This window comes from Hibiscus syriacus, unplaced genomic scaffold, assembly GCF_006381635.1.
Source record: "Hibiscus syriacus cultivar Baekdansim isolate YM2019G1 unplaced genomic scaffold, ASM638163v2 tig00117005_pilon, whole genome shotgun sequence".
NCBI classification, from domain to species: domain Eukaryota; kingdom Viridiplantae; phylum Streptophyta; class Magnoliopsida; order Malvales; family Malvaceae; genus Hibiscus; species Hibiscus syriacus.
In genome coordinates this window covers 804795-861252 of record NW_024063519.1, presented here as the reverse complement: position 1 = coordinate 861252, position 56458 = coordinate 804795, and the positions used below count along the sequence as shown (strand labels likewise).

The 56458-nt window shown below is 34.4% G+C and overlaps 4 protein-coding genes and 2 pseudogenes across 5 annotated transcripts; 4 read left to right on the top strand and 2 right to left on the bottom strand.

Annotated features, from left to right (window-relative positions):
* The first annotated feature begins 8913 nt into the window (after positions 1-8913).
* LOC120195140 (probable E3 ubiquitin-protein ligase RNF144A-B) lies at positions 8914-10293 on the top strand. The gene is made up of 2 exons (XM_039197240.1): positions 8914-9749; positions 9906-10293. The coding sequence occupies exons 1-2, from the start codon at positions 8938-8940 to the stop codon at positions 9976-9978; spliced, it is 885 nt and encodes a 294-aa protein (XP_039053171.1). The 5' UTR covers positions 8914-8937; the 3' UTR covers positions 9979-10293.
* Positions 10294-10775: 482 nt separating this feature from the next.
* Positions 10776-23440, top strand: LOC120195141 (annotated as a pseudogene).
* A 1726-nt stretch (positions 23441-25166) lies between these two features.
* LOC120195033 lies at positions 25167-26270 on the bottom strand. Its single transcript, XM_039197172.1, has 4 exons — positions 26182-26270; positions 25804-26100; positions 25402-25614; positions 25167-25296 (listed from the first exon to the last, which is right to left on the bottom strand). Exons 1-4 carry the CDS (start codon positions 26268-26270, stop codon positions 25167-25169), a joined length of 729 nt encoding a protein of 242 aa, XP_039053103.1.
* A 6123-nt stretch (positions 26271-32393) lies between these two features.
* LOC120195142 (photosystem I reaction center subunit III, chloroplastic-like) lies at positions 32394-45054 on the top strand. Of its 2 annotated transcripts, none has more exons than XM_039197242.1 (2): positions 32394-33122; positions 45043-45054. In XM_039197242.1, exon 1 carries the CDS (start codon positions 32451-32453, stop codon positions 33111-33113), a length of 663 nt encoding a protein of 220 aa, XP_039053173.1. In that variant the 5' UTR covers positions 32394-32450; the 3' UTR covers positions 33114-33122; positions 45043-45054. The 2 variants fall into 2 exon arrangements, with proteins under 2 accessions (XP_039053173.1, XP_039053172.1); XM_039197241.1 differs by lacking the exon at positions 45043-45054 and adding an exon at positions 33376-33520.
* On the bottom strand, positions 37434-39261 carry LOC120195143 (LOB domain-containing protein 4-like). The gene is made up of 2 exons (XM_039197243.1): positions 38871-39261; positions 37434-37907 (listed from the first exon to the last, which is right to left on the bottom strand). The coding sequence occupies exons 1-2, from the start codon at positions 39045-39047 to the stop codon at positions 37569-37571; spliced, it is 516 nt and encodes a 171-aa protein (XP_039053174.1). The 5' UTR covers positions 39048-39261; the 3' UTR covers positions 37434-37568.
* Positions 45055-50816: 5762 nt separating the features above from the next.
* LOC120195032 lies at positions 50817-56198 on the top strand (annotated as a pseudogene).
* The last annotated feature ends 260 nt before the right edge of the window (positions 56199-56458 follow it).

Below are 56458 nucleotides of genomic sequence, written 5' to 3'. Positions count from 1 at the left end.
AACGTAGTCACCTTTACTTCCCCCTTGTAAAAAAAAAAAAAAAAAGAGCGAGGACTGAGAATCTATAGTGGCAGCAATTTTTTGTGAAGAACTGCATAGGCTGCATTCATTAGTTACTCGGCAGGAATTACTAATATGGCCAACGAATTAGCATTGGATCTTCTCCTTGGAGTTGGTGACGAGGACGGAATTTTCGAGCTTTCATACGCCACATTGGCTGAAGAGTTGCAGCTCACTCAGAGACGTGGAAATTTTATATTAGGGGATGAATTTCTAGAATTTTAGAAGAAAATAAACTTATAGAATTTTAGGGGCGAGTGATTGTCTTTCACCCGCCCCCTCAGTCCAAGATCTGGCTGTCGTAGATCATTAAGGAGTCCATGGTCGCCTATGAAAAAGAGCTTGAAAATACAGCCCGCGATGCCATGAAAAAACCTGAATGTGCTGTCTGCAATAGACTGCCCTGCACGGAATACTATACCCCACTAGGGTTTAGTGATTCCAGAGCCTCGGTTGATCAACCTCGCGGAGAGAGCAAACCAGCGTGCTCGGAAGAGATTTAGTTGAATTGAGCTACAAGGAATAAACTGGGATGACAAAGGATGACGGGTTTTAGCTGGAGGAAACTTACAGGAAGATTAAGGGGAAGAAGGATGGGAGATGTTCCTCAAACCAGTTCCAGCCTTCCAGGTTAGTGTCTTCTTTATTTGTTTTTAATGTAACTTTGGTTGACATTTACTTAAAACAATTCTAGAAGGGGAGCTGTGCATAATTAAGGGAACCTCAATTCCTCCCAATGACCCTATATATGGTACCTGGAAAGGTTTAGCAGACGATGCAAGAGATCACAAAATAATTTGGCCTCCCATGGTTGTCATTATGAACACAATGACAAGCAATATTGAAGATGGAACGGTACGAGTAGGTCGGTTTGCTTGGAATTCTTGTACGAACGAGGTCCTGCCTGGAGGAGAGCGTCAACTTTACAGTTTCAGATGTCTTCAACCAGCATTGCCAAGGTGCTCTCTGTAACTCATTTTTTCTGGATCATTCTCAACTAACATGCATATATTTTCCCTAATATTTATTATTATGGACTTATTTTTTTAATATTTATTATTAAGGCTCTGTTTTTATAATTTATTTTTCTAATATTTGTATAAATATCCAATTTTTTACCAATATTTTTTAAAACTTAGTTATTAAAGGCTATTTTTTCAATACTCATTACCAGAGGTTCAATTTTTTCAATATTTATTATTAGGGACATACTTTAAAATTCAATTTTTTCTAATATTTATTTTGTTGTTTTGAGTCCAATTTTTAGTACTTTTATTAGAGGTTCAATTTGTAAATATTGGTTATTACGAGCATACTCTTAAAATTTACTTTTTTTAATATTTGTTATTAGGGCTCATATTTTCAATACTTATTATTATTATGAAGCTACCTTAAAAAAATGTTCAACACTTATCATTATAAACAATAACTTAAATAACGGTCTGTAACCACAACAATAACTGCTATGCAGTAGTAACGACATCATCCAAAACTATAATATCAACAATCGAATTTGAACACCTGCAACGACCAAAATGACATGTCCACAATAGTATATGTTATTAAAAATCCACAATCACGATACTTGCAATGATCGCATTATTATATGTTAAGTTTACAAGAATGATAAACACAACGTGGTAAAAAATAAATACAAATTGTAATTTAAACCTTTGATTAGTGTAATTTTTTAGTTGGTCCAGGGCTACTAAAATCTCATAAACGGGCTGATTATATATTGCCAGTGAGCAGGTAAATCAAAGATCAAACATCAGCTGAAATCATATAAAGAAGAGGTTCTGAATGAAATCAAGAAAATGGGGAGAACAGCCAACAAATTATCAGCTGGTTCAAGGACAGGGTAGAAGAAGAAAGGAAACGAGCAAAAGCTTTTGAAAGATCAGTTAATTATGTGAGTAGGAACCTGCAATAGATAACCATATATTTGAAAGAAAAAAAAGTTCGAACCACTGCATGAGGACAACAAAGAAGAGGTAATACTCTTTAACGAATTCCACTTGAAGCTTTCCTTTAATGCAGTAGGTTGCTACTACATATACACATAGGTGACTAAAAGTTGGGTGGTGTAATTTCTCATTTGGAATCCCAGGAGAACTTTTACAAGGACCAAATCAAGATTCTTGAAGCAAGAGTGAAAGAGCTTGATGAGAACTTGAAGGAATTACGTGCAAATACTTTGCATATAGGGGAACCTGCACCTGCCACTGCCAAACTCTTGTTAAATTGCAATGCAGTGTAATGGACACATCGTATTTATTTTTAAAGTCACCGTGATATCACGTCCGTGATTTGAAAATATAGCTAATTTTAAAAAATAAAACACTATAATCTACATCATCTACAACTGCAACTGCAATCATAATTTAGTATTATGTCACTTGTAGGAGTATACTACCACTCCATATCAGTACAACAGCAACCCCAGAATTGATGAGGATTCAAGGTTGAAGAATGTAAAGCTCCCAAGCAACTCCAATACAGTTGGAGTTTGAAAACGTTCAAACTATCAGCTTTAAGACTTTAGATCAACTCACGAAGTACTGTTAATGTACGATGTGGTTGGCTTGTAGGGTACTGGGGTTAGATGCTGCCGTTTGCTTATAAGTGTTTTTTTTTTTAATGAAGCGAAAGCTAAAGAAAATCAATTACATCTTAAAAATGGTGGACCATGGAGGCCTCAGCGGAGAATGGAATTGAGGTCATCTGGAGGTGAGTGGAATTGCGTCAATAAACCGCCATTACTCGGGGCAATTTTTGCGAAGTAATCCGCTGCATTGTTTGCTTCACGTTTGATCAGTATTGTTTAAGAGTATTGGTTCTCTTACGTATAGAATTTTAAAGAATAGAAATTATATTTTTTAATAATGATAAATTTGGATTTATAAAATTTTATTTTTATTATATATTATTTGGATAGTTTTGAATAAAAGATAAATATACGAATTTAAATATTTTATTTTTCAAAACAATGGAGATATAAATTGTTTACATAGTATCATTTTATCACGCCAATCAAAAGAATATTTTACATAGTATAATTGTGATTGATTTCCCACTAATGACCAATGAAAGAGCTTGTTTTACTTCTAAATAAATGAAAAACCAAGCTTTAAGTCAAGATTTATAGGCTATAGAATAAAGAATGGAACGGATTTTAGTCTTTACGGTTAGGAATCTTCAGTGCTCAATTACTAGAAAAGCCATGGCGCTTCCTCCGTTTTGTTAGAAGAGTAAAATACAAATTTCACCGATCTACTTTAATTTTACACCTATTATAATCACTAACATTTTTTAAAAAATAATTCAATCACTAGAATTTTAATTAATTCTTACTTTATTCACTCTTAACAATATTATGATTAGAAATTTATCTTTTAAAAATAACTTTAAAACTATTTTCATTTTTGTGAAAACAATTTAGTTTTGAATTCTCATCAATTTAATAACGATCGATTATATTTTTTCAAATTCCAATTTAGAGTATTAAAGAAACAAAAAGAAGAAAATTGTATATCTTAATATCCAGAAAATTAGTATTACATATTAAAGTAATTTGGAATTTTACGAGTTTTAGATTTTAAGTTAAGTTTGTACAAGAATTAAAGTGATTTTGAAAAAAAAGATTAAACTGTCGAAGTATAATGAGATGAGTTTTTTAGTATTTTGAGCGGTAGAAAAAGGCATAAAATAATAATAATAATTTTGATATAAAAATTAGGGTAAAGTATAGTAATGGTCACTTAACATTTCTGAAGCTTGCATTTAGGTCCCCCAACTTTTAAAACTTGCAATACAGTCCCGCAACATTTATTCCGTTTGCAATATGGTCCCCAACTTAAATCACTGTTAGAAAATTAGGGTAAATTATATAAACGGTCATTGAACTTTTTAGGCACTTGAATTTAGGTCTCCAACTTTTAAAACTTACAAAACAGTCCCCCAATAATTTTATTTTCTTATTAAATATAGATGTATAGAAAATATAAATGATTCAATTTATATTTAAATGTATGAATCATTTATATTTTTGATATATTTTATTTTTCTTGTATAAACTAGTATTTAAATATTTATATTTTAATCAAAATATTTCAATATACGAATAAAAATATTTATATAAATGAATATTTATATTTAGATGTATAAATAAAAAATATATTCATATATTAATGTATGAATCATTTATATTTTTTGAATATTTTATTTTTAATAAGAAATTAAAATTATTAATTATATTAGAAATACTCAACTTAAGATTATATATATAATCACGAATTATAAATATGAAAAATATAATTATTAAATTTAGTTTAAAAATATTTTAAATTTATTCTTTTAAAATTTGTATCAACTAATATTTAAAAAATATATTAAATCTATCAAACAATTTATCAAATATAATATTTTTTATTGTAAACAAATATAATATTTTCCCATCATTATTGCTTTCAAATTTTTTGCCGAAGTTCAAATCTCATTATTTCCATTTTCCATTATATTCTTTTTTTCTGGCATTGGTCATACTATTAGTATATGTATTATTGTATATCTCTTAACACAAACGATGATGTTAGCTTAGTGGCTCCACCCTGTATCTTTCATTTGCGTGACTCAGGTTTGAGTTTGCCCAAGACCCAAATTTTACTTCTTTGTAACTCAATTTTCTTCTAATTAGGTGGTGACATATGTCACCAATAACATATATCATGATCATGTGTTAACACATGTCAGATCCTGGTTAAATGATTAATTTATTAAATTTTATTTAATTTAGGACCAAATTGATAGCATATATAAATAATTAGGCGGTGACATGTGTCACCAATGACACGTGTCATGATCATGTGCTAACACATGTCAGATCCTAATTAAATGATTAATTTATTAAATTCTATTTAATTTAGGACCAAATTGATTATATAAATAATAAAGACTGAATGTATAATAATGTCAATTCCTTTTAACTGCCACTTCATTATTTGTATCAATTGGTAACGACTAGTGGCTTAGTTGAAACAGTTAAATAATTATGTTGTATGATTGATAAATTTAAAAGATCGATGACAAAAGTAAAAAGGGCTAGATAGTTAAGTTGTCAACCTAGTAGTTTACACTTTTATTTATACGTCAAAATAACATTTTATAAATTTAAAATTCGAATTATTTTCAACCTCTTCTATATCCTAACTACTTTTTTTAATTAAAAAATTTCTTCAACAGATAAGAATTATACTATTATATTTATATAAAAATACGTATCACATGAAATAAGATGAAATTAAATAATAATAAATCTGACATAATTGAATTTAATTGAATTATTTTGGAATTTAGGGTTTAGAATGAAATTGAATTACATTGGAAATTGGGGTTTAGAATGAAATTGAGGACTGTTTTGCAAGTTTTAAAAATTGGGGGATCTAAATTCAAGTGTCTAAAAAGTTCAATAACCTTTATATAATTTACCCTAATTTCTAACGGTGGTTTAAGTTAGGGGACCATATTGTAAACGGAATAAATATTGAGGGACTGTATTGCAAGTTTTAAAAGTTTGGGGACCTAAATGCAAGCTTCAGAAATGTTCAGTGACCATTACTATACTTTACCCTAAAAATTAATATCTTTAAGAGAAGAAGATAAAAAGAAAATTAAAAAAATGGAGACAAAGGAAGCCGGTGAATTGTATCCTCCTTGAGCTTCTGTGAGATTTGCGTTGAGAGGAAAGAAAACAATCAGATGTTCAAAACGGAAAGATGCAATCACTCTTATTGTTCCTGATTGTATGAGCAAGCATATTTTGACTAGGGTTGAAGAAAGTGTGACCATCCTAAGGTGCCCTGGAGTTTATTAATGCATCCCAGAGATTTTACTGCCCTTTTAGGGATTGCTCGGCCTCGTTGCTGAATGACGGAGGGGAAGTTATTAATTATTAGAGAATCTGAATGCCGTTTTTTTTCCATAGATTGTTTTGTGCACAGTGTTATGTGCCATGGCACCCGGGGATTGAATGTGCGGAATTCCAGATGCTTAATGAGGATAAAAGAGGCAGAGAAGATCTCATGGTGGGGGAACTTGCCAAGGAGGAAAAATGAGCTAGGTGCCCCAAGTGCAAATACTATGTTGAAAGAACAGTTGGTTGCCCACGTAGGACTTGCAGGTCAGTTGAAATGTTCGAATAATTTATAATACTGATTCATCAATGATAATGAACAACTTCCCTTTTCTTCAGAATTTGGGTGATTAGATATAGATTCTATCCTTGCTCATACTGGAATGGGAAAAATTCCCTTGAAGCCATATATGTGTTTAACCCGTAGTCCTTAGAATTGCATAATTCAAAACCTGTTAAAAAGAGTTTGGGGTTGGCAAGAGAGTTGTCCTATGATTGGGGTTGCAGGTGTAAGTTCCAGTTTTGTTATGGTTGATGCCAATCACGGTGGTTGCCAGTGGAATCAAGAGCACAACAACTCAACAATACCACAGTAATGTTACCATCCCTAAAGATGGTTTTAGTCTCTTAAAAGAAACCATTTGCATCAAATGCGGAGCAAGTTTAATTTGGTTTAATGATCTAGTTTGCGAAAGATCAGACTATTTGTTCAATTTAGTACCAGGAATTGCTCGTTATTATTCTAGTGTGTGAATGATGTTTATCTATTGGAGTTTGTTCTTGATTGATCAAGTAAGTGGTTCATTTTGAGGTGGTCAATTTGTTTAGTTTACAAGCCGAAATGCACATGAAAACGTATAAAACCATAAGAACTGTATCCTAGAAGCTTATGAAAGATGAGCTATTGTAAACATGCTAGCAATTTTAGTATTTCACTATGGCCAAGTGAATGAATAAACTGCTAAAGTACTTTAATAGCAATGCTTGATTGAAAAGGATACCAATACTCCCTTATGACCTTTTGTTTTCTTAAGCTACTGCATTCTGTATATTGTGTTCTTTTCTGATCGGTTTTAACCAAAACAAGTAAATTTAGATATACAGATAAAATATCTTGTACCGTTCTTGAGAATAGGTCTTAGGTCAATTAAATGATAATTTTAGGCACTTCTCTCTATTCATAATCTTGGGAGAACTTTTAAGATCCCGTTCTTGAATGTTCAGTAGCAGAGTAGAAGCAAGCTAACAGAACAGGTAATATCTCACTCTCATGAAGGACATTCCAGTGCAGTGAGTCTACTTTCAGTTTCGTTTTCTCTTGTAGGAATCTGTATTTCACAAAGGAAACCAATGCTTTGGTATGCAACATGAGATCTTCCAGTCTGGTAGACCTCACACTTTTACTCAGTATCACAGCTATGCGATTGTCATTGTCCTGCACCGGACTAGGATCAGTTGTGTTGCGCGAAACCAGTAAAGTGTCCCTGTTCTAGTGAATAGTGATGATGGGGTGGGGAACCAAGGTGTCATGATCCAGGCCAAGTTTGTGCATGTTTGCTTTTAGTTCTTAGCCTGCGAAACATTGCACGGCTGGAGCTCCTCCTGCCGCACTTTGTTTTAACAAATACAGTGGGTACGGAAGCAGAACAAACGCAAGCCTGATCAGAGATATTGCTCCAAAAGTGGGATATGTTCTACTTTACCAATGAAATCACCTATATTCTTCCCTCCCCCACCATATATCAATCAATATATAAAGCAGTGATAGTCTTTAAAATTGCAGTCTAAAGTCCATTTGCAGCAGACACATCAAACATATGTGCATCAGGTCCATCCTAATCCACGCAAGCTGAATCACTTTCTTCTAGAAGTGTATGTATATTCTCTACTTTTCCTTGGTGCCAATATGTTGGTTGTATAACAACAAAATTTTAGCTCCGTATTAAGGATAAAACGAGGCAGAAATATCTTCAACCTAATGATGATGAGCGCTAGGAACTACTGCAATAGGAACAAATCCTTAATCATTTGTCAATAGTGGTCTGATGAGCCTAATTCTCATAATTGAGGATGGCAGCGTCTTTTTTTTTTAGCGACAAAGACAAGATACTTGATAAATGGAATAATAACAATTAGTTGGTTTAGTAAGATGAGACATTAATTTTTTTAAACAAGATTAGGGTTTAAATCTTGAGACAAACTAGGTTAAAAGGGTCGTCCCATATTAGGTCTTTGTAGTATGTAATTTCAGATTAATCGATTAATATATTAGATTAGATAATTATAAAAAAAGAAATTATTTAATTCATGTGTAAGTTATAGATTGGGTTTTGAATAAAAAATGATATCTCCGCAGGCAATTCACAATTACAAGAGGGTTATTTAAAAATTAAAATGCATGGAAAAGTCGAATCAGCGAGCAATGCTCATGTCCTGCCAGATATAATAATAATAATAGGAGTCGGCTTCATTGATATTTTTATATTCCTTTTCTTTCACGTATACGAAATCTAGTTCTAAAATGGAAATTTAAAACTAAGTTACCCGTATTGGAGATAGTATATATATGAAGGATTATATTTTCATATTATTTCTCTGTACAAATGTCGAAAATTGGAGAGGGTGAGTAGTATATAACTAAAAGCACAAGTGGAGGACCAAAAATGAAGTAATTGTTTGAGGACCCAAAAAAACTAAAAGCACAAGTCAAAGTTTCATCTCCACTTATATTTGTTTATTCTTTTGGTTATTTGGGAAACTAAAGTCAGTCTCCGTTGCTTAGTTGTTGATAAATTGCTTGGATCGTAATTGACATTTTCCTAGCAACTTACGCGAAAGTTAAATCAGAAAGGCCGTGTTCCTAGCAAGTTGTCTTCAAAGTTACGCCATTTATATACCCATTTTACAAATCACGGCTATTTAACTGAAAGTAAAGAAGGCAGGAACTTCAATTAAGTGCGTGAAACATGGCAAATGCTTCATCTTATTTCGATTTTGCAGGAGAGATTGACTGGTCTGCTCTCTATGGAAACTATGATGGGGATTTGGAAGATTTAGATGCCAAAATCGCTGAAGAGTTGCAGTTTCAAGAAGCAATGTTGCTCTCAGCTAAAGAAAACATCTCGCCTCCATCCTCAACCTCAAGGGCCACTGAAATCCTATTGAGCTCATTGATGCCAAAGCGAAAGTCAAAAAGATCTGCGGAAAAAGCCGGTGAATCCTCCCGAGTCTACTGTGAGATATGTGTTAATGGAAAAGAGAGGCATCAAATGTTCATAATCTCGGGTTGCTCTCACTCGTTTTGTGTTGATTGCATTAGCACATACGTGAAGACTAGGCTGGAGCAACATATAACCATAATCATGTGCCCCGGGGAGGGTTGTGGAGTCATGTTGGAGCTTGAAGCATGTAGGACTCGGCTTCCTAAAGAGTCGATCGATCGTTGGGAAGATTTATTATGTGAAGAGCTACTTTGCGCAACGGGTGGGAGGCTTTACTGTCCTTTCAAGGATTGTTCAGCTTTGTTGCTGAATGATAACCAAGGAGAAATAATAGCAGAAACCGAGTGCCCAAACTGCCATAGATTGTTTTGTGCTCAATGTAATGTTCCATGGCATCCGGGGATCAGCTGTGAGGAGTATCAGACGCTAAGTGAGGATGAGAGAGGAAGGGATGACCTCATGGTTAGGAACCTTGCCAAGGAGCAAAAATGGCGTAATTGTCCCAGCTGCCGTTTCATGGTTGAAAGAACCGAAGGATGCCCGCATATGACTTGCAGGTTAGTCTATGATTCATGCTTGCTTAGAAAGTACTTCGAGAAATTCGTGTTGCTTATGTTCAACACTAGTTTCGTTTTGAAATAAACCTATTGGTGCAAAGAAATAGCTATTGATTAACCGAGATCACTAGACTTCGTTTATGCTTGTGGTTGCAGGTGCAAATTCCAATTTTGTTATGCGTGTGGAGCTGAATGGACTCATGATCATGGCGGCTGCCAGGGCAACTAAGAAATCATGTATAGAGTGACAAGGATAAGAATGTGAAACATCAATTTTAGTGAAATTATTTTCAATAATTGACAGTGTCTCTTAGCATCCGGATGTAAAACAGTCTATCCTGAAATTTGGTTTATGTTTAATGCTCTGTAAACCAGGAAGCATACGGTGCAATAAATGATTTGGTACAAAATTTGAGTCACTTTGTGAACATCATTTGGCTTTGTTTTGATGCTATCTGAAAGTAATTTCTAAGAGAACTCCGCAAAATTAACAGATTAATTCCACCAAGTGAAACCCACACGTCTAGAATTCATTTTTCTTTCATTTTCTTGAATAGTACATTTTAGTTTTCACCTAATCATCAAAAAACAAAATAAATAAGACAGGTTTTCCCAAACCTAATTATTAATCAAATCCAAATTCCAAATGAATTATGTCAATCTGATAGCAACCCGTTTATTTATGGACTAATTCATTTACATTCGATCATTGCACTACTTCCAGGTACTTCACTTGAAAATTAATTATTGGTTAAAACTGCTGGCTCATAATTCATAATTGGTTCTTGCTTCTTTCAATTTTCACATTTGGCTCTAGCTAGGCTAAAGGTTGTACAGGACCTGGTACTTTCGTAACACAATCTGCTTTGAGTTAAAAGTTATGAACTTTAGCCATTTAAGTTTCGAAAAGGTGGCTGAAAAGGAGAATCACATAACTGTAACTTGTCTGTTTGTGACGCCAAATTTTCCAATACCTGCCATCTATCCATTTAAGAAGAACCACATAACCCCAAAAAGTTGCTTATTTTACTGAGAACCCAGATGGCTCTCTTCAGAGTCCCTTGTTCTTTCCCTTCTACTCTCCCTTCATCCTTTCCAAAGCTACTGTCGCCAGTTCCTTTTCAATTTCTTGTTCTTCAAAACATACTCCCAATCAACTAAAAAATGACGGTGATGACAGTAATACTGATAATCCCAAGAAATCCAAGAGATTATCGGAGCAGTCTTCCTGGGAAACCAAAGATTCTGAAGGGAGAGATTATCTTTACAGGCTTGGCCAAGAGGCTGATAACATGAACATTGCAGTTGGTGATAAAGCTGGTGTGATTGATGATCTCTTTACTGGGAATTTTCTTGGCAAAGACTGTAATTTTTCCTCCCTTTGCTTTCCCTGTTTATATATTTGACTTCTGACAATCTGTTTAAAGAAATGAAATTGAAGATTCGTTTTTGTTTTTATTTGCAGCGGATATTGTGTTTGATTACAGGCAGAAGGTAACAATTCCTTGGATTTCTTTTGGAAAAGTTTAGTTAAAGTTGGCTTTTTATGATTCAGGTTGATAGGTTTGAACTAGAATGTGATTAGCTTTACAGGGTCTTGTTTATTTTACGATACTTTTTTTTTCTAACCTAATGGGTTTTGCACCTTAAATTGAATTTGAGGTGAGCTTTAAGGATTGCAAATGGATTTTGTGAAATTCTTTCAATTTTGGTTTGAACTAAAGAAGAATTGTGCTACATTTTGGAGTTTTGAAATGGGTAAATTTTGGTGGTTGATATATGAACTCGTACTGCTTTCTCATGTTCACAAGCTGCTTGTTATATGACACACTGCCTTTTATGTCAAATATGCTCTTTTCCTGTGATTGATATATAATAATCCTCAGTTCAACTTTACTACCCGGTTTGAATTTAGAGTCTTTATTCTCTAGTTGCTTTTAATTCAGTTTCAGTTGTTATGTAATTACTTTTATCCAAATATTCTGAGTTTACTGCATCAGCATAGGAACCGTTTTCTTTACCCAAAATATGGAAATTCGCCATGTTTTTGCTGCTGTTATTCTTGCATTTCCTTTCTTCTTATTTTGTGTTTATTGTGATTTGTCAGAAGCTAATGATATATTATGTTTTCTTTTCTCATTGACAGGATAAAATTGGTAAGTTCTATAAAATAACGCAAAGATGACAAGATCACCATGAATGATACAGGAGCCGTAGGAAATCCAGCAGAAATTAGTGAACTGTGCATTCCTTTAGTTCCCCCCCCCCCTTAGAATATCAATAGCGTTGGTGTTTCTGTTACAAGCTTTAGTAGGGGGGATACATCTGATATATCACTGTTGATTCTTCCGCCATAATCTTATTATCTCCGATGTGCGATCTTCCACTTGCCAACCTTCTCTTATATTGTAACTGGATTCTTAGCTTTTTATATTACTATTATGACTTTTCAAATTTGACAACAAATTAAAATCATATCATCATTTGTCTTCTCACATATGACCTATTTTCCGGTTCTACTTACTGTAGCATGCCATATCGTTAAGAACTACATTGCTCATCTTCTCAATGTGAAAGTTCCTTTGATTCTAGGTATGCATTTGAAATATCTTATATGGACTGCAGATTCTTTTTTTCTGACGTGCATTTCTCACAAAATCATGTAGTATCTTGAAATTCTCCATTATTTAATTTGTGAAACATTGGATTTTGACTTACAGGTGTCTGGGGAGGGAAAGCCAGAAAGGCCAAGGGAAAACATTCCAAACTGAACTCATTTTTCAGGCTATGGGGATTGTACCTGTCATTATGTCTGCTGGGGAACTAGAATTTGAATGGGCTGGTAAGACAAGTTTTCACTGTGTTCCCTTCCTTGCTGATATATGTATACATATGTCAAATGCTATTTTTCTGAAAGAATATGAGGAGATTCTCTCCTTTTAGTTATTTTCCTTTTATGTGAAAAGACATAATGTATTCAAATCATTGTTCCCTTAACAGGAGAACCAGGAAAATTGATACGTGAACGCTACAGAACAGCTTCCCAAGTGGTTCAGATCCAAGTTAGAAGCTTTATCACCCTCATTCTTCATATATGTATGTCTAGGTTTATGAAGTTGAAGTTTAATAATACTCTTTAATACCTTCGGTAAAATCTGTATGTGATATTAACCTTTCACTAGGGTATATACTATGATATACAATGTGTCAATGAACGATTTATTCCTCCATTATCTTTTTCAAGTATATTGTTGTCCTCTTAAGATGATAAGATGAAATAGAGTAACTTTGTTGTCAGCAATTCCTATTTCCATCTCCGATTTTGAGGAGTTTATCAGTGCCCGACAGAGATGGGAAGGGAAAGGCTAAATTTGTTCCCTTGCCGTAGACAGAACTATGGCAAACTTATAAGCATGAAAATAGAAACTCTGTATGCTGATGTATGTTCCACATCAATGTTAATGGCTTTCTGCAACAGTTCTTAATTGCTTGTTTGTTTGAATTTTCTGAACTAATGCAGGGGAAGATGAGTTGTCTGATGATCAATGACATTGATGCCGGCCTTGGTAGATTTGGTAAGCTAATGTTATTCTGGCAATGAAAACCTTGAACTGTACCAGATATTGCTTTAAGTTCCATACATTCCTTTGATTAATAAGTTCACTTGTTTACTGATTCATTATCTTGAACTTTATATATTTTCTCATCTTATCTAGGTAATACTCAAATGACAGTAAACAATCAGATTGTTGCTGGTACCTTAATGAATTTGTCAGATTATCCAACCAGAGTTAGCATTGGACAAGATTGGCGAGAATCAGACATAACAAATAGAGTCCCTATCGTAATCACAGGGAATGATTTTTCAACCCTTTATGCTCCGTTTATTCGTGATGGCAGGATGGAAAAGTTCTACTGGTACATGATAATAAAAACTACCATCTTTTATTCGCTTTAATGTGCTATTGATGTCGAGTTCTCTCATTCTTTGCTCCATTTTCTTTTTGCATCTTTACCGTGTTTGTCCTTGTAAATGTCGATGAATAAAATTATGTTTCCCTCCCACCTAATATATTATCGAACACATCATTTGTGATACAGGCAGCCTACTCAGGAAGATATTGTGAACATTGTTCACAAATGTATGAGAAAGATGGCATATCAAGGGATGAGGTTGTAAGCATTGTGGAAAAATTTCCCAACCAAGGTATTTTTGGATCCTGCATGATCTCCATGATTAGATTTTGTCTATCATTTCTGTAGCAAATGTGTGGAGGGAGCAACAATGATTATCATAGAGTCCTGATTCTTACCTGCTTAAAGTATATGGTATAGAGTGCATATTGAATTGTTTTTTCTCCATGGTTTTTGGGCAGGATTTTTATGGAGCTCTTAGATCCCGTACATATGATCGATCAATTTCAAAGGTATGTATGTAACTCTTCGTTTATGGTGGGAAGGTATGTAATTTGTGCATACCTTTTTTTCGCCACCATTGGGACATATATTATGTCATTGATTCAAAGAATAGAAGTAATTCAAAAGTATTTTCATCATCTTACTCGTTTCCCATTGCAGTGGGTTGAGGATATTGGAGGAGCTGAAAACCTTGGAAACAAGCTGCTGAGACGAAGAAAGGATGAAGAGCTCCCCGTATTTACTCCCCCAGAGGTAGTAGTATGATCATCCTAAACCATCTTTTAGAGGCTAATGCGTATGCCGTTAACAAAGTTTTCAAGGAAAATTGGTTAATACATTCATTACAAGGGCTTTACCCAGTTTTCACAGAAAATAACATTGGCTTTTGATATAAAAACATATTGAAGATGGTTTTAGCTTGCAGTAGTTGTGGATTTTGGATGTGATTGACCATTTGACTGGGAGTGGGATTTTTTATTGAATAAAAAACGGTGGAGGCCTTACTTGAATCAGGGTATTCTCTCCTCAGGGACCAACAGCTAATAATGGAGACTAAACTTTCAGAGGAGTACATGAAGAACATTGATGACTGACTTCAAAATATTTTCACCACTGTTAACCTCTGTCTGTATTTTGTGCGCGCGCGCGCGTTTCTGGTTTTTATTGAGATGTGGTGTTAAATCATATATAACCTAATTTAGATGCACACATATTTGTCTTGTGGTTTTTTATATTGTATATAACTATTACCATACGATTTCAATTTAGCTAATTTAATTATTGGACACGAACTAATATACCTTAATGATTAAAAGAATTGTTGTTGGTCGTTGTTCTTAGATGTAACGGGTTCGAGCACCAGTGGCTGCCGTAGGATGGTTGAACATTTATTATCAAATAGTTAAGAGTATTTAGAATTTATATTATATAATTAGGGTGCTCGATTACAAATATCGAATCAATTTGAAATGTTGTACATTTGTAGACAGTGATTAAATATGTATTAAATTTTAGTAGAGGAAAAAAATGACAAGTATAATTTTATTATTAAATTTAATGATAAAACTTATTAAATATTAATAATAAACGATATAATAAGAACATGCATGATTTTACATCAGTAAAAATTCACACCTCTTCGGGTGCGTTTGGTTCACGGAATGTAAGATTACCAGTGGGAATAAAAGATTACCACGGAATATGATTATTGGGAATGTTGTATTTTGTCTTTAGTTGGTTTAGCAGAAATGTAAGATTACCGTGTTTGGTTAAAGGAATAAAATATTATTGAAATGTATATTTGACCAAATTGTCCTTATTATATATATATTTGTATAATATTACAAGTTGTAAAATATTTATATATTTTCTTTAAAAAGTTAAATTCATAATATTTATATATTTTTTTTACAAAATTAAAAATATAAAAAAGGTTTAATGAAAGGTTAAAATTTTATTTTAACCCGTGAACTTCATATAAAATTTTAATTATAGACTTTTTTTGTAAATCTAAAATAATTTAAGGATAAATTTGTAATTTAACATTCGTGGAATTTTTATTATTCAATGACAGAAGAATGATATTTTTTAAAATAAAATAAAAATTTAAGGGCATTTTAGTCCAAAACGCCGATAATGTTACAATACCTAAGGGAATGGAGGTAATGACATCCCCGATAATATACCAAAAAAATTTACTATTAGTAATAAAACATTATAGGACCATTCAATTGCCAGATCTAATCTGTGTGAATGAGCGTGGGCCCATGGCCTTTAAATATAAGGACCCAAATTTATTAAATAATTCAAGGAGTTGGTTCAAGCTATGGCATTAGTCCATTAGTAAACCGTAACCAATGCTAGACAGCTAGTTAAGTCACAATTGGTTGCTGTTAGGTGTGGCAATTGGGGGAAAAACCGAAAATCGTGGGGATCTGAACAACGAGACGGGGAATAACCGAAATATTCATCCATAAGGATGGAGATGAGGGAAGTTTTATTCTCGAAGTTCAAATGAGAATGGGGATTACTATATCTAAACCATACCCATGTGAAAAATCGTGGGTGAAGCAAACTTTAGACAGATGAGGTGTGTATCTTAAAGAAGTACAAGTAAATAGATATGCCCGTGCCAAGAAAAGTTTCTCTGAAAAAATTATCGGTCCCCATAAAGGCGTTGGAAGTGGGTGATTTTGAGTGAAATAGGAAAGTCTGAGTGTTTTAAACTAAGCAAAAGTCTGAGTGTTTTAAACTAAGCATTGGATTCTAAATTAATTATTCGACTGGATTGTTCTATGGGGATCAATAATCTTTGTTTTTATTACTGAATAGGATACCAAGAACAATCCAGTCGAATAATTAATTTAGAGCACAATGCTTAGTTTAAAACACTCGGACTTTCCTAATTCACTCAAAATCACCCCAACGCCTGTATGGGGACCGATAATTTTTTCCGTGGAACTTTTCTTGGCACTTGGGACAATTTCCGAAAGCTTCTAGTGATGGTTTATGGGGAGAGGAAATGAGGTGTGAACTTGGTTGAGTTGACGACATTACTTAAAACAAGAAAGTAAAAGCACTAATGTTGGTTCTTATCTCCTCTCTGTCGTATGTTTTTTCAACAAAAAATAAGTAAGCATTTTGATTCCTTTGTCTTTGTTTATCAGATAACTCATTTCTTTATCTTTGAATTTTGATTATTTTACGCTACTGTACCATGGTTTTGGCATTGCTGTTTAGATGCGTTTGAATACAAATAGGCAAGGAATTAACGTGGACAGGTTTGATGCTTGCTTGCCTTCTGTTCTATCTCATTCAAACTCCATCAACATGGCTGGTTTTTAGTTGTTTTTTTGTCATCTCTAATATAATATTGCAGACCATTCGTATTTTGTTGCTAACTTTATTTTTATTAAATGAATCTACTTTTCTTTCCAGGTTATATACGATATATTATATATTGTCTCAATTTCTTTATTTAAAAATTTAGTGTATTTTTTTATTAATCCGATATAAGATCTTAAATAACATATTTGGGATAACAACAGTTCTTTTATCGCCGATATCATTTAATTATTGTTTCCATTTTTATTAGAAAAAGCATATTTGGGATAAAATTTGTTTATTATGCTCAATAAAGAATAGAAGGCCGCTTTCATTCACAGCCTTTGAATAGTTGTTAATTTTAGGTGACATTATTAAATCCAAGAATACACCCAATGACAGGGAAAATGATAATTTATGGTTGGCTCCATCTGCAAAATTTGATGTGCATCACGCTGAGTGCTGGCTGCTCCCGTGTCATATCCTTCCATCCATTTTGGCGTTTCGGGGTTTTACTTTTTTTTGCTTAGTTTCTGTCTTTTTTTATGTATATAAAATTTATTAATTGTTTATGGAATAATGAATTTTATCTATATGGTTTATCGAGATTGTTATTCTACACCATGTTGATCGACTTTTTAAAATTTCATTAGCCGTACTTAAATTTGAATAGTAATTTTTATATGTGTAAGTGAATTTATCTTAACAGAAAAAAATAAGATAAATAGTATCTTAAAACTGCAACAAGAATGATAAAAAAACATTTTAATTTATTTATTATTTTTAATTTTTAAATTTAAATTTATTTGATTTTCAGGTTTCAGTGTTTACTTAGAAAAATAAAATTATTTCTTCAGTGACAGAGTGATTGCAATCAACGTACTTTAAAATTATTTGAAATTCAATATTTCGTTAAGTATATTAATCAAATCACCTTCTAATCATTACAAATAAAAAGAATAACTTGCTAAAAATTATCACAAATAAATTTAGTACATTTAACTTGGTACATTTAAACCCTCCGTGTTAGGGTTTTCTCTCTACTTTCAGTAGCCGTCTTTTCTGTTATTTGGCAGTAATCTGAGTTTCATCAGTTCTTGTTTGCTTTATTCGTCTAGTTTTGTCGGCTTATTTTCTCGTTGTCCTAAGGAATGAGCGAGATAGTGAGAGATCTGGAGGAATTGAGTTTGGGGGAGGAGAATGAGGAGAGTTTAGTGCTGGTTTCATCGACATCTCCTACAAATATCTCGTTCGAGCATTGTCATGTTGGGCGGTTTATTTCGGAAAGTATGATAAACTTTCAGGCCATAAGGGTGACCTTAGATAACGTCTGGCACCCGATTGGAGGGATTTCTATTACTGAATTGGGTGATGGTCGATTTTTGTTTCGGTTATTTCATGAGGACGATGTGGATAGAATTAAATTCGAAGGGCCATGGTACTTCAATTCTCATCTTCTAATTCTACATAGGCTGAAACAGGGGATCCAATGATGGTGGATTTAAATTGAATTGCTTTCTGGATCATAATAAAGGATTTACCGATGGGTTTATCTCTGAGCAGGTTGCTCAATAATTTGGGAATTTTATTGGAAAGTTTGTGGAGTACGATTTTGCGGCAGTCTCTTTGGGATATAGATGATGTATTCGTGTGCGCGTGTTGTTGTACACTCGAAAGCCACTAAAAGGGAAGAAGAAGGTTGCTCTTCCAAACGGGTCTCATACCTACGCACAGTTTTAATATAAAAAGATTCGGTTATTTTGTTTCATGTGTGGCAAATTGGGGCATGGTGAAAAATTTTGTCCTCTGAGGGTGTTGCAGGAAAAGGTAGATTTGGTGCTTCAGTAGGACGAGGCATTTCGGGCCCCTCCTCGAAGGAAATAAAAGGTCTCAAGTCCTTGGTTACGTGATGAATGTGTTGGCCGTAAGGGGGAAATGCAATTCCTGGGTCTCAAGGGGTTCCCGGTACAAAGGAACAGACAAAGCCATGGGTGATGAGGACATTCCATTCAGGTAATCTAGTGTCCGGGGATGGAAATTATGGTAATGTTACAATGGCTGTGGCGGATGAGGAGAATCCCATTCAAAGGGCAGATAATGCAAAGAGACAGAGGAGCGTTCCATTTCTTCTGTCTGTTGCGAAGGTTACTGAAGCTGGAAAAAATGTTACATCAGCAGGCCTGAATTCCCAGGCCGGTCGGTGACAATGAAACTTTTAAGTTGGAACGTCCGAGGTTAGGGATGACCCGGACGGTTCGTCGTCTCCGGAAAACGCTGCGAGAGATGCATCCTTCCATTTTTTTTCTTTCTTTATGGAAACAAAGTTACAAGGTTCGCACATGGAAATGGTTCGTAAGTTGTGTGGTTTTATGCATGGAATAGAGGTTGACTCGCAGGGTTCGAGAGGTGGCTTGTAATTTGCTTGGAAGCATTCGTGTGATGTGGTGTTGAGATCCTATTCTAGTTCTCACATCGATGATTTAATTACTGCAGATGAGGATGGACTGTAGTGGCGTTGCACTGGGTTTTATGGTATGCTGGAGGAGGGTCGACGTTGAGAGTCATGGCAACTGCTGCGTCAATGAGATGATAATTCAAATGTGCCTTGGTTAATAATTGGGGATTTCAATGAAATTCTTTTCTCTTTTGAAAAAGATGGTTGTCTTGTTCGTAGTGAACGACAGATGGCTGCTCTTAGGGAGGCTGTGGATTTTGTGGTTTGGTGGATATTGGTTACATGTGCTCTTGGTTTACCTGGGAAGGAAGGCCGTACTGAAGCTACCAACATTTGAGAACAGCTTCACAGGGGTTTTGCAAATGGGGCATGGAAATCTTTATTATACATTAATTTTATGTGTTGAGTAAATAAAATAGGTGATATAAATGAATTCTTTATATTGTAAATTTAAAAAATAAATCTAATCAAATTGAGTGATAAAAATAAAACAAAAACTCAAGTTTAATGATGATTTAAAAAAAAAATAGTTAACTGATCAAAATATAATCATATGAATACTTGAGTGACTAATTATGTAATTTGTCCACATGTTTTTTAACGGAATTAATAGAGACAACCGAGGTAACAATTTAAACTTTAAGAGATAAAATATTTCAAAAAATACTTTAAGAGAATTTCGGTATAAATTATATAGTTTAGGGGCAATATATAATCAAAAGTATGCTAATTTTGCTAGTTTATCTTTTCGTAATACTATTATATGCATATTTATACAAGTGTATACGGGGGAAAGGTGTTGATATCACTAATAAAACTCCAAAATGTGGAGTGCGATGTGTTTTAGGCACAAAAACGACAAAGGAAAATGGGCGTGTTAATTGGTTAGGGTTGTATTAGGTGTGAAGAGCCTTCCACACTATATAAAGTTTTTTCCCCCTAATGTGACTTAGCACACCACCAATTTTTATTTTTGACTAATTACTTTACATTACCAAGTTGAGGTTGACGAAACCCGCACATAGCTTTTATCGAAATGTTTATTTTTCAATCAATGGTTATGAATCAACTTCTATGCAAAAGTTGTCCTTAATAAAAACGGGAAAAGATTATGATAATTAGGTCAAAGGTTATAATAATGGAGTGTTGATGAGATTTTAACCTAAAATTCCACAACATAGTTTATAGTGCCAATTTTTTTTCCCAATCTTCACTTTTTATGTCTGTAATATATTATGCTGAATTAAAATTAAAAGAGAAAATGCTCGAGAATGTAAAAAAAAAACCCAGTTTTTATGATGTGTGCATGCCAACTATTTATACATATATTAATTACTAAATCAAGTAATTCGATTATTTATTTAAAATATTATAAACATTTATGTTACATATACAAAGTCTGTCAAAGAAATAACAACTTTCAAATGTCACAAATTCGTCGTCCAACCCAAATATTCGTTGTTAAAGATAAAAACTCTTCTTTCATTATATTAAAAGAATTATATAATAAGATGTGAAATAAAAAAAATACAAATATAAAATAGCTATAGAATTCTTCTAAAAAATTCAACTTGGTGCTTAGTGCTTACCTACCATCAATGTTTTAGAGTTAAAATTTCTTTCTAGCTTTCTAATTGTATAAAAAAAATAAAATGAATTTTCACTTTGAATAATAGATCTTTTGAATTTTTATTAAAAATTATATTATTAATTAAGCTCCTTTAATTACATATGACATTAATCACACTACCATTAAATTTATTGATGTGATGATATCTATTAGACTGAACTTTCTAAAAAAATTATCAAAATTTGTTTTTCTGGGAATAAAAAAAAAACATAGAATTACAAAAGTATCATGTCCATTATGTATGGATTTATATGTCATACTTAGGTAGAAACTTTGTAAAAGTCAGGTCATACATATTTTTTTATTAGTTAGGATAAGTATAAAATAGTGAATATGTAATAAAATTCACATCTTTGATATTTTAAGTATTTTAACTGGAGATTAAAAAATAACAAATCACTTGATTTTACATGTCATACACGTTGGATTGCTATATACGGTTCCCTATTAGCTACGTGGCCGGCCCCTTGCCGACACTGACATTTCCGAACCAATACAATATTAAAACACCAAATTTTCTTACTGTATTGGAGGGGAAAAAGTGGTATTCTTGTAATATTCTCATAAAAAAAATCCAATATTCTTTCAAAATGAAAGAATAAATAGATAACCATCTCTGATCAGTTAAATGTACTAGTCACGTGTCGGTGGCCATTGTGTTTTCTATATTCGCGAAAGCAGAAACGAAAAGCCCGAAGTTCGTATAATATGCTATTTAAATTAAGTTTGTAATATTAATCATGGTTATGGTGGAGGAAGTTACAGCCGACTACTACAACCACTTGTACTACCAAAGTTAATTAAGCCAAAAACCAAGCTGCCTTCCTCTTCATCTGTGCAAAGCATATATAGGCGCTTATCTCTTTATTTGTTCATTTTCAATGATTTAGATCAGACAGAGGGAGGAGATCTCGGCAGTTCTGGCGGTGGCCGGAGTCACAGAAGAATATCTGAGGGAGGAGTAGAAAAGATCGAACAAGATTAAATTTAAGGAAACTAGAAAAATTCTATGGATTGGTGGCATAAGGTGGTCAGCCCTGTTCGAAGACTTTGGTTTGCTGTTTCTTCACGTGTTAAAGCTCGCAAAAACGGTGCGTTTCTTCCTTTCCCTTCACTTCCTTCTCTTTCTCAGTTAATGTTCATAGTTTCCCAGAGACCTTTTTTATTCTTGCTTTGGAGTTTCTCTTTTCTTCTTCTTCTTCTTCCTGTAATTATTGATTTTTTTTATAAAATTTTTTTTACTAACTAACAAAATAGTTTAACTCTGTTTTTTTCCTGAAAGATTGTTAAATTTGTTTTGCTATAAATTATTGTTTCTTTTTTACTCTCGAGTCGCAGGTGTTAGTTCTTCCATGCTAAAGATCTTGCACCGACAAAAAATGAAACATGTTAATTTTAACAATTCAATTTAAATATTTTTTAAATATCGAAATTGAATGAATACCTTTCATCTTTTGGGGGGGGGGAGAGAAGCGATAGAAAAAAAAGCATAATTTTAAATTGAACAAAGGGAGAAAAAACATTTTTTTTTCATTTTTGCGTTGACATGAAGCGGCTTCTTTTCCTTATTGTTCACATAAATTCAACTAACTAATTATTTCATAAAATTAGTAGATATCACGAGATGATTCTTTGATTATTTTCTTTATCGAATTTATGTGTTTAGTTCTAAATATTTCCTTTTCCTTCTTCATCATTTACGATTGTGTCATTTCTAAAAACTAACTAATTATTGAAGATACTCATTAGGTATAAGAGACATGTGTCAACAATAATTATACTCCATTTATGTATGAGACGTAGATTTGCAAAGATGAACAATATTAGCAGTTTAATTATATGCATACATAATCAATAAATAAAAATAATTATTTAATGTTTTTTATAGTATAACCTTCTTACTCCTATCTATTCATAGATTAATTCAGATCACTATAAAAACGAGAACTATCATCTTTACATAATTTGTTCTATTCACAAACGCGATGACAACGTATTGTTGATATATATATATATATATATATATATATATATATATATATTATTAGTGGACCATATAATACTTATTATTAATAAGCAAATGAGCATATCAATCTAATAGTTATTAACCACATATCAATATCAAAATCTTGATTTTGAAGTTACTTAACGAGAAAGATTAGGTTGAAGATAATAATAATAATCCTTCCTTGAATGACAAATAAAGTGGCGCCGCATGGGGCATGTTAAATCAAATAATTAAGGGAGGATATTTTAGTAAAGTAATCATGCATCTAATCTTTTTTTTCCGAAAGTTGAGCTGAGATGGGATGAAAAAAATATTTTATTTTGAATCATTGACTGGACAAGAGTGTGAATAATGAATGGGGAATGATGATGCAGGGGTAGGGCTGTTGAAGCTTAACGATGATGTACAAACTTGTGGGTACGAAGATGTGCAGGTGATGTGGGAAATGCTGCGAAGATCGGAATCGGAGCTGATGGCTGCTAACGACATTCCCAAGCGCAAGCATCGTCGTCCATTCTGGAGAGTCCTCGTTTGGTCTTCTTCTAACCACACCTCTTCATCGTCCTTCTCGCCAAATCATGCCTAACTGAACGCCCTTCCTTTTTCCTAAATAATCATAATAATGTGTTCCTACTCGGCCTCGCCTTCAACTCGGATATTCGTGTCTTACTTGTCCAACTTATATTACCTAATTTGAGACAATGTTAAATATGGGTAGATTCCTGATATGCATCATACGTATTATGCCATTATATCCATCTTAGTAGACGAGTGCAACAACACAAATATCGAATTTGAACATTTAATATTAAATGAAGATTTACTGTAGATAAACCAGCCCAATGTTAAACTCTGACCGCCTACATTGTACCAGCTGTTGGTACTATGTATCACTCCTCTGTTCTGCTGGAGTTTACAAGAATGCTTTCAACAGGCAGAAAGCCAAGATATCAAATTGGGAGGGCAATGTAATTTACAATAGAAAATGTGAAATAATAATAAGAAATTGAAGGATCTAATTAGGTATATAGCTCCGTCACTGCTTTCAAGTGACGAAATGATTTTTCATAGATACATGCATACATATATAATGAGTTGCGTGACAAACTCGAAGACCGAGTATAAAGAAACTAACAGTTAAAATTCCTCTAGGAAGGAGCAAGAGCGATATCCTTGAACTTCTGGCAACTGAAAATGATAAAATATCTTTACAAGCGAATTAAGAGATTAACGAAATTTGATAAAACCTAACTACCACTACAAAATGAATGCAGTTACCTGACTCAATAAAATTGTGATCAGATCAAATTACCACGACCAATAAAATCATCACAAACAATTTAAGGCAGGCTAATACGAGAAGATATATGGTTCCCATACTAGCATAAAGAACTTTATTTCACATGTCTTTTGTCCATTGAACCTTTGGTCCCACAACTTTCTGCTTTTTCTTCTTTTAATCTATGTATGCTCTTGTGATAGAACATTTATACGCAGCAGATAAACAGAAATATTCTAAAGAGTAAATATTTGTCGGGAACATTTTATCTTAAGCTGAACAAGGGAAACCAACTGATGGAGATTTCTATTTTTCAGTCAACTAGTCTAAGAACTTAAATAGTACGGCTATGATTATGATGCAAAATGAAACACATCAAAGAAAATACAGAAAATATGAGGTTCTACAGTAGAATATACGTCAGAATTCCAAATCAAAGCGATTAAAAATGACGGTAGTTTATCGAAAAGTTTCAGAGCTAAGGATAAAAATAGCAAGAATGGTCAAGTAAGCATGTTTTGTTATTAAGGTCCAGACAAGAGAATGCAATGTGCATCATTGATACCCAAGAAATTATAAGGCACTCTTTTCCTCCTTCCGATGATTAAGAAGCTTCTATACAAGCTCCATTAATCAAGAAGGAGGTTTTTAATGAGGCCTTCAAATCTTATCAAAAAAATTGATACCCAAGAAAACTTATTTCTGCTTTTGGGGAAGAACCTTTCGTCTTTGGATTATGTTACCAAATAAATTATTCTGACAGACTCACAAGTCCCAGATTGTTACTCATCAGATGACTGCATTTATATCTTCTCAAGCAGTACTGGCCAATCCTCTCCAAGCTTCTGAGGGTTCAATTCCATCGCAACCTTGAAACCCAGCAAAGAAACCAGTTTGTAGTATCTATGTTCATCTATAGCTTCCAAATACCAACTGTTAGCATGAATCTGATTATGGTAACTCATTGAGACACTGTTAACAAGATTCCCGCGGGAATGATGCTTCATTGTATTGTTTTTTCTCAAACTGCATCAATGCCTGTTTTCTGCTAGCTCGATGGTCATCTTTATTAACCTCTTCAAGTAGACATCCAGTCCATTATTCAATATAGCGGCACAGTCCATTGACACACCTTCAAGACCCTCCTGCGTGGCAATTTGTTTCATGAGTTCCCTCAGTGCCACTGTGTCGAGCAATCCACCGATGTCATAGGACTTGGCATATATAGTACTACTTGCCACACGAAAAGACCTTTAGTTCCCAGAGAGACTCCTAGAGAATAATGGAACTCCGAGTGGCGCTTGCACTAAACTTCTACAACAAGACTCCTTTCCATATTCAACAAACAAAACTTCACTTTGATCTCTGCATGCCATCTTCAGAAGGAAAACCATTGAATGATCCCTTTATCTCAGGGTTGGGAAGCAGAACATCCCTTACATTATTTGCTTTGCCTGAAAATTCTTGAGGACGGTGAAGAGGCTTCTGTATATCACGAGAAGTTTACCCTGATTTTCAGATACAACATCATTAGTAATTGTTGATTCATAAGAAGCAGAAGCTGTCTTGGCAGTAAGCCTAATGGGTGCTCCAGATCTGGCTTTCCGAGATGACAATAGAACTTCCTCAGTTTGCAGACTCTCATGAATAGTCGTAGGTGGAGGAGGGACTTTGGCATTACAAACATTTTTCAATATTGAACAAATTAAGAGATTGTGTAGTTTAACTCTCTCTCCCCTAAGAACACGAAAACAAACCTTAGTGAACTCAACCTAGCTTAGCTTTAAGCTCAACAATTTATTCAAAAAATGGAAGTACTGTTGTGATCTCTCGGACCCAAGTGTCTTTATTAACTGAGCTTTCAACTCAATGAGATTGATCCGTGGATGCTGATTAGGCAGTTGCATTGTTTACTGCTAAAAGTCCATTACCTAATTATTTCACCAAAAATTGCAAACACATACACTTCTTTTAACCCCAAGAATTCCAACTAAATTAGGGTCTCTTTGCACCATTTCCATAAACCCACTTTCCAAAACCCTACTAAAGAAGTTCCACTAACTACGGAACGACCCATGGCCATGTACACCGTTATAAAATGCATCTTTGCAACCCAAGAACGAAGCTCTCACAAAGCTCATAGATTTTAACTTGTCCTTCCAAAATTCAATCAATAAAATTCAAATCAACACCCAAAGAAACAAAAAATACCTCCTTTATATTCTTCAGAAAGCAATTTGAGCAAAAATCCATGCAAACAAGCTCAACTCACTAAATGAAAATCTCCTATTTATTCAACAAATAGAAGCTAACCTCGGAAAGAAAATTTCTATTATGCGGATCAACACATTTTAAGAATTTAAGAGATCAATGCCAGCTTTCGACAATAAGCTTGAATTTTACGAGGAAATTGAATACAACAGGAAACAAAGGAGCTATAAGATTCCAGAAAGGAAAAGACAATTTTTGTTGCTCTGACCTGTTTGGAGCTCGAGGAAGTGGAAGAATATTTCCGCAGATAAAGAAAACAACAGACGGTTTTGCTATCTTCCTTCGAACTCGAGCTTCCTTCACGATACATCTTCATTTCCTATTCTGTCATTATGGAACTTTTTGATGCATATTTCAACATATTTTCATCTGATTTTCTCTTCCAGAAATCTTTCATGGATTTGGGTTTGAAATCAAAGAATCCTTCAGATTACCGTGTTTCATCGATTTTCTTATGTTTCTATTTTAGGTAAACTATACAAATCGTCCTTTTATTTTTTATCTGACCGAATTTGATCATTAGTTTAAAAATTAAGTGTGTTTAATCTCTTAAATTATTCATCCGTTCAATTTTAATCTTTTAAAAGAAATATTATGTGAAATTAAAATATTTTAAAAAATAACATAAGCTTGGAAAATGATCTCACCATCATTCGCACTCCTTTGAATTGTCATGTAACATTTTTGTTAACGGGTTAAAGGAAATTAATGGGTAAGTGACTTAAACTGAATAGAATGATAACGTAAAGACCAAAACATTTAATTTTTGAACCGGTGATCAACTTCGATCAAAGTAGAAACAAAGGGAACTATTTGTATAATTTACCTTCTATTTTTTTTTGTCTCCCCTCTCATTTTATAATAACTTAATTTTTTCTTTTATATTTTATGTAAATAAATATCAAGTTAAACGACATCATTAATCATTGAGCTTTAAACTATATCATTTCTAGTCTTTGAACTATAGAAAATTCTAATTCTATCACTAAATTTTTTGAATTGATTTTTTATGGTCACTAAACCGTTAGATCATTAACGTTGTGATAAATGACCATTTTAGTTTGTTTTTTATTCCCAAAAATGGCAATTTTAGTTGTCTTCCTTCGTTAATTGAAGTCTATCATCATTCACGATAAAACTAAAAATTAAAAACAAAACATTCATATTTCAATCCTCTTTCTTCTCGTCGTATTGATTTTTTTATGAAACTCACTCAAAATGATAAAAATAAATCTAGATATTGATCATATTCAGTGAGCTTTATGTTTATGTATGTTGTCCATCTTATTGAAAGAATGTCTCTTACTCTCTAAAATTTGAAAGAACATCTTAAATCATTCAAATATGAGAGTTTTTAAACCCTCAAAATTGATTTTTTTTGTGTAACTTCATGAATTTTTAAAGTTTTTTTTTGAAAAGCCTAAATTAATATATAATAACAAAGGATGATGAGACGAATTTATCGTTTCTAAGACGATCATGAAAGATATTAGAGGATGACATTTTTTATATAAGTAAATATCCTTAAATTTTTGTTAGAAAGATAACAATAAAAAAGAAAATATATATAACGTCAATACAAAATGAATAAGAATATTCTTAAACTCCACATTAAAATAAAAAAAATTAAAATTTATTAAATGATTTCGATAATAAAAAAAATTATTATTCTTTTTACAGGTCTCGATTCGAGAAACAATATCTACGTATGTGTATACATCAAAAGAAGCTTCCTCCTAACCATAATTTTATTAACATTTCAAGATAATATCATCATCTGTTGCAAAAATATCTATAACATCTATTTGAAATCGTAAAGCAAATATATTTAGCTACAATGTAAAAGACTGTAGCATGCATGATTGCAGTTTATGTATAAGTTAACTACTCATGTTCAGTGACAAAGTTAAATTCATAACTTTGGCCTCATATTTATACACCTGCTCTTGACAGTCCTAGACTGTCCCATAGAACTACAGGGGTGCGTTCATCAAGGATGTTCACCAGAGATTGCATCTCACATTGCCCTCAAAAAAGAAGAGGAAAAAAAAAGTTTAGTTTTAATACTAAATGGAGCATTATTAGAGAAGAACCTTTGCAAATGGAGGGAGGTGGCATAATTATAATTATTATTTATTATGTTAAACTACTCTAAAAGTAACATCCAAGGAGAATCAGAATGTGGTGACTTGGCCAACAACGAGCACTTGTCTCACCATCACTACACCTTTCTCCCCTGGAAATTCCCAAAAACCTGCATTGGGTTGAAAAAAGGTTAGCCAGCCATGGAGGCTTCAACTTTAAGCAGCATACAGTTAGCAAACAAGTTAAAATTCCCCTCTTCCACTCTGTCCTTGACGGAATCTGAACCCTCCGTTCATTTTAAGAGCACAAAAAAACCTCCTTATAAATATATTCCATCTCATTTATACCAAGGAAATCACTGGGAGAAGGTTGCAAGCAAAGATGGGTTTGGTTGTAGTCATCTCTATGCCACTGCTGCTCTTATGCATATTACTTGGTCTGGGATTTTACTTCTATAGAAGAACTAAAGTCAGACAAGGCAACAACCCCAGATTTATGGCGCAACAGTTCCTCCGCCAGGTGCAGCTCCTCCTCCTCCTCCCACCAAACCTGACAACTTGGCAAGTGTTTGATAGGGTCCAGGAATGGATTCTAAATCTGGGACTGGGATACTTTCAAAATAACTTCCAGTTCCTTTGTAGACAAGAAGTTGATTGTTTCTGTTTTGTTGGTTATAATCGTGTGAAATTTAGATATACTTATATATGCACATCGGTGTTGAAATGGTATGTATACCGTCGAGGTTATTTGATTTGGATTGGATTTGATTGTGATTCCTGCCTTTTATGATGGGGTATTCTTGTATCCATTCAGTCTTCAATTTATGATGGTTTTATATCCAAAATTGAGTTGTTTCGCCTCTTATCGATGTCAATTAATTCAAAGATGGTTTTTAATAGGTTGAAAATTATAAAAGCTATGAGTAGGGTGGCAATCGGGTGGGGAAAAAATCGAAAATCGTAGTTATCCGAACCGACGGGATGAAGAATAACTGAAATCTTCACCCACGGGATGGAAAAGTTTTATCCCCGAAACACAAATGCGGATGAACAAGAATTGCTATATCCGAAATGTGGGGATAACCGAACTGTACCCGTGTGAATAACCGAACTGTACCCGAAAAATAATCGTAGAGATCCCTGATATTTTACAAAAATAATTGTGGGATCCTCGAAAAATATATGTGAGATTACGCGTTGTCACTATTACATCTCAAAAGAACTAAAATCGAAGTTTAAATATTTTCTCATTTAATATACATTGATTTGTTGAGATTGAAAATGTTAAGATTGTACATATTCATTGGGTGTTAGATAAATATTAACATTTGAAACTTTCATATTATAGATAGAAACTAATCTGAGACAAACTGATATATCTTACAAGTTTTAGGTGTTGCATTGATTTTAAAATGTTTTTTTTTGGAATGAGGATTAACCGAAACCCGTAGGAATCCGTAAAAGATGAATATGAAAACAAAAAATTCCCCGAAACATATAATAGGGATTCTCCAAAACCGTACCCGCAAATGTTAAGGACGGAATAGATAATTCAAAATCGTCCCCATCCCGTCGCCACCCCTAGCTATGAGTTCATAATTTATGGTACATAATATATTCTGAACTTTTGATGTAAAATTTGTTTGCATAATGAACCCTGCAAATGATTAATGAAATGAAAACAGGGGCTTCTTAAAGTGTATGTTGTGTTTTAAATAACTTGGATTTTGAATGATGTGGTCTTGTTTTATTTTAGGGTAATCTATGTCAAATACCCCTCATCTTTATGCTCAGGATCAAAAATGTCACTGACATTTCAATTTTGCCAATTTTAGCACGGACGTTTATGTTTCACTTCAATTTTGCCACTCCGCCGTTAATCCGTTAACGGCACGATGACATGGCATGGATGGTCGTGGCGGCGATGACATGAACGGCTTTGTTAAAGTTATTTAGTCCACGTAACATTTGTATTACCTGAGAAAAGTTATGATTTTGACTCTATAAAGGTTTAATGAGATAGAAAGATTTCAACTGGGAAGCAAGGAGCACAAAAAGAAAGATCCGTCCAAGAAAATGACAATAACTCTCATTCTTGTTTGCTCTTCCTTGGCTGTAATTATCTCGTCATTGTTTTGTTTATGGGTTTATTACAGTAAGAATTCACGCAAATCCACCAGAAATGATGGGAAGAGCTCATGTATATTCTTTTCACCCCACACTATTTCAGTTTTTCTTCATAGTTTTGGGACTTTGAGAGTTAGGGTTTAGAACTAATGCTTTTTTCCCTATGTTTCCTCTTTTTCCTTGGTTTTGGATTTGAAGATGTTGTAAAAGGGGCTGGACTACACCATTTTTTGGTAAATTCAAGCCTACAATGACAGTTTCTATGGAAAATAATACCTCATTAATGGATTATAAGATGCTTGAAAAATCTACATACAAGTTTCATCAAGGGGCTTTTGTCATGGATGTGCCTTAATTTGGGTATGTGGGTTGCTCTTAATCCGTTAACTGTCGTGACGTTAATTTGGGTATGTGGGTTGCTCTTAATTGGAATCATGGATGTGCCTGTGTACTGTTTTTGGTCTTTTGGGGAAGCGCTGAAGCTGATTAGTTGTATAATTTGTTTATTTTGGGGGGTTTTGGAGCTTCGATCTGTAGCTGGAATAGGGTTAAAGTTTGGGTTTTTGTTGTAAAATTATATTTTTAGATTGAAATACTGTGTTCGGATCTTGTTGTGTCTCTGGGTTTGGAAAATGGAGGCTAGACTTGCAACTGAAGCTCGTTCATTTTATGGAATGACCTTTTCATTGCTAGCTCGATAAATCAAGTGTCTGCTGACGGCATGGGAAGGCAGTTTTTCCCACTCGTATGGGATTCCTGGAAATTCGTCGAATAGTTCAACGTCATGCTCTAAAGAAATGAATCTTGAAACTGATAAAGGGAAAATGGAATTGGAAAAGAAAAGGAGGGTTATTGTGGTGAAAGATGATGGTGCCAATGAAGAAGAACGTAGCCTTACTTTAAAGCTCGGTTCCCAAGGTGGTCACGGTTACCCAATTAGTCAAAGTGAGATGAGAGCTTGGGACGGAGCTAGTGGGAAGAAGACTAAGTTGAGCGGAGGTTCTGGAAATCGCGCAGTTTGTCAGGTTAAGGACTGTGGTGTTGATCTGAGCCAGGCCAAGGATTATAATAGACGTACCAAAAACAGCTTCAGCTCTTTCTGTAGGTCCACGTCGTTTTGGTAAGCCTTCCATGTCATCACCATCACGACCCGTTCATGCCATGTTATCGTGCCGTTAACGGATTAACGACGGAGTGACAAAATTGAAGTGAAACATAAATGTCCGTGTTAAAATTGACAAAATTAAAACGTCAGTGATATTTTCGATCACAAACATAAAGATGAGTGGTATTTGACATAGATTACCATTATTCTAAACGAATATTTTACAACAGTTTAGTCAGTAGGGTCGGGCTCATGTACAACACACGAACTAACCATTGTACTTCCAATTTTATCCAAAATTGGAGAAGATATGGGAGAGAATCTGAAACTCACAACCAAGTCATCAGTTAGCCAATCACAACCATCCATCTCAGATTTGTTATCCATGTTCCCACCACTACATCCTCCCTCACCTGAATCTAAATCTCATCCCACTCTTTCTTCGTCCTCAACGAAGAGAATAGGGAAAAAAAAGGAAAACACAGAAGAAAGACCCAAAGATGTCTCTTACGATCCCTACTAATCTCTCAAAATCGATTCTGAAGCCAAATCTAAACTCCCAAGTTACCCCCAGGGTTTCATCAAGATCATTGATCGTATGCTCCTCCTTCGACAAATCCGCTTCACCACTCCAAGCCTTCTCGGCGGCTCTCGCTCTTTCTTCCATCCTCCTTTCAGCTCCGCTTCCCGCTGTTGCTGACATTTCGGGGCTCACTCCATGCAAAGAGTCCAAGCAATTCGCCAAGCGCGAGAAGCAGCAGATCAAGAAGCTGGAGTCTTCGTTGAAGCTTTACGCCCCCGACAGCGCACCGGCTCTCGCCATCAAAGCAACCATTGAGAAAACCAAGAGACGCTTCGACAACTACGGCAAGTACGGCCTGCTCTGCGGATCCGATGGGTTGCCTCATTTGATAGTGAGCGGCGACCAGAGGCACTGGGGTGAGTTCATCACTCCCGGGCTGTTGTTCTTGTACATCGCCGGCTGGATTGGGTGGGTCGGAAGGAGCTATCTCATCGCTATAAGCGATGAGAAGAAGCCGGCAATGAAGGAGATCATCATCGACGTGCCTTTGGCTACCAGTCTCATCTTCAGAGGCTTTATTTGGCCTGTTGCTGCCTACAGAGAGCTCGTCAATGGTGACCTTGTTGTCAAGGATGTCTAATCTCCTTAGGTCTGCATCTCTTCTCTTCCTATCTTCAAATTCTTTATTAATGATTTTATAACAATAATATCATTATAATTTAGACAAAATATTATATGTTAACATGAACTATGAAGGCTGCCTTGTGAAAATCATGAAATAAAACGAAAGGATACTGTATAAACATAAATTTGATATGTTTACCGTGATTGAATGTATATACAAAGCATTTAACTGTATGGCTGTTTGATTTGGTTTCATCTGATTTCTTCTGGGTATACAGAGCTTGAATGGGACGACTACTAGGATGGGAGTGCTTTATACTGAATATTTGGGGAAAAGAGGCGTCTTGGAAATTTCTTGTAAAGTTTTATGTAATCTTTACGTAATGCTTGCTAGTGTTAATCATATGGATCTGTTTTTCTTTCCATTTCAGTCCAAATTTCATGTTACAAACGGGAATCTTTGAAACCCTGAAACGTTTAACTGACAAAAAAGAAAAGATGGTGTTAAATCCAACGCAATAGTTAGTCTCATGGAAGTCTAATGAAACAAGATCAAGGTAACATTAACGGGCCCTTCGGCAATGGGCACAAACCAAAAATCAAATTGGCTGATAGGGAGAGCCAGGAGCTCGGCCTGGCACAAAATAAATCATCAATGTGTAATAGTCTGTTTGAATCAAGCTAGGCTCAGGCATTGTTTATTACCTTATGTTAGAGTGTCTTTTGTGAGGCGCTATTAGTTTAAAAGCCCCCAAATATTCATTATTTAGGAAAATACCCCCATCAGCCATTATACGGAAAAATATCTCACAAACTGCCCTCGTAAGACTACTTCACATTATGAAAACGCGATTGAAAGACCTCACCTTTTGTTAAACGTGAAATCTAATATTAAACTTAAGAAAATGACCTCGTGTTTAGGAAAATGTGAACTAAACAAGAAATTAAATTTATCGACTATAACAAAACAAACTCACTTCTATGCAAAAAGTGAATTCCGTTGACAACACAACACATCCAAAAATGCACTTTAATTAAATTTACAAAAATAATATTATAGAGACTAAAGATATAATTTAATACATTTAAACTACACGAGTTGAAAACATAATTGTGTTAGTTATATAGACGTAGTGGAATGTTTATGCTATGTTTGTTAGCAATGTGGAATAAATGGTAACATGAGTTCTACCTTTTTCTCATGTACTTTTTAGTTTTTTTACTTTACTTAACCCATATATGAACTAAAATTAAACATTTTGATAAATTTATTTTTATTAAAAGTTAATTTTTATTAATATTAAATATACAATAAAATTTCATGAAAGAATTTGCAAAATTTAATGTTAATTAAAATTAACTTCTAATAGAATTTAAAACTAAATATTACGTGAGATAGAAGAATCCATGTTAGTTTTTATTTCATATTGCTAACAAACATAGCCTAAATGTTCCACTATATCTATATAAACTAACACCATTAGAACTTTTAACTCATGGAGCTAAGGTGTATTAATTTACATCTCTAGTCCTTATAATATTATTTTTATCAAATTTAATTAAAGCACATTTTTTAGATGTGCTTTATATATGGGTTGTCAATGGAACTTGCTTTGTGTAAAAAACGAGTTTGTTTTGATATAACTGACAATAAATTAAATTTCTCGTTGATATTGCATTTTGCATAATGAGAGGTATTTTCCCAAATGCAATACTAGATCTTGCGTTCTAAAGAAAGCGAGATCCTTTTAAATGTGTTTTGTAAAATGAGAGGTAGATTTACATGAGTAGTTTGGGGTATTTTTCCAAATAATGGCTGATGGGGTATTTTCCAAACTAATGAATATTCGGGGGGGTTTAAACTAATAAGGCCCTTTTGAAGCAAAGAAATTAATGTGGAAATAAGTTGTCTTTCGGTTAATGTTCAGCACATTGCCAAACTTGGTTTCTCGTTGTTAGCCCATGCTCGCCGGTCTCTTTTAGCCCTGGTCTAAGTAGTAAACTTACACTTTTTGTTGCCCTTTCGACTCGGATAATCCACATTGATATTGATTGGATCACTACATAAAACCAATTGGGCCTTGATCATTCTTTCTTCCCATTTCTTGGTTCGCCCACCTACCCTCCATACGTCCTCGAGAGCAAGTATAATAAGATATCAGATTAAATAAATTTAGTTTTATTTTTTTTGTCGTATTATCAACTAAACCACTAATAATGTATAAAATTCTGATCTTTTATAAGAATGAAATCTAAACTTCACTCTTTCCTAGACTTCACTTGATGACATTGGATAAAAGATGGAATATATCTTTAAATTCAAAATCGCAATCATCTAGAATTTATAGTCCAGACACAATGTGGGTTTATAAGTTAATTAGCCTGTCTAAGTCATAGCAAAGGGACATAATGAGAGAGCAATTTGAATTATAGAACATACTGGTGAGTGCATTCCACCAACCCCAGGCTTTCTCTCTCTGAGAGGGGAGGGATGGACCAATCCTTCATTATTTCCCCCATTTCAAAACCGGTTGGTAACCCTGTCGGGGAGCAAAAGGGAACTGGTAATCGTGTGATTTGATTTTTTTTACAACTGCGTCAACATTTAAAAAAGAAATAGTTCATAGTAATTTGACTTGAGGTTAATTAATTGGTTAAAACATTTGACAAATTTACCGTTGCAATCAAAATTTTGATTCCACTGTTCCAGGGCCAATCACCTCTCTTGCTTTTGCAATTCAACATTAACAATTATGACCACTGAATCAACCATGAGATAACCATAGCAATTTTAGTCTCATCCAAAGATTTTATTTTTTCTAAAAAAAAAAAGTAAGTCCTTGTAATAAAAATGAATGATGCCTTCGTTGAATAATGAAAAAGATGATCAAATTATTAAGCACAGAAGTTAACAGCACTGCTGCAGATTACTACAGGACATGTAAATGACTGGTTTAGGGGTTTGACTTTCTGTGGAATCCCATGTTGCATTATTTGACAGCACCCGCATATCTGACACTTTATTCTCTTTTTTTCCTTCTCCGGTATATATTTTCAATTGATTGAAAGGGAAATAAATTATTAGCTGGTTGGTAACAAGTCTACGTAAGAGAGTGCAACTATGTGTTAGCCTCGTTAACCACTCCAAACTTTCTGTCCTTTTGGTTGATGCAGCAGCTTCCATGGATCATGATTATGGGTTTGATTAATATTATTGTCGGGAAACCCAAAGAATTAACGTCAAAAAAGGATTCTTGCTTGATTCAATTATGTTAAATCAGTTGCTTGACAGATGACATTTTTATTCTTTAACAAAAAGAGGTTGTAATATGTAAATAAGAAAAGAGCTTTTACATGTGATCTGGATCCAAGCACCAGAATGGATTTATATATGACAATTATTGCTGTTCTTTTCCTAATTACCACCAAATATACTTTCCTAGGTCATTGGTTTTGCATTGAAATTTTGAACTTGAAATTAAATTTCTATCAACCAATCCAATGGGAATGGGATGCTCCCAATTTTCCTTCCTCGTGAGTTGAAAATGTTGAGTGTGTTTAAGTAAGATCATGAGTTAAGCCAATGAAAAGCTTCCCAGATATCAATAGATTAAAAGGCTTTCATATAATGGTGTTGACATGCTCTATATGGTAGGTAAACTAACACCACAAAAGTATTAACCCAGCGCTGAAAATATAAACTCATCAACATCAATTAGATAGAAGTGGAGAAATTCATGCACCCTTATACTACTCTTTTAAAACAAAAGTTATTGCTGATAGTAAGGAGGCGATAGATGTCCTTCAAGGCAAGCTCGATGCTGGGAATAGCACTCCGATGGTGCCGCATGTTCATGCTGTTATCCAACGAGTTTGGCAGTTGAAATTTCAGTATGTTCCGCGGAAATGTAATAAGGTAGCAGATGGCTTAGCCAACATGGCCTGGACTAGCCCTGTGATTTTCAACCTTTACGAGGATCCACCAGAAGTCAAGATGCTTGTGGAAGATGATGCTCGTGAGCTAATAAGAAGCTAATGGCTTTGATGCCAGCCTCTGTATTGAAAAAAAGGTAAAATAAGGGATAGTGTAGATAATTCAACTTAACTCGAATTTTTAAACTTAACCGATATTTCTTTTAACTATCGGTCTTTTAAGTTTTTTTAACAATCTGTTTCATCTTTTAAAATAAATAACATGAACAAAGGAATTAAAACCAAATCCACATATGTAAGGATAATATTATACATGTGCATTATATATAATTAATGACAAAGACCCTTTTCAAACCAAAGCTAAGTGACCCTAACAACCATCACAGTCGCCACGGCGCCTCCGCTATCGCTGCTACCTCTCTTTTTGTCTACTCAAATTGTTGTATATAAAATGATTTAGGGATATAATAAGAGGGAAACTAAGCATAGGGTGACAAAAATGTAGCATGCATACATATGTATATGTAATATAATTAAGCTAGCATGACCACATGGACTGTCCCAAGCTACCCTGGTCAACTATCATATCCATGTCAAAAATGGTCTTATCTTGTGAACCCATGAGCTTGGATGAGGGTGACCCGCTGTTACTTGGGCTTCCAGGGCCGAACCCATGATGTGAAAACGATGCGGTCTGCCTCACCTGCAGGTGCACAACCTCTGCCTGAGCCAGGGCCAATTGGGTTTGAAGGGTGTCTATTTGTTGTTGTAGAAATGATATGGCTCCGACACACCCATAAACAGGGTCACGTACCCTGGCATTGGCCTCATACACCATGCTACTAACCGCGTCGCCCCGTTGATGCACCGGTAGTTCCTGCGAGTTCGATAACTAAATTCGGTCAGCTTGCAGGGCACAATAGGGAAAACAACAATGATCATCCGTATCAAGGAATGGGGCGAAGTAATGGCCCATGGGTAATGAACCCATGGTTATATGAGCTAATGGTGACATCATCTTTTCATTGCATCATTTTTTATGTGCTAGAGAATTTGGCAAAAGTCCAAAGTATATTACTTTAACGTTTAAAGTAAGCTCGTCTTTATATACTTTATTTTGTAAATAATGTTAAAATAATTAAAATATAATATGATATTCTATGTTTGATTTTGATGTCTCAAGCTTTCATTAATTATTATTTCTGAATGGCCGTGAAAAGACAACTTTGCTATTTGAATGCTAAAAAAAAACACACACAGACACAACTTTGCTATTTGGAGGTATAGCCCTATCCCTATATACCTAATTTCAAGCCGTAAAAAGAAATGGTCAAAAAGCAATTTTATGTAATCTCACTGAGAAAAGCACCTACAAAACATCTTCACGTGATCTAAGAACATCCCTTAGAAATTTAAGCAGAAAGAAGAAAAAATAACCAAACACAAAGTACTATTCATATATATTTTATCAAATAAACTTGTTTCTCAAATGTTCTTCATTCAATGTATGAGGAGTTTGAGTTTTGAGTTTCTAGCTGGGACCTCATAAATCTAGTGAACTTGAAAAAGAAAATAAGGGAATCTGTTGTTTGATTACCCTGGGAAAATGCAGATATAAGGGCTAAGAACTGTTATTAATCTTAAACAAAACATATATACCATCTAATTAAACTGATGAAAACAAAGCATCAAAACCCTTTTTATGAACGAACGTTAATTTCCCACGTGTAAATGAGAAATATTGTCATAAAGTTAAAACTTGGGGTGGGAATATTCATTAAGGAGCTCCCAAAGGCATATTAATATGGTAATATTATATATAAATGGTAGGTAATGGAACCTGGAGCATCTTGTTGACATTGCTAGCACCAAACACCCTGTGCACATTAGCGAACTTCTGGGGTTCATCTGCAGGAAAATAAGGAGCAAATACACAGTCTTGGGCACACCTTCTCCTTAGAAGCTTGCATGCTGCGCATGGTGCTGCTGCGCCCTGCTTCCTCCCACTCTCCTTCATCTCTCTCTCTGACTCTCTTATATATCCCCTAAAGGACTGCCTCACTAGATTTTAATAGTTGCACTTTCAAAAAAAAAGGCCACTCCTACTTTAACTTTTGTATGCTTTACCTTGGAGATGATGATACAATTAGAAGGATAAGTGAAGAAGTAGAAGTATAAGAAGAAGATGAAGAATAACGAAATAGATCAGATTGTGAGTGAAATCTGAAAGGAGGGTAAGGAGAGGTGGTGTTTTGCAAGGCAGAAGTGCGGGTGGTATTAAATAAGGAAATGGGAACCACGTACATTTAAGAGGCAAAAGTTCTCATATAATGCTACACGGAATTTTTAATTCCCGAACTAAAGTGCTCATCTGATTAATTCTTCAAAAGGGGTGTTTTCTACAGTAAATTTGGGATCTCTCGACGTCTTCAGGGTTAACCAGATTTTTTGGTGGGATCTCCCGGCGTCTTCATGGTGTTGGATTGTTTGTGTTTTCTATGGTAGATTTGGGATTTATCGGCGTCTTTAGGGTGAACCAGAATTTTTTTACTCTTGCTTGGATCTCTAGGCGTCTTTAGTTGAAATCCATGAAAAAATTTGATCTTTTTACACAAATATCACCTTAACATAAATTAATTACTTGTTAGACACTGTTTAAGAATATTTTACAGATCAAGCAAATCTTTAAATACTTTCTATAAAATTAATCATATTTTGTTAGTATTTTATTTAATTATTGTATTATTTAATTATTTAATTATTTTATTTTTTTACAGTTATAAAATGGAAAGTGGTCATTGAATAATTATATTCGGATTTCTCGGCTTTTAAACTTTTCTCTCGGCTATAAATACGCTCTCAACACGTGGATATCTATACTGAAGCGACAACATTCTTCTAGTTTAGAGGATTGATGTGAATGTTTACAGGTTGAGAGCGTATTTACAGTCGAGAGAAAAGTTTAAAAGCCGAGAAATACGAATATAATTATTCAAGGACCACTTTTCATTTTATAACTACAAAAAAATAAAATAATTAAATAAAATTATAAAATGATTAAATAATAAAATAATTAATACAAAATATGATTAAATTTATAGAAAGTATTTAAAAATTTGCTAGATATGTAAAATATTCTTAAACAGTGCTTAACAAGTAATTAATTTATGTTAAGGTGATATTTGTGTAAAAAAGCCAAATTTTTTCATGGATTCCACTAAAGACGCCTAGAGATCCCAATAAACAATCCAAAAATCTGATTAACTCTGAAGACGCCGAGAGATCCCAAATTTACTGTAGAAAATAGAGAATTAATCGGATGAACACTTTAGTTTGAGAATTAAAAATTCCCTGAAGCATTATATGGGAACTTTGGCCTATTTAAGATGGACCCCATTTTTTTATTTTATAAAATATGATAAAATAAAATAAACATACGAACATGAAAAACTATCCATACAAACCATATGCAAGATCATATAATACTCGCATTGTGAGATAATGAATCTTAATTCGATTATTATTATTGTAATATATAAATAGAATTATTTAAATATGATTAAATATAAAAAACATTTATAATGATAAATGGTTTAGATATTGATTTCTTCTAAAATGGTTTTATTCAAAAAAAAACTATTCTTTTAAATTTTTACTTTTTTTCAACTTTCAATGTTCGATTGACTTATTATACTAAATAATTTATACGTTAAAATACTATAAAATAAAAAATAATAATTACATACGTTGTTTGGATTATGAAAAATAATAATTTCATTTTGTTTTTCATGTGTAGGTCGATTTGCTTAGACTGAGTCTAAGTTAATGCGGTGCCTAACATTTCATTGCAATACTTGCATGTTAGCACTCTCTTAAGTAGTGTGAAAATGATGCATGTGCGTGCTTGGGAGCATAAAATAACATACTAATTAATAATAATTTCAACATTAATCATTAAAAGAATAGGGTTTCGCCAACAATATTAATATATATTCATATTTGTGGATCCAATTGCATGTCTAGCGACTTCTCATTTCTCACCTCTTTTTTATTTTTATTTTTATTTGTGTGATAGTGTGATTGAGGTGTGAATTTATCGATGACTTAGTCAACTTAGATAAACTTAGGTTTGTATATATATTATAATTATTTTATTTTTATCATATTCCTTTTTTTCACAAGGTCAATCAAACAACCTGATTTTTCATTTTTTTATAGTTTTAAAAGATTTGATGATGTGAGCTTTATCTATATAAATTAATATAATGTTATTGCAATTATTGGTAATATTTGATTAAAATTATTTAACTATCAAGTACATTTTATATAATAATTAATAATATGAAATCTTAATAAAATATATAATTAAATTTTATTCATGATCAACTAATATGTCCTATGAATATATAGTAGGATTTTAGCTCTTTAGGAATACAGAGAATCGAAAGATATGTAGTGTCATAATATTCTATATGGAAAGTTTTGTAATTTTTTCGTGTAAAACTTACATGTTTTATGAAGATGCTTTATAGCTTTTTTTTCGTAAAAAAAATTATAGTTTGTTATAAGAGTTATAATCTAATATAATAAAAATTTATTATTTTAATATTGCAAAGATAAATTATGAAAAAATGAAATACTTTAAATATTATTTTTTAATATACGAATAACTTTTATTTTATCATATCCTAATCTGATGGTTACTTTTACTTTCAAATTCTCAACAATTTTCTCATAGTAAAAAATAGGCGTTTTCCTCGAAAAATTATCTTTTTAATTTAATATTTCTGATCAGGCACTGGTCAGATATATTTTTCGATCTAACACCCTTTGTAGTAAGGCGCGCCCCACGCAGCGCGCTATACGCTGATTTGGCGCCACGTGGGGTAAGGCGCGCCTTATGCTGACATGGATACACGTGTGTATGGTGCGGGGCAGGGGCCGCGCCTTAAGCCACGTAAGATATAGCGCGGGACAGGGGCCGCACTATTCAATTATCTCAATTATCAAACATGCATAATGCAAGGCGAGGTGCAAGGACCGCGCCTTGCATTATTTTCCCAAACTTCTCGGCTTTAAGGCATCCTCTCTCGGCTATAAACAGCCGTCTCCCGTAAACTCTCTCACCAACAATCATTTGAATAAGTAAATAACATCCGACAATCATTTTATATTTAATTCAGAAGTTTGCTCGATCTTTCGTTATAAGGTAATTTTGTTATAATATTTATTTTATAGTTATATATGCTTATTTGAAAAAATATTATACTAATTGTTTTCAATTAATTTCTGTGTTTGTAGAATTAGAAAGTGAGAGCATACATCGAAATATTTTTGCGGTGCAGGTAATAATATAAAATTATATTATTTAAATTATTTACGTTTATGTGGTAAAAATTTATTATTTTATATTTTTGGTCATGTATTATTTATTTAATCAGGTTTGTTTCAGTTGTTTTTTTGCAGATATAATATTGTTGTACTTTTAAACTCTAAGAATGACGCGACTTTCAGCTATTGTTTATTATGATGGAGAAATTCGAGAAGATGAAACCGGTGTTGTATTCGTATCAAATGAGCGTGTTAAAATATCATTCAAGAGAAATAAAACTCTTGAGGAGCTGATAACGAAGATTTCAAGGAAAGTTCATATTGGAAGTAGTAGAAGAATGTCGTCGTTGCAGTACAGATTTCCAACATCATTGTTGCCATTAATTTATACAGCGTTCAAACTATCGAACAATGATGATGTTGAAATGATGGTTGATTCTCAAAGTAATTATTCAGACGGCGATATTGAGATGTATGCAAAGTTTGTTCAAGTGCGTGCTTTTCTGGGTCAACCATTAAGCTCACACTATGGGCAGGCTGAACAAGTTGATTAAGTTGACAACCCGACTACAGTAATGTGTAATGATTTTAATGTCATAATGGGAAATTCACATCATGGTGCCGGCACATCAACATCAATGGGGAGACATTCATCCGTAACTCCGTACAATATGTACCGAGGTGGGTCCACGAACAATCCGTATGGCAACATCGCGTCCAGTTCGAGGGGAAGACATTCATCTATAAATTTCTTTGACCTTAATATGGAGATGCCATCGACGCAATAATCTGTGCAGTTTCCATTTGACACGATGGCTTCAAGCTCCAGGGGGAGGCATTCGACTGCGAGCTTTTTCGATCTCAATCCAGATATGCTTTCTAGTTCAAGAGGAAGGCGTGCCAGTAGTAGGATCTTCGACCTAAATGTGGAGAGCATGGAGGAACCATCATCTCCACCAGAAGAACCTCTTCATGAGCCTGGTGCAGATGGTGCTGAGACTGGACTATTCATTCACCCATAATCACCACAATTCAACTCCGATGGTAATGATGATGTAGATGAAGTTCCAGCAAATATGGTACAAACTGACCCTCCAACACACAAGTATGAAACTGATTATGATGCAATGTACGGGCCAGAATTTGCGGATATGCCTCATCTCGGTGACTATGGATATTACTCATCAATAAATAATGGTGAGTTATCTTTAGGCATGGAGTTTTCAAGCAAGGAAGAAACGATGATGGCTATACAAAATTATAATATCCGTAATTTTGTTCAGTCCAGAGTCGACCGCTCCATGACTGAAAAATATGTATGCTACTGTGCCCGACGCGAAAACGGATGCAGTTGAATGGTTCGTGTATCGAAGAGGAAGAGGAAAAACAATAGATGGAAACTAACAGTATACAACGGTCCTCACACATGTTGTGCTGAAGGGGTATACCAAGATCATCCCAACTTGGACTCTGAAGTGATATGTCAAGCCATCATGCCCATGGTAAAAGCAAGCTCTCATATAGATGTTGCTGTGTTGATTTCAGCTATACAATCGCAGTATGGGTACATTGTCTCCTATAAAAAAGATTGGTTGGCAAAACAAAATGCCATTGTCAAACTTCATGGCGAATGAGATGCATCTTACAACGAACTTCAAGGCTGGTTTAGGCTGGTGCGGAGGTTGAATCCTGGGACAATTGTGGACTTCGAAACCTCCTATGCATACCATAATGATCGAGTTCTCCGCATCGATGCCAATTCTACCGGGTTTTTTGGATTTACCCACAGTGCGTTAATGCTGTCAAATACTACAAGCATGTGGTCCAGATCGACGTGACTTTCTTGTATGGAAAATACAAGCAAGTTTTATTATTGGTAGTTGTCCAAGATGGCAATCGCAACATTCTTCCAGTTGTTTTTGCTCTTGTCGAAGGAGAAGATACATATTCTTGGGCTTTTTTTCCTTCGAAATTTACGTGCACGTGTTATCACGAGGGAAAACATCTGTGTCATTTCAGATCACGGAGCTGGGATCAAAGCATGAATAGAGTCTTTAGGTCCAATGTGGCAACCACCCTTTGTCCAACATAGGTATTGTCTCCGACACATTGCTGCGAACTACCATGGAAGGTACAAAAAGAATGATGAGCGTCAATTAATTGTGTGCATGTGTAAGTGAAACTGATGTAGTTTGTTTTCTTTCGATCCTTTTAATTTTGCAAAGAAAACAAGTTAGTAAGTTATACATTTTTTGATCAGGTTACGAACTACTTCCTCGAACGTTTGAATCAATACTTCAAGATTTGCGGGCGAAGAACGAGGAAGGATACGATTACATCAGCCTCATCGATAAAGAAATATGGACGAACGCATATGATGGTGGATATCGATATGTACACATGACGACTAACTTGGCAGAGGCAATCAATTCAACTTTAAAGGGTACACGCCACTTACCAGTAGCGATTTTGGTAAAGACTACATATTTTTGTTTGGGGGCACTTTTTGCGAAGCTTGGGGAACAAGCTCAAACCTGGATGCAGGGCGGTCATGTCTATCACCCTAGATTAGTTGCAGATCTACAGAAATTTTTTTTTTGCATCAAATGTAATGTCTGTAACAAGCTTCTCTAGAAGGCATGAAATGTTTCGTATCACAGAGTTGTCGTGACCTCTTCAAGGGATTGAAGTTGTGTCATTAAGAGTACATCTAAGTGATAGAACGTGTGACTGCGGGTTTTTTCAAGCTCTTAAGTATCCAAGCTCTCATGTGATAGCAGCTTGCTCGCATACACGTCAAGACTATAACCATTTTGTGGATCTCGTATACCTACTATCTGAAGTTTTTAAGGTATACGAATTTGAGTTTCCCCCCATAGGTAATGACAAAGACCTTGATGAGGTTCAAGATTGGCTTTCGATTGTACCAAATCCAAGTTTATTGAGGGAGCGTGGTCGTCCAAAATCCAATCGAATTCATTGCGATATGGATATTCGAGAAAGATCTAGACAAGATAGAAGATATGGGCATTGTAGAAACCCAGGACACACTAGAAAAACATGTTCACTTATGTTGCCATCAAGTAACAATTAACGAGGAAATTATGTATTTGTTTATCAAATAATAATTCTTGTACTTTGATTTGCATTTACTTCAAGTTAATGTCATTCGATAATCGCTGATGAAGATTAAAAAAATGATACAATAATACGAGATTGGACGTTTGCGTTATATGTGATTATAATAAAAGAGATAATAAGTGATAAACTTAATAAAGTTATCGAACAATTTGGTATTTCAAAATAATCTTAAATACAACAAACTTACAATAAGTATTAAATGGTAAATGATAACCAAATTACAATAATTGATATTAAATGGTAATAAACAAAATTAACTGAAATACATTAAAAAAAGTCAAACAAATTTAACAAAATAAAGTAAGTATTAAATGAGATATAATAAAAAAATTACAATTAAAAAGTCCAATAAACTAAATACAAATATAATAAAAAATAAAATCTATCGATGCCTACAATGCGAATGTGTTCCGCATGGAGGTGGCTGTCGGTCTCGAGGAGGATTTTTTCGTATCACTGGTTGTGACTCCTCGCTGTTATCATCATCACCACCATCATCGTCGTCGTCGTCGTCATCCTGAGTAGGTACATTAGGTTGATAAGGAGCTGATGACGATGAAGTACCTCCATAGAATAAGGACCCTGGAGGTGTATAACTGACTATCCCACCGGCATACGAAAACTGGAAAAACTCATAAAACCCAGACATCGTTGAGTGTGAAAACTGTACATGAGGTGTCTGTGCTGCGGCCATGAGTGATGAGGATGAACCCACCAAATATCCAGTATATGAACCCCAAGTCAGATCTGCAAACATAGATCCATAATAGCCTACAGGAGGGGTCATCTGTGACGGTGGCGGTGGCGGCGGCGGGGTCATAAAAGCAGGTGAAGGCGGCGTCAACATCTGGTAATGGAAAGGCGGTGGCGGCATCATATATGGTTGCGGTTTGTAAGTCGCTGGATACGGTGGCTACTGTGAAGGTCCTGCTGGTGCAGCTGAGGATGAACCGATGCACCTGCTCTCCGTCCACGAGTCGGGGGACGATGGTGCTGTTTCGGTGAACATCTCTGTCGATGTCGCGAAAAGGTCTGCCCTCGTGCATCCTCGGGAAGCAGAAACGGTTTGATGTTACTGTTGAACCACTCGTAATAACCGTCAGTAACCATCAAGAGGTCAAGTAAAATAGGCTCTCTACGGGGAAGGCGCCGATGTCGATCCTCCCACAACACGACCCACGCATGATGTCTCACCAGTCAATCTGTATCTGTCTTGTCGCGTTTATCTGTGCTATGCAACTTGTCCATATTGCGAGGTGCTTCCAGAATTGGTTGAAAACAACCAAATTGTCGAAGCACGCGATCTGTGGAGTGCCACCCGACGATCGCATAACAGATCAAGGGGACAATCGTCATCTAAACATCTGATGGGCCCCTCAACTCAGGTGGGATCACCGCCCTCACATCATCAGTAGAATATGACATCCATTCAAACTAAAACAAATATATATAATTTTTATCAAAATAATAATCTAATTATATAACTATAATCTAAAATCGATTTTTAAACATTAAAATTCATACATGTATGCCAGCCTTCTGATCGATTAACACCCTAATTTTTTCTAAATCATCAGGTAGCTCCTGATGATTTTTCCTATCAGTAGACCACCTATTCAAGTAAAATAATTTCTTATTCACTGTATAAAATTATTAATATACAAAATCAGTTTTATAATTACCTCAGGAGTAGCGAAAATACGAATGGGTTCTTGACAAAGGGACATAAAAAGGGCAATCGATATCATACCCAAGACTGCATCAGCAGGAGACATCCGCCGATAGCATTACGCCTGTAGTCAATGGTTCGACACATCTCTCTGTACAGGCAAGCCAAAACTGTCGAGCCCCAACTGAGTGATCTGACCAGATGAAAGTCGCCAAGATGTTACAACTACATACAGTGAACTTGGTTGCGTGATTTGTCTGACATCAGCAACCCTCCTATCAGGTGCAGTATGCATGCCCGTGCATACTGTTTAACTTCATCGTCAGACGCGACCTCGCTCAACTCCCGAAAATTGGCATCTAACCAATTTAACGGTATCCGTCCACCGTTAAAATTTTCCGGGACACGTCCTAGACTAACCCGACACAAAGTAGTCCAAGAACCGGAAGCTATCCCTGATATCACACCTCCATCAACAGGAAGCCCCAGGTGCATAGAAACATCCTCAAGTGTGATCCTGCACTCTCCGCACGGAAGATGAAATGTGTGGGTCTCCGGCCTCCACCGCTCTACTAAGGCATAAATAAGGTCTGGTTCTATCTTACAGTGACCCTGATATCTACCTAGGTGATCGAATCCAGCCTCTACTTAATACGGCATTACACGAGTAGGTATAACTAACTTAAGGTTCATAATAAAAGGATCTAATATACGGTCTCTCTCCTAAAAAATAAATAATTACACAAATTAATTTTTAAACTAATAATCATGCATTAAATAAATTAATTAATTAAATTAAAACGTTAAAATGTTAACGTATCAGCAAAGTGTCGAGATATATGATTTCCATCCAACCAAAGTAGATTGCCTTCCATTTTATATCTGCAAAAAAATTAATTAAATAAAATATTAAACAATTAAAATAATTAAATAAATTACTAAAATTACTAAATATAATAAAATATACCTTAATAATAGAATATAAGAGTATTTGAGAAAAGTTGAGAGGATTTTGTGTAATGAAAGTAATTGAGAATAGGGGTATTTATAGAGAGGGATGAGTGTGAATGGGCGGGGGTAATTTTGTAATTAAGGGTATAGCGCAGGATAGGGCCCGAGCCTTTCTGACGCGTGTCAGAATCACACGTGTATCCATGTCAGCATAAGGTGCGTCTCAGGGGGCGTGCCTTACCCCACCTGGCGTCAAATCAGCGTATAACGCGTTGCAGGGGGCGCGCCTTACTGCAAAGGGTATTAAATCAGAAAATATAATCTGACCAGTGTCTGATCAGAAATATTAAATTAAAAAGATAATTTTTTAGGAAAAGCGACTAAAAATAGTTTAACTGTTAAAAATAAAAAACAGTATTGTTTACTAAATAATAAAGAAAAATTGTTATGGGTGAATTTTTATTAAAATATTCAAATAAAGATAAAAAGAGGCGTAAGGTTGATGATGGCGTGCCGCAAAATAATAAAATAAAGGTAATAACGAGGACCAATTTGTATTGACATGTTGGGTTTAGTTTAATTAAATGTATCACTTTTTTTTTGTTCACATCGGAAGTTTTGTTAGTTATACAACGAATTACCTTTTGAATTATAATGATTAATAATTTCCAAAACATAATAAAATTATTAATGATGATTTTGTTTACAATATTATAATAAGATTAATTTAGTTAAGGCAAGCAATCAGGCATTTCAATGAGAAAATATGTTTTTAATGAGAAAAAAAAACTCTAAAACTTTGATAAGACATTGATATTATTTAACAAAGCTGAAGCATGGGATGAAAATAGAATGTTAAAAAGTTTAAGGATTAATTTAGAATGAGAGTCATAGTTTAAGGATTAATTTAGAATGAGAGTCATAGTTTAAAGATTAATTTAGAATGAGAATCATAATTTAAGGATTAAATTGAAATATTCAGAAATTTGAGGACCAAGTTAAAATGAGAGTCATAGTTTGCAGACATATGATGCAGACCCTTTAAGATTTTGTTTGATAAAAGAAAATTAGAAAAATGAAAATTGAGAGGACTAAAGAAGGATGAAAACCTTTTTTTCTTTCTATCAACATTCTTGGTTGAGAGTAAGGAAAATTAAAAGGAAAATATGTTTATTTAATTTTCATTGTTTGGTACAATAAGAAAGTGACAATAAACAATTAAAAGTATACAGTATCCCCATACTCGAGACTTGAAATCAAATATTTGTAGATTTTTTTGGCTTAAATATAAAAAAATGCCCACCAAATCTCTTTAGTTTCATTTTGGTATTTAACGTTTTTTTTGTGTAATTTAGTTTAGATCAAATCGTGACTAACCGTTAATTTCGGTCATTAAATGCCACTTGACATTTGTTTAATATTAAAAAATAAATTTTATCATTAAAATAATAACATATTAATTAATAGAAATTGAAAAAAATAAAAAATGTTTTTAACTTTTTATCCTTTAATCCTAATTATTTCTCATTTCTTCCCCTTCTCTCTTCTCCATCATTCTCTTCCCATAATTTGAAATTTTTGAAGGAACCCTAATAATTCCCGTTTTAAGTTGTGCAATCTCGACATCTACATTAAGCAATGGTTCGTGGGCCTTATTACTGCTACCAAATTCGGTAATGGCATTACCACCATCAAACAGATCAGATTCTATATCCAGCCTACTCATAGCGTACCCCATTTCATCAACGGCAATCCCACCGGCTATAACAGATATTTTCGTATGAACAATGCATACACATATCTTCACTACAACAAAAATGTTCTACAGCGGCGTTTTTAACGGCGTTTTAAGAGTAAACGCCACTAACTTTAAACATATAGCGGCGTTTACATTTCAAACGCCACAAAATGGTAACTTTAGCGGCGTTTTTATACAAACGCCGCTATAGACTCGTACTTTAGTGGTGTTTTTATATAAAACGCCACGATAGAGTAGTACTTTAGCAGCGTTTTTATACAAACGCCGCTATAGACTCGACTTTAGTCGTGTTTTTATACAAAACGCCGCGATAGAGTAATACTTTAGTGGCGTTTTTATACAAACGCCGCTATAGACTCGTACTTTAGTGGCGTTTTTATACAAACGCCGCTATAGACTCGTAATTTTGTGGCGTTTGTGTTTACAAAAGCCGCTATAGACTTGTACTTTAGTGGCGTTTTTATACAAACGCCGCTATAGACTCGTACATTAGTGGTGTTTTTATACAAACGCCACTATAGACTCGTACATTAGTGGCGTTTTTATACAAACGCCGCTAGACTTGTACTTTAGTGGCGTTTGTTTTTTAAAACGCCGCAAGTTTAAAGTTGCTAAATCCGGTGCCTCTTTAACCCTATTTCATTTTCCCCTTCACCTATTTTTCCATTCCCGCTCCCCTTTCTAAAAAAATAAAATGTTTCATCTTCTCTCCTCCCTCTCGACTTTAGACTAGTTTTTGGTTATTTGATTTGTTTCTTGTAACCATGTTTCTTCTCTCCCCTTCACCTATTTTTCCATTCCCGCTGCCCCCTTTCTAAAAAATAAAAATGTTTTGGGGAATGGTCAGGAGCGTTTTTCAGAACGCGTTGCTGATTTTGAGCAATATGGATTGGTATCTCAGGCAACATCATAGATTTTGTGGAAGTCTATTAGAAATGGCAGGGGCAGTGAGAGCACCGGGTGCCTTTTCCATAACTCCACACAAAGTTTCAGTGTGTATTTTGGTTCATAGTTATGTTTTTTCTTCTCAAATTTCCGTCTCTTTCCCTTTCTCCTCTGTTTCTCAGCACAGCTTGGGGTGCTATCTTGATTTCAGTGACCTTGATTATTCTGTTCGGTGAGGTGAGTATCCACCTTGGCTTATTTTATTTGAAGCGTTTTTAACTCGGTAGAGCTAGAAATCCTTGTTAAACACTGATTAGTTGTGATATGAAAATTTTGATATGTTACTCGGATATTATTTGCTAAACTTTTGGCTGAGCAGCTTTTTCCCAGAAGGTTGCAACCGTTGGTTTATAAAATTGTTTTCCGACCATTATGGCTTTAGACTTGCTCTTAGAAAGTGAAATTACTTATAGCTGTAAAAAAAGGAATCAAGTTCTTTGAATGCCCTAAATCCTAATTGCAATTTAACTGTTTGTGCAGATAATACCACAATCTGTTTGTTCTCGATATGGTTTGTCAATTGGTGTAAAGGTAGCTCCATTCGTTCGAGTTCTTGTTTGGATATGTTTTCCTGTTGCCTACCCAATAAGCAAGGTGATGAACGTTGCTAGTAATGCTTTTATGACAGTGAGAAAGACAACCAAGCATGTAATTCCTGCAGATTGCTCTTGTGGCTGACCTTCTCTGTTTTTTTCCAGCTGTTAGACTTTCTGTTGGGTCATGGACATATAGCACTTTTTTGAAGAGCCGAGTTGAAAACCCTAGTAGATTTGCATGGAAACGAGGTTTGCATCCAAGCTTTTCCCTATAGTTGTTTAATTTGCTTGTTTCTATAACTAGTTATTATCTTGGTTGTTTTTGTTTATCAAATCAATATTTGTTTTTGACCATTAATTAATCACTGTTGTACATTCTAACTTCTCTCATTTTGAATTATAAAATTCTTGATGTGTCTTTGCCTTTTGAAGTGCAATGCCTTCTTTCATTCATCATAACTTTATAATTTACGATCCTTTTGTTGGACCTTTATTAGGCTGGTTATATATAGGGGTGTTCAAATTCAATCCGATCTAAAAAAATAACTGAAAACCGATCTAAAAAATTGATAACCGAAAAAAAACCGAAATCGATTTAGTGTGTGTTTTTTTTTTTAAAAAAACCGATCGGTTCGGTTCGGTTTCGGTTTGGAAATCCGAAACCGATCCAAACGAACCGAACTGATATATATTACAAATAAGTATGAACGACACCGTTTTAACTTTCAAGTTCAAACCCTAGCCCACTTTAGAGTTTAGACTTCACCCTTCTCAGCTTCTTTTCAATGTTCTCTTCTCACAAGCCAAACTAGAGACTAGTAAGTTAGTCTTCTCATCGAAATATTCTTTCTCTCCATTTTGATTATCATCTAACCATTCAAGAGCTTTTTTCAACGTGTTTTATGGCAGTAACAAGATAGAGAGAAGACAACTACTGTCGTGACAATTACAAGTGCTGAAACAACTTTGCCTCCGCATCATCCTCGGCTCACAGCTCAGTTTAATGTGAGTTTTTTTGTGTCATTTTCTATTTGGGTTTTGTGTGAAATTGATGAGGAATATTATTACCTGTTGGCTGTTGCTCGTTGCGGGCTAAGCACTTGCGAACGATCTCACCTTCGAGGGCACGTCGTTCTTCGAGAGTGAGCCATTCGTAGTACTGGGCGAGACGGGTCTACCCTTGCTTGTTCACCATTAATATGAATCTGATTCCCATCTCTTTCGTTCTTTCTTTCCTTGCTTCTTCCTGGATCTGAATCTTTATTTTCTTAATGCAAAATTTGTTGAAAATTTATTCAGTTTGAACTAGCCGAAGGTTGTATGATCCTTACTGCAATTAAGTGATGTACAACACAAACAAAAATTTAAGCTTTTCTTACTGATTGTACAAAATAGTGATCAACTTGTAACATCCATTGGCAGTGCATTACTTCAGAGTTTTCAGAAATTAAAAGAAAGGAGCTTCTCAACGGAGAAAACCTTGTTTGGATAGAGTCGAAAGTCGAAACCAAGCAAAATTAAGATGTAAATCTTAATCTAAACACATGCACGTTCCCACCGAAAACTAAAAACCAAGGACCCCCCAATGAACTCATGTTACTTTATTTTTAGAGTTTTTTAGGCTGTGAACTGTGAATGCATATACCCTTAATAATTCCATGTGGGTTAAAATATAGCCAATTGTTAAAAATGATGTGCCTCTTTGGTGAAATTTCAAGTGGTTCAGGGACCACATTTCTTAATGCTTTCGGAAAAACTTTTCATACTTAAAAATAAGCTTTTCAAACTAGAATTAATAGTAATACTCGGTTTTAGTTGAGATTAATGTTCTGATAGTTTGCTTGATTTGTAGCTTAGACCAAAGTAGAATTAGTATATATGATGGCTTGGATAAAATAAAAGGAGCTGATAAGTGAATATACGGCTCCAAAATCATGTCTTCTTTGTATGTTTTTCTTGAGTTGAACTGTACCGGCTTCTGGGACCTAATTTGATTTTCTTTTGATTGTATAGAAAAATCGCAGACAAGGTGTGATTGAACTCAGCTAAAGCTGTGATTGAACTACCAAAAAAGAAGTCCTCATCTTCACGGAAGAAGAATGGAAGAGAACAAAGGGATGTGCAACAACAAGGTGAGAGGCCTCCAGAATGCAAGCAGCAGTAGATTTTAATTGCTGGAGTGCATATATGTGTGGCAGTGTTAACACCCCCTGGAAGGGGGCATCAGAGTTTGCAGTTTTGTTGGTTCTTTATTTTTACATTTTTCATGTCATACTATGAATGATTGGTTTGGGGAATCCATGTTTCTCCTATTTTTCCCTTGGTATGGTTTGTTTGGTATGATAGGACCCTGGTCTGGTAGATGAGTTGTGTTGAGAATATTTTTACGTGTATGTTCATTTGAAATGTCGAACACGTCTGCCTTAGCATTCTATTATTGTGATAGTTTGTTACCAGTTATTTTATGGCCCGTCTTACTATAATTATTTATTACATCAAAAAAAATAGTATCACTATCATCAATTTCCTAATTTTTCTTCTTTTTTATATATTGATGCAGGCTCAAAACTATGTCAGTGGTGATATAATGGAAGCTACAAATGTGCAGTCTAGCAAATCAACTAATGAAGTACCTAACTTGGAAGAGGCACATGATGAAAACAAAGAGGGTGGCTCTAAAGTTGAAAAGGATAAAAGGAAAAGGAAAGCTGTGGATGAACCCACATCCACGAATCCTGAGCCTAGTGATGAAGGTAACAAAAAATATCGTAGGAATACTAGATCATGGGCTTGGGATCATTTTTCTAAAGATCTATCCTGTAGCACAAAAAGTAGAGCTTCTTGTAATTGGTGTGCAAAGTCTTATGCATGCGATTCTCACAAAAATGGTACAAGTAATATGATAAACCATTTGTTGCATATTTGTAAAAAGTTTCCCAAAGAGACTCGTGATTCTCATCAAAAAACTCTTTCCTTTCAACAATTGAAAAAAGAAGATGGGCAGGGAAGTAGCAGTGTTTTGACTAGTGTTCATTTTGATGTTGATGCATGTAGACAAGCACTAGCTAGAATGATAATTGTGGATGAATTGCCTTTCAAGTTTGTTGAGGGGGAGGGATTTCGTTACTTTATGAGTATTGTGCAACCTAAGCTACCAATTCCAGGGAGGATTTCAGCTGCTAGGGATTGTTGGAGTCTTTACATAAGTGAGAAACAAAAATTGAAAAGTTTGTTTAATCACACACATCAAGGAGTATCTCTCACAACTGATTGTTGGACTTCTGTTCAAAATCTGAATTATCTTTGTCTCACTGCACATTTTATTGATGAAAATTGGAAGTTGCATAAGAGAATTATTAGTTTTTGTCCAATTAAAAATCATAAGGGAGAGACAATTGGTAGAAAAATTGAAAAATGCTTAGAGAGTTGGCAAATAGGTAAAGTTTGTACCATTACAGTTGACAATGCTAGCTCTAATGATGTTGCAATCTCTTATTTGAAAAGTAGAATGGAGGATTGGAATACATATCCTCTAAAGGGAGAACATATGCATGTTAGGTGTTGTGCTCATATCTTGAATCTTGTGGTTCAAGATGGATTGAAAGAGTGGAATTATTCAATTATTAAAATTAGAAATGTAGTTAGATATGTACGTGCATCTCCTGGTCGCATGGATAAGTTTAGACGTTGCATTAAGGAAGCTAGGCTACTTGATAAAAGTATTGTGCAATTAGATGTGCCTACTAGGTGGAACTCCACCTACTTGATGCTTGAAAGTGCTTTAAAGTTCCAAAAGGCGTTTAAGAGATTGGGAGAAAAATGTGTTGAGTATGTGATGTTGCAAGGTGATATTCCAAATAATGAAGATTGGGAAACTGCAAGATGCCTTGTTAAATTCTTGAAGATTTTTTTGATATAACTGAAAAAGTTTCAGGTACGAAATATGTTACCTCTTCCCAATATTTCAATGAACATGTTTTGGCTTTGATTACATTCAAAAAAATGAGAGATAGTGGTGATCTAATTCTTGGAATGATGGCTGAAAAAATGAAAGTTAAATATGATAAGTATTGGGGGAATGTGAAAAATATGAATATGCTGATTTTTGTTGCTGCGGTGCTTGATCATCGTAATAAGTTTCGCTTTGTTGAGTGGGGAATGAATAAGATTTATGAGAAAGATATTGCTGAATTTATGAGTCAAAAGGTGAAAGAGGAATTGCATGAAATGTTTGAGAAGTATAGGTTTTTTGCTAATCAAGGGCAGCTTGAAACTTGTGTTCAATCATCTAATGAAAAAAGAACGATAAACATTGATTCAATTGATGATGAACTTGCTGTTGAGTTTGAAAAAGACATGGATCTTCATGAGAATTTGAATAAAAATGAAGTAGACTTGTATCTCATGGAGGCATTGGAGAAGAAAAGCAATCCTAATTTTGACATTTTGAATTGGTGGAAAGTGAACTCTACCAAATATCCCATTCTTGGTCAATTAGCTAGAGATGTTTTGGCCATACCTGTGTCTACTGTTGCTTCAGAGTCCACTTTTAGCACATGAGGTAGAGTGCTTAACTGTTATAGAAGCTCTCTTACACCAAAGACCGTTGAGGCTTTGATTTGCACCCAAACTTGGTGTCGATCCTCCCCAATATCAACTGATGTTGAAGAGCTCGTGGAGGATTTAGAAAAGCTTGAGCTTGGTATTTTTATTATATCTCATATTAGTGTATTTGTTTTTCACTTATCATACTAATTGGTTATATTTTGAATATTTGTAGATCTTGTCCCAATCCCGCAATTAAATGAAGAGCAATCTGATGCGGAGTCTGATTAGTTGTTGATTTGGTATAATATTTTTAATTGGTTGTTTTTCTTAATAATAGTTATATTGATTATTATTTTTAATTGGATGCTTTTCTTTAAACTTGCAGGACTTTGGATCATGTTGTTTGGAGCTATTTAGGATCATGTTACTGTTTGGAGTTGTTGTTGTTTGTAACTATTTTTTGATCATGTTGCTGGTTTGAATGTGTTGGCAGTGTTCTGTTCTGGAATGCTTTAAATTTGAACAATTTTACAACTTTTAGTAGTGTA

Bases quoted from the DNA above. Each gene is read 5' to 3' on its own strand.
- LOC120195140 (XM_039197240.1), top strand. From the start codon at position 8,938: ATGGCAAATGCTTCATCTTATTTCGATTTTGCAGGAGAGATTGACTGG. The intron at 9,750-9,905 runs GTTAGTCTATGA...TTGTGGTTGCAG, and splicing joins TGCCCGCATATGACTTGCAG to GTGCAAATTCCAATTTTGTT.
- LOC120195033 (XM_039197172.1), bottom strand. From the start codon at position 26,270: ATGCAACTGCCTAATCAGCATCCACGGATCAATCTCATTGAGTTGAAA. The intron at 26,101-26,181 runs GTACTTCCATTT...TCGTGTTCTTAG, and splicing joins GGGTCCGAGAGATCACAACA to GGGAGAGAGAGTTAAACTAC. The intron at 25,615-25,803 runs GTAAGGGATGTT...TGGGAACTAAAG, and splicing joins TTTCAGGCAAAGCAAATAAT to GTCTTTTCGTGTGGCAAGTA.
- LOC120195142 (XM_039197242.1), top strand. From the start codon at position 32,451: ATGTCTCTTACGATCCCTACTAATCTCTCAAAATCGATTCTGAAGCCA.
- LOC120195143 (XM_039197243.1), bottom strand. From the start codon at position 39,047: ATGAAGGAGAGTGGGAGGAAGCAGGGCGCAGCAGCACCATGCGCAGCA. The intron at 37,908-38,870 runs GTTCCATTACCT...TCGAACTCGCAG, and splicing joins ATGTCAACAAGATGCTCCAG to GAACTACCGGTGCATCAACG.